At 41.0% G+C, this 72,089-nt stretch overlaps 1 pseudogene; it reads left to right on the forward strand.

Annotated features, from left to right (window-relative positions):
• Nucleotides 1-17,811: 17,811 nt before the first annotated feature.
• On the forward strand, nt 17,812-57,880 carry LOC148018208 (uncharacterized; annotated as a pseudogene).
• The last annotated feature ends 14,209 nt before the right edge of the window (nt 57,881-72,089 follow it).

Consider the following 72,089-nt stretch of genomic DNA (forward strand, 5'->3'; position numbering starts at 1 on the left):
ACTATATACAATAATTCAATTATCTCATCATATCCATATCTAGTATACTCATCACACATATCCTCATGAGCTTTATCCATATCTTTACAGTAATGCATGCCATCAATTTCCTTATCTACATTTTCTTATATTAGCATAATGCATCAAGCTTTCTAGGAGCATAATGTTTTGAAATCCACAATCATAATGCAATCTTGAAAAATAACTTACAAAAAGATAGTGCCAATTTTAATTGTGCTTGTCCCCAAAAACTTATTGCTATCACTACAAGCTTTTCACATGCTATCTTTGTCCCCAGAAACTTACTACTATCACTACAAACTTTCCACATGCTATCTTTGCTAGTTAAGCATTCAACAAAATCAAACAAGTTGAGGATATCTAGAGTTATTGTGGGCTTAACATTGTGGTGGCATGTGGTATGGGTGGCACATGTGAAAGTAGATCCCTAGCTAGAAATATGAGTAATGACACATAACGTTTCAAGCTTTGTCTCCATACCATGTATAGCTAGCAACACTTTATATAACTAGATGGATTCCAAAGGTACTCATACTCCTTAGAAATTGCATCTAAGTGTAACCCAACCCATAGGAGTTCTAACATACCATAGACCTAAGCACACTAGATAGCCCATTTAAGGTCAATGCCTATAACACAATCAATATCACAAAACATGAGATACTCATGAAGGCATTGAATACATGCACCTAGTACAATCATCATTAATTTGAGGGTTGAACTTTGCAATTCCTCATTTTTGCTTATTGCATCTAAAATTTGTCACTCTTTAAAGAATGACCCAACCATGCATAAGCCATAATTGTAAGAGTAGTGAGTGGTGACTCTAGTTAACAAGTTAGACAAATGTCTTGTATTCAAGGTCATAATCATAACTTGATTAGTTTAAAGCTTATGGTGGCTGTGAGCGACGGTGTGTGCATTCAATTCCTAGCTCTTGAGAGTTGGGTTGTCTCATTAACCTAAAGAGAATTTTAGATGCATTACAAAGAAAATCAAAAGTTTTGTATTAAAAAAATTTCCACCTTTAATTTGAGAAAATTCATTCCTCTAAAATGAGTCCAAGCCTTGCATATTCTGCCCAAGGTAAAAGAAGAAAAAAAAAGAAGTTTCGTTGTCTATTTGTCAGTGTTGTTATGAGAGAAATGGCCTAGCTAAAGTGTCAATGTTGAGGGCAAGAATAAGCTCTCCACCCTAAGGATTCACAAGTGGCAACTTGATTCACATAAGTGCAGGGGGAGGACCAATGCTATAGGGTAATAAATATTGAAACAAGATAGTTATAGCCCTAAGTTGTTGTGCAATCTATGCTATTATATATATATATATATATATATATATATATATATATATATATATATATATATATATATATATATATATATATATATATATATATATATATATATATATCTCTCTCTCTCTCTCTATGACCCCTAATTTTGTCTTTTGTGCCCCTCTTAATTCGATTGACCACCTCTTTTGTGCATATCATTGGAGGCTAGAGCTCCTCGGTCTCACCCTTTCATTTTGTTACCTTATGGATGGCCCTTCCTGGACTTCAATAGAGGATGAAGGAGGTCCTGAATAGAGCTACAATGAGGTCTTATGGAGCGTGATAGGGGATGTTCTATGCAACGTGAATCGAGCTGCAATGAGGATTTATGTATTAGTGTGATAGTAGTGGTTTTATGGAGCATGACCAAGGAACTACTGATGGGACCTAAAATGGGCTGGCACTGGCTATGGCACTAGCCGAACCTTATGCATACGACAAACAACCCCACCACACAGCCTTGCGGGCCAGGAGCGTCTAAAACTCACTTTGCACTAAATGCTTACAACGATTTTGCATTTGTATCCAATATGTAGTCCAACATTCACATTCCCTTCTCCTCAGAGGGAGATCCCATAACATATAGGTATAATGCCTCGTAATACACACATAGGGAAGCACCTCTCGGCTGATTGCCACAACTCCACTGGGACTCTCCTACACCTCGAGGATTGGCCCCAAGATGCGTCGCTAACACATATAACATTCGCACAAACTCCACTCTTTCATAATTTAGTGTTCCAGGAGATTTTGATTTGCCTCACAAAACTTTCCCCAACAGAAGCACCCGTCTAATCCACAGCTTGGGTTTCTTGTCCTCTCAGTGTTGGTCAAAGTTTATCAAGCAAGTGCAATGCATTCCAGGAGATACCACATGACATGCTTGATGCAAGGTGTATGAAAATTGTGCACAACCATTTTATGATAAAAAAAATTAGCCATGTGAGGTGCGGAAAACAGCCCTTTCATGAATTTTAAGTAAGCGTTACGTGTTGCGCTGGTTTAGGGACTAGCACCGGAACTTCCGTGCTACTAGTCGCCTATATTTAATTATGGAATAATCCCTAAATGCTATGCACAAAGAGGAAAATCAGAATTTGTATCTTTTCAGCAATTAAATCGTCGTACAAACTTTATCCCCCCCCCTCACCGTTTAGGTGTTGCTGCAGTGCATAGGTGTAAATGGTTGTTTTGTATCATTTTTTCATGTAAAAAGCAATAAACACGTATTATAACACAAAGGACGAGACCAAACTAAGGCTTGACCTCATGCTTTAACCTTGTCAAACATTCACGCACATAAATCTTATTTTTTCATATTTTTTAGCTCGAAAACCCCAATTTTCTCTATTTTTTGCTATTTTCTCTATTTATTATTCATAAAAAATAGGTATTTTTTGGTTTATTTGTGTTGGCTTATTATTTTGACTGAAACTTAATATTTTCTCTGATTTTATCCCATTTCCACCCCTTTTCTCCAACTCAAAATTAAAAAAACCACTAATTTCCATTAAAAATAACATTTTACGGGGTTTAAAGAATTAATGGTTCATTTCGTTTCATTTCGTGAGCATTTTGGGTGCTAAGCTCTTTGTTAAGAGCTTTTAAGCTCTTAATCAACTTATCTAGTTCATGCCTTTTGCATTCACACTTTCGGCAAGTGGCTTTTTCGCTTTTGGAGGGGCAAACGACATCGGATTCGAGATCCATCTGGACGGGTGGTTCTGTGGCATCGAAATCTACAAAGCTAGGCCCCATGACACTCTTCTTGGCTTCCAGATCTAGTAGCTGCTTCACAATCCCCAACCTTACAGGGATTAAATGGGGGATCAAACGACCTCGGAATTGAGATCTGAGACTTGCGTTGGATTCCTGACGTTGTTTTGCATCTAGATATACTCCAGCTCAACCATTCGGTATCATTTGATTCTCCATGAAGATTAGTACTAGCGCTTTAGGGACTTGCCGCTTAAAATCGTACTGATTGCCACCGCCGCCTTCGATGAGGTCTAATTTTTCCCTGATATTCGTAATTTTTGGCTATTTTTAGGCACTTCTCGATATCAAAAATCATATGTCGACTGCAATAAGGGAAGTTGCATCAAGGGGGCCCACAAAAAGAGTTATATTAGGTAGAGCCACAAGAGGATCCCTAGCAGGACAGATTAATAGGAAGATCCATATGACATGCATATATTTGGTGTAATGTTTCATAGCATGTTTGGGAGAGTGGGGTGGTCTTCAAAAATAGTACACAAATGGGGCTTTTTTAAGGTGTAAAATATGAGATATATTTTTCAAAACATAAAAATATTTAAGCAAGGGATCCAAAGTATGTTATTGAGATGAGATATTAGAGATAAGGTCAAGTTAAGAATGTCTAAGAATTTCACAACATGAACTTACATAGGGTATATAATGGTAAGGTAATAAGGTCAGCGCTTTGATTGCATAAGTTTTTTCCTACTAGAGAGATTGAGGGAAGCTTAGAAGCAACTTGAATATTAAAGACACAATCTTTAAGCTTCAAAGCAAGAACTTGACACTTAAAGTTTGATACTATAAGTGATTTTTGAGATAAAGCTACATGATTTGGTCCATATTGAAGGATGCAAACCACACACCATTGCTAATAAATTGCATGCTAGTTAATAAGTTTGATCTTTTTCATTAGGGGGAATATGGACCCAAAAAGGGCCTCATAAGAAAAAACTTACGAGGAGGATTAGTTTTGCTAATTGTTCAACATGGTGGGATTGAAAGCTATGATGAGATCAAATCTAATTTCTTCTACAATAAGAGGTGGTCTTGAATTAAAAATAAAAAAATGACATCTCCTTTTAATTTATCATATTATGGGTCAAATGTCCTAACAACATTGCCCCATTACTCTAGTGGTAAGAGCTTGGGCCTACTAAAGGGGAAACATGGGATCAATTCCCACAGGCACAAGGCACATTATTGCTTATGAGGTCCATTGGTCCCATGTATTGGCTACAAATTATGATTATTATCTCAATGAACCTGCATGCCCTTTTTCTAGAGCATAAGGGCTATATTATATAGTCCGCCCCTTTAGACTTACCTATAATGTGGCAAGTGCTCATTGCTTAATGCATTTTGCGATAATTAAAAAATAGTTTTTGGAAAAAAGGGAATCAAATTCAAAATTTAAGCTTGAACATCCCTCCAACTCCCTTTACATGTGTCAAAAAACCACAAAATGCTCTTGGGAAGGGACAATAAATTTTTAATTCCAAAAACTTACAAAACCATTTAGCTTTTGAGAAAAACCACCCTTATGGGTCAAAGGTGGAAAAGGGAGTGTACAAAATGTGTACGCCTATTGAGGGTTGAATGGACTTGTTTTTTTTGGCTAATTCTTGTTATTTTTGTGAGCTGAATGGTTAATTTTGTGATGGATTGATTGATTTTGGTTGATTTTGGAAGTGTTTTGGTTTTGTAATGTGTCTATTTGGTTCTAATAGGGTCTATTTTGCATCTAGTTTGGTTTTTTTCTTTTTGTTTGTGAGGTTGAGATTGCGAATTAGTCTTTTGAGGAATGATTGAGAGTATATTAGATTATTTGAAGTGGTTTTCGTTTGATTTGTATGGTTTTTATGCCTTCTGTAGACCTTCCATAGTATTTTGTAAAGCTTCTATATCTAGTCTATAAGCCTGCGTTTGCTTCTATATATGTTCTAATGGATGGATGTTTAGCTTGGGTATGTTTTGCAATCTTGTAAGAGGAAGGATAAAAGCTCAAAATAGCTTGAATAATCAAAAGAAGTAGTTGAAAAAGACTTGAAGTAAAGACTGAAGTAACATTGACACTGATGAGCTCTCAAGGGACACTGTATTGGCTCTAGTGACTCTTCATATTAGGCATACCTCTTAGGAGGGGTATCCACGACCAAGAGAGGATTATTAAGATTTATTCTTGATTATTTCAATATACTATTGAGAGAGAGCATGTGTGAGAGAGATAGAGTATGAGAGATAGCAAATTTTCTATGAGAAATATTGTATCTATGAGAGAGATTGAGAGAAAGACTATAAAGATTACGAAGATAATAAAAGGTTAAAACTATGTGATGAATTCTATTCAAATTTTGTCATTCGTTTGTGTCCTTTGTGGTTCTTTGATAGTTTCTATAAATAATATATTGAAGATTGGCTGTAATAAATCTATGGGGGATTTGCTATATGATGTTGTGCGAAGATTTGTAAAGACTGGTGTTCTTTTTTTTTCTTGTGGTTGATTAAAGTATGAAGAACATGCTTGTTGGTGTAATAAGATAGACTTTCTTATAATAGTTTCCCTATTTTCTTGGTGTTTCTCTTGGAAATCCATGTTTTTAGTGTACAATTGGAAAAATTTTCCATCAACAAAGCAGTAATAGAGGTTGAAAATGGTAGAAATGGCACTTTTAAAGAGGAAGAAAAGCCATGGAGGATTGTAGAATTCTTGCTACTATTTAAGAATTGGAGATCTTCATTTCCAAAGCCACTTTCTACAAGAAGTGCATTTCTCAATGGCGCAAGCATGTCACTATCTTGATGTGGGCTATATGTGATAGACTGATTCCACTATCTTCTAAAGCTATAGAAAGTTGTATCACTATAGCCAATTTTCTCCACAAAACTGAAGAGCAAAGAAGAAATAGAGAGAATACCCATCCATAGGAGATTTGGCCTTCATTGAAGAATTTTCAAACATCATCAAGTGAAATATTGTGAAGAAGCTTTAGGAGTCATAGATTGTTAGTTGAGGTTCACAAGAATAAGAAGAAAAAGAGTAGAAATTTATTTATTGATGCTCAACAATAAGATACGTGGGGTGCTTGATGGATGCACTCATGATCTTCTGTTTGTCCGATTGGCAACTCACTCGAATCTAGTAGATAGAGTGCTCTTCACAACCTATGCTGTTGATACCGTCCAAAGTTGGTATTATAGGATGATGGCATTATGGAAATCCTTCAGAAGAAAGAATTTTGATACATTTTTCCACTTGCTAGATTCTATTTTAAACTTGATGGTCGGAAAATTTGAAGCTAGTATGAGGGTACTGTTACCACTGGAAAGTATGTGGTTCCACATATTTTAGAAATTGTAAAGTCTCCCTAAAAATCCCAACGCCACAAGTTGTAATATTGTCACTTGCAGACTTGTAATATTTAATAATTATAGTATTTATGTAAAATCATACACTTGCTATACACTTTCTGTCAAGATTGTGGGAGAGAAGGAAGGAGTCTCACTTGTAGCTTTCTCACTTACACAATGGGGGAATACACACAAAGGTAGAGGCTGAAAACAGTTTTCCTCTTCTTAGTTGTGTAAGCCAAAAGAACTCTAGTACAGAGAAATAGAAGAACCCTATATATGGGTCTCAAACCAAACTCAACTAACTAAGGTGGCATACTAACTGAGCCACAAACTAGAGTAGATAAGGATAGCTATCATCTAGCTATTATTCATGGGCGGTGTACCAACCGCATCTGCAGCTAACAAGTCGGTGACATAAATGCACAACGGTCACCCTGGCATATCACGAGTGGAGCTCGATATCTCAACACTCCCCCTCGAGCTCAATCCCAATTCTTGCACACCAAGCAAGTCTCTGAACTTGCGCAGCTTCTCTGTGCCCAATGCCTTCGTGAATATGTCAGCTACCTGATCCTCTATGCTGACATAAACTAGATCAATAAGACCTAGTAAAACCCTCTCCCGCACATAGTGATAATACACCTCAATGTGCTTTGTTCTAGCATGATAGACTAGGTTATTTGCCAAGTCTATACTGCTCATGTTGTCACAATAAATGACAACTGGCCCATCTGTAGGCTAATGCATATCATAAAGTAGCTTATGCAACCAAGCTACCTCACATGCAGCCATTGCTGCACCCCTGTATTTAGCCTCTGTGCTCGACAAGGCAACTGTAGGCTGTTTCTTGCTGCTCCAAGTGACTGCAGCACTCCCAAAAGAGAACACATATCCACTGGTAGATTGTCTATCAGAAATACTACCAGCCCAATCAGCATCAGTGTATCCATGCAACTGTATCTAAACCCCAGTCTCATAAAATAGTCCATACAACAATGTGGACTTCACATACCTGAGTATGCGTCTAGCCACATCCAAATGTGGTTTTCTTGGAGCCTGCATAAACTGACTTACCAATCCAACAACATAGCTCAAATATGGCCTGGTAATAGTCATATAAATCAAACTTCCTACTATGCGTCTGTATATAGTAGGGTCTTTGAGAAGCTCACCTGCATCTGCGCTCAGCTTCACATTCTGCTCCAAAGGAACTAAAATAGGATTACAGCCTGTCATCCCATATTTGGACAGCATGTCCAATCCATACTGCCTCTGTAAGAGCTATATCCCACTTGGTGATCTAATCACCTCAATGCCCAAGAAATAACGTAGCTCTCCCAAATCCTTCAACTCAAACTTCTGCTTCAATAGCATTTTCACATGAAGGATATCTTCATCATTATCACCTGTCATAATCAAATCATCAACATAAATGACAAGTAGCATAATACATTTCTCTGTTTTTCTCACATAAAGTGAGAAATCTGCCTTCGAAATCTGAAAGCCAATAGTGACAAGATACTATCCTATCTTGTCAGACCATGCTCTAGGTGTTTGCTTCAAGCCATACAAGGCTTTCTTCAACCTGCAAACAAACTCAGGATGAACAGCATGCACATAACCTGGTGGCTGCTCCATATAGACCTCTTCTTGCAAATCACCATGCAAGAAGGCATTCTTTACATCCATCTAATGTAAAGACCATCCCTTTGATGCAGCCATAGCAATGACTGCTCTTACGGTTGCTATTCTTGCAACCGGACTAAATGTTTCTTCATAATCAATGCCATATGTTTGTGCATACCCCTTGACTACTAATCTTGCCTTGTATCTATTCACAGAACCATCTGCATTGTGCTTCACCTTATAAATCCACTTACAACCAATTGCATTCTTATCTTTAGGCAAAGGTACCAATTCCCATGTAGCATTTGCTTCCAAGGCATCCATTTCATCATCCATGTCTTTCTCCCATTTTTCTTTTCCCATGGCTTGCTCAAAAGAAGTGGGTTCTGGTTCCTGTATCACTTTGACCATATAGGCATAGTAAATGGCTGTAAATCCATCATATTTCAGCCTATCCACAGAATACCTAGCTCTGGTAGACCTGTGCAAAGTAGGTTCACTCCCAGGTGCTCTCAAAACATCCCTGGTCTTCCTTACTCTAGGTGTAACAATAGAAGGAATACCCAACTCATCATCAATGCTCTATTCTGAGCCACTGGATTCACCATCCACATAAGAGTGACCTGCATTCACATCAAACATGGGCTGATCTACCTTCTCTTTTCCTTTTCATCAAACCTGCATACCACTATCTGCATTGTTTTGAGGAGATTCTCCTGATCTCAATTTGCCTATCCATGGTGAAGAATGTGAACCACTACTAGAGGACACTCTAGGTCCACTAATATTTTGTGACTACTGCTGTGAATTTTGTGCAGCATTACCATTTTGTGCATCTACATCATCAATTACATTTACTGGTTTATACCAGCTACTCATCTCATCAAAAACAACATCTCTGCTCACTGTAAACTTACGAGTAGAAGGGTTATAGCATCTATACCCTTTCTGCTTGCTGCAGAGAGTAACCAATAAAGATGCACTTCTTAGCTTTTGGATCCAACTTGGATCTCAACTCATCTGGCACATGAACATAGGAAATGCAACCAAAAATCTTCAAATGAGATATATCTGGTTTCCTACCAATATACCTGTCCTCTGGAGTCATCCCATGTATTGTTGCAATGGGAGTCCTGTTCATTATGTAGACTGTTGTAGCAACTGCTTTAGCGCAGTAAAAATCTGGTAAGTCTTTTTTGTTAAGCATGGAACGAGATACCTCTCCAATATGCCTATTTTTCCGTTCTGCAATTCCATTTTGTTGTGGGGTATGACTGTATGAATATTGCTGCTTTATGCCATGCTCCTGCAGGAACCTTGCAAACTCATTTGAGAGGTACTCTCCCCCTCCATCTGACCTTAGGCATTTTATTTGCAGGCGTGTTTCTTTTTCAATCATAGCTTTAAGAGTTTTGAAATGCCCAAACACTTCACTTTTCTTTTTCATAAAATACACCCAAACTTTTCTGCTATAGTCATCAATAAAAGTGACAAAATAATGACAACCTCCAATAGATGCAGCTTTAGTAGTCCACACATCAGAGTGGATTAATTCCAATGGCTTCTTACTCTCTTGAACATGTCTAGGAAATGGTTTCCTTGCCTGTTTTCCAAATTGACAGGTTTCACATACCTTATGCATTTCTGCAACCTTGAATTTAGGCAATCCTGCAACAATATTTTGGGCTTGCATTGATTTAAGTCGTTGTACATTAATATGACCAATGCGCTTATGCCAGATATCAATATCTACAACTACACCGGTCCCATGTGCAAACATTGCTGCACTCAATTTAGGCATGTCTGCATCCAACGTAAACATTCTGCCCTTCTTCTTTCCTTTTGCTATCAAGTGACCTTTATTTTTCATATCCTCAACAAAGCATGAGAATTTAATCTAACCTGCAAGCCCTGCTCAACCATTTGTCCAACAGAAACCAAGTTCTTGGTGATATTTGGGACATGAAATACATCCAACATGTATTTCTTTTTCCCATCGTGCATAGACAAATGAATTTTTCCAATCTGCACAATAGGATGTGCAGTATCATCACCAGTCTCCACAAATCCTAGTTTTTCCATTTTCCTTGCATCCTGCATCCATTTTGCATGACCTGTCATGTGGTTTGATGCACCTGAATCAACATACCACACATCGTTGCTTTCTTCTGCACTTGTCACAGAATTGGTCATGTGCTGGACCATAAACAAATGCTCATTTCTGTCATCACCCTGTCTACTAGAATATGCATAATTCCCTTGTTGCAATTTTCCATTCATGATGTCATTCTGCTTTTTATAGCAGTCTTTAGCCATATGACCCATTTTACCATAGTAGTAGCATTTAACATTTTTGTTTGTATTTTGGCCTCTTTGCCATCCACCACGACCTCTTTGGCTCCCTCTGCCTCTAGAGTTACCACGTCCTCTTCCATAGGACTGGTTTTCTTTGAGTTTGCTGCATTCTACTACGGCGTCCAGATCGGCCTCCTCTACCTCTGCCTCTACCTCTTCCAGCATTTGAGTAGAAGACAACTTCTTTTGAAGTTCCTCCTGAAGAAGATACACCACCATTTCTCTGTTCCTTAGAAATTAGAAGAGCAATCAACTCCTCAAAATCAGGAAATCTTTCACGGACGGAAATCGATGTTTGGAACTGTGCATAATCCTTTCCTAGACCATTCAAGGTCACAGAAACTAAATCATCATCTTCCACTGGTGACCCAATGGAAGCAAGTGCATCTGCAATCTTCTTCACCTTCATGGGGTAGTCATTGATGCTCATACTTTCTCTTTGCACATTGTGCAACTCTTGCTTGAGCTACATTTTCCTGGCTTGCATATTTGTGCTATACATTTTTGACAAAGTATCCCATGCCTCCTTTGGCATACTTGCATCCTGAATATGCACAATCATAGAGTCTGAAATACTGATAGACAGCCAGTACATAACTTTTCTGGCTCTCTCATGCCATCCTTTAAATGCTTGCATTTGTTGTTGATTGGAAACATCAGGAAGAACTGGTTCTTCTTCGTTTCCTACAACAAATTCCCAATATCCTTTTCCCATAAGGAAATTCGTCATTCTAAACTTCCATGCTTGGAAGTTGTTCTTGTCAAGCTTTTCAGTGACAATCTGTGAAAGAGAATCAGACGCCATTACAGAACACTGCAACAAATTCTGTCACTGCAAAAAACACAGCTTCAGCCTCACAAGGGTAAATCTGCAAAACTGACGAAAGTGGTATTTGACCACACAGTCACTTCCTAGTGACGATTTTGCATCAACAGGCAACAAGGATGATTCTGTAACTCCGAATGTCTCTACGCATAGGCATACGATGCAATTTCTACGGTAACTTTTCACCTATCTGTAGAACAGTGGTCGCACAACAAAAATCAGGGCCTTTTCCTGAGTGCGTACGGAAAACTTCCGCCTCCAAAACAGGCCTCGAAATGGCCTCGAATAAAAAAAGCAGGGCAACCAGGCTCGAAAAATGAAAGCAACACTAGTCCTCTTACCAGAACGCCGCGAACTTGGTTTGCTTTCTTGAGCTCCTTACCACGAACCAGGCTCTGATACTATGTCAAGATTGTGGGAGAGAAGGAAGGAGTCTCACTTGTAGCTTTCTCACTTACACAATGGGGGAATACACACAAAGGTGGAGGCTGAAAACAGTTTTCCTCTTCTTAGTTGTGTAAGCCAAAAGAACTCTAGTACAGAGAAATAGAAGAACCCTATATATGGGTCTCAAACCAAACTCAACTAACTAAGGTGGCATACTAACTGAGCCACGAACTAGAGTAGATAAGGATAGCTGTCATCTAGCTATTATTCATGGGCGGTGTACCAACCACATCTGCAGCTAACAAGTCGGTGACATAAATGCACAACAGTCACCCTGGCATATCACGAGTGGAGCTCGATATCTCAACACTTTCCACATCGATACATTTACATATGCATGTGAACTTTACAAATATATTAAGTAAAGCCACAACTAAATATCATATGTGAATAACCCTTAATAGTTAAAACTTAAGGTTTTTAAGGTAGAACTAGTTTAGTTTTTGTTTCATTGTTTCATTTGACACTTTCTCTCTTCATCTCTTTACATCCACCACATCCCTCCTTCCTGCTACAATGGATGCTTGCACACACTTTGATGAGTGGACCCATGAGACTATCTTTGCCAGCCAAGGTGACGAGATAGGTTTTCTCTAAGAACTTCAACCTTGAAAGAGTGCTCTCATAACTGGATCCCCCCCTTGCAGTTTTGGAAGACTTTGTGAGCACCATTGCTACCTGCACATGCTCCATCAAGGGATCCGACACGACTTGGTGCCTCTAGAATAAATTATGGTATTTCAAGAAGGGGAGAATTACCAAAAAGTGGTGAATAGGTATTTGGCCCATGTGGATCCTTAGCATATAGTATGCACTGTTCCCATGGGCAATGCACTAGGTACAACACCTTTGGATCTCACGGAGTGTGATTGCACATTGGCAATTTACCTCCTTACATTGGATATACCCCTAGAGGAGGAGAGCAATAAAGATACAACTCCATAGGTTGTTGCTATCATGTACACAGGAGAAGAGCCAATTGAAGAGCTCATAAATGTTGAAGAGGAACATTGGGTAGTGGCAGATTAAGGGTTGGCTCTCATGGTGCCATCTTCTTTAGAACAACCACAAGTCAACAAACCCAATCTTGCCTCCATGACACCCATTGAAGTAGATGGTGTGTAGTATTTTCTTTTGTCGGAGGTGCTGTAGTACTTGGAAATGAAGAAAAAAGGGTTACATGGATGTGCATCCGAGGATGGCAGAGATTGGAAGATATGATGGTAGAAGCCTAGATATAGTGAGTGCCATCATAGTAGCACACAAGTAGATTACCTCAGTTGAAGAAGATTACCTTGTGCCACAATAGATGTTGAATTTGAAGCACTACAACATGATCTATTTGGACCAAGGCCCACTGAGCTTCCTAGCAAGGAGTTTGTAGATCCCTTTGCCCAAAGAGGTGCCTTGTTGACACATGAGGAAATGAAGATATAAGATGATCTGGAGAAGGCGAGATTTCTAACTACCATATAATTTTATGCAATGAAACTTGATTGTAGGGTGCATGGGTCCCTCAAAGTCCACCGATGAAATCTTGGCAAAAAAGGATGCATGCATCTGCCCTATCCAAAGTATTTTTGGCCAAGATTTCATCGGTGGACTCCGAAGGACGCGACGCACCCTACGATCAAGTTTCATTACTTTCTGATAACTCTAGGTTAGTTGCTAATCATATTGTTTGATTTAACTTTTTCATTCATGACATACTGTATATAGATGAGTTTGCTTCGAGGCCGGCATGCGGATCAATGGAAGGATTCAATTCTGAAGGAGTACATTGGCAATCTTGTTGCAGACTTGGTGGTCTTCCATAAGACGTGCTCACCACAAGTGCAGGAAACAATCATGACAATTCTGGCTTTGACCAAGTTTGGACCTTTTCAAGTGATACCTATGACATCTAGCTTGGAGAAGGTTGTGCTAGTCAAGCGGTCAAAGCTTCTTTACTTGTTTGACCAAACGTGTGGTGGAGCAATGTATGTGCTAGCTACATTAGGCGACCTTGCTAAAGTGTTAAATCAGCTTCTCCTAGAGAAAGAGCTGAAGGGAGAGCGTGTCATTTTTGAAGCAAAGAAGGAACTTCTATTTTCATTGGAAATTGGTCCCTTCTCTCGATCGATTAAAAAGCCAAGGAGTAAATGAGAGTTCTTATTGGCTATCCGCTTTTTGTATTTGCCATCACTATCAGCCATCGCATGTATTTTTCTTGATGAATATAAGATATTTTACTTTGTCCCTTTAAATAAATATTTATTGAATAAATGTGTGATTTGTGTAAGCGTGACGATAATGTGTGGTACATGAATGATGCATTCACATACGTTAACATAATTCAATTTAAATATGTCAATGCATAGTACTACACTTGTGATTGTGCATAAGCAATAATGTAACTTGTATCTATATGTATCACTACTTTTGATGCGTCCATACCTTAAGCAAAAATTAAGAGTCGTGCGTTTCAAGAAACAAAACAAAACAACTTTACTCAATTAATTGAATTTAGTACACATCACATGAGATATGTTATGTATATATATATATATATATATATATATATATATATATATATATATATATATATATATATTTATGTGTGTGTGTGTGTGTGTGTGTGTGTGTACACATATATATGTATGTATATATATATATTCCAATGTGACAAAGTATACAAAATGTTTTGGCCTTCCAAGATGCTATGGTGCTATTACACTCATTACAAAACCTTGCATCATTAATCTCAGAACCTATAGAGGAGTCCCCTTGCCGTGTCAAAGCTAAATGATAAAGTTCATGCCTTTATCTATGATTGTGATGCACTTTGCATGGATGGCTATTAGCTGTGTATCATCATCAAAAAAGTCAATAAGAAACCCCTCGGTAGTCATTTGCAAGGCCTCCATAGCTGCTGCAGTAGTCCACTTTATTACGGATGGGCCATCACACACTCGTGTCCAAAATCTTCCCAGACCTTTCAGCTCCCAAGTCTTGCATAACTTACCAAACAACCTTATGAAAAGATCCTTTTGGGATGAAAAGCTCATAGCAATGCTGGATTCTCCTTATCTCCCAAAGGGTGATAGTGCTCGGTTTCCAGCTCCTCTTCTTTTATGGTGGTCATTGTGCTCTATGGGAAGCACTTGTTGCTACACTAGAGCAGGCTCCACCTTGTGTTCTAGTTGGTAGACCTTGCGTATGGCCTTTCTGTGACCAAAATGGTGAGCAACTTCCTTGATGCATGCCATGCAAGCTCAAGGAGGGCAAAGATGGGGGAGGTACTAAGGTTGGGGGTGTGAGAATGGAGTAAGCAAAGAAAGCAAGATGTGAAAATGAGAAGAAGAATGAACTTTTAATCCATTTAAACTCCAAAACCAAGTTAATGTAGCTTCATACACACACTATCCATCTTGTGATCGTAAATCCACAACCTTTTATCGGAATGGAATGAAAATTCACACACTCACTTACTAGGTGGCCAAGCGCCCAAAAACAAATTGGGAAAAATAAGTCTGCAAAATCCTAGTCCAAAGTCTAGCGTTTGGAGTAACTTTTCTGCCAGGAAAGTGGCTCTAGATGCCAAATTTAGACTAGTGATCAGCAAATATTTTTCTTTTCAAATTTTTATTTGGGGATATTGGCCACCTAATGAGCGTGAATGTGAAGTTTTATCATATTCCAATACAGTTTGGTATTTTAAAAGTTATCCCACACCAAAATTACGGATGGATCCATAATCAAGAAGTCAACATTGCGACTACTAGCCCTTAGAAACTTTGCACCACATAGACTATACAAGGCATCAAGAGTAAAGTCTAAAATAAAAAATAACAAAATTTTACGTGTTTTTTCTATTGAAATTTGCAATGCTAGCAAAAACTATAAGTAATAGTTAAAAATACATCAAAGATGCATAGTCAACGTTGAGAGTGAAGGACAAGAGTAAAAATGTAATTCATATTTTAAAGACATGTACAATAGTTTTGCACTGGGACATTGTCATATGTCCAATGCACGAGGAGAAAATTATGCCAAAAAAGATAACATTACAAACTGTGTTCATTCCATTGGAACAAACGCATCCTTGACTACTTGAAGATTTCTTACAAGTTGGAAGCCCTTGGGAGTTACAGTGATGCACTTCGCATATATTGCACAATGCTGAGCATCAGTCATCAAGTCATCCAAAAAGGCCTCTGCAGCACGCTGTAGAGCATAAAGATATTCTTTTGTGAAAAGATCAGGTCTATCCTAACCTTGTTCCAAAAACCACCTCCTGCTTTTTGTGTGGTAGAGGTCTTGCACAATCTCGCAAATAAGTCTCGAGAAGCTCACCTTCGAAATGATGAGATCAAAAGAGCGCTAATACCTCTAGATTTCTCTCAGAGCCATTGTACCTAGCTTCCACTTTTGTTTCTTGTGGGGATGCTGAGGAGGACCCTTATGAGGGCAGCTTGAGAAAGTTGGGTTAGGTTGAGAAGGGGGTACATTTGAGCTAGTAGATGCACCAAGGGACTGAACACGATATGGAACTCTGAGCAGAAGCTTCTTTGCAGCTACCTTAGGCCTAGCCATCATTCTTGCACAAGATATGTGAGAACTTAATGAATAAGACAGAAAGTGAAACCCTCTTTTATATAACCCTAAACTATAAGAATCATTCATATAGATGCACACTCTCTCTTTTTCTCTTAAACAAAGAATAGTGTTCACACTGAACACATTGTTAATCATACTATCTTAGCTCTTTTCAAAGCCATTTGTTGCCTTCTCAAAGCTTTGTCTCTAGCCACTTGGCATGGTTTTCCTTGGCACTTGAGGCTTCATAATGCACTCTTTTATTGACACAACGTGATTCCATCATGTCTGTAGCCGATTCATCAGCACTTTCATTTTCTCTCTTTTGTGAGAGTTTAGTTTCATCCGCTACTATGATCCTATACCACCAATATAGCAATTGGATCATTAGATTGCTACCATTTACCTCTCCACCATGATCAGCTTTTCTTTGGTATGCACCACGTGCTATCTAATGTGAAATTTCCATCCCTTGTGTGGACCAAACTTCGATGCTTCCCTTTTCTCCAAAGTATGGCCCATGTGCCTCAAGGATATGCTACAAAGACAAATATCACACATGAGTAAAACTATGCTCAATAGTTTATACAATTCATACAAATTTAAAATATTGACTTAGTGCACACCATGTAATGTGTGATAGAGCTTTTGTCCCACACTTCCACCATGTTTTCGTAGAAGCTATGCACAACATCGATAAATTCTTGCTTATCTTCATTGTTAAACATCATCTTGCAAAGTAAGGGAGAAAATTTGTTAAGACTAATCCAAACCTTCACTTTGGCCAACCTTGTTTTTCCTCCATTACTTTAATCAGGGATTGCAGAATGCAACCTTTTTCACCCATGGTAGTCTTGTGGCCTATGAACCATGACATTTCCTTCCGCATTGATGGGTGCTGAAAGAAAATTCCTAGCCTTTGCTCCTCCAAAGCAAGGATTTTTTGGTAAGTTACCAGATTTTCATGATCTCTTCTTATCTTTTTCAATCTTTACTTGGTGCTTGTGTAGCCCAATTTCTAATCACACTCGCTCCACATTCCTACACATTGCAATGGCTTCTTTTTCTGGTTCATCCTATAAGTAAAGAAAATGTCTTCATATACAAGTTTCTCCATGATTCTAACAAAATCATACAATGAACAAATGTGAATACAATCCAATGGAATGTTGAAGATGGGCTTCCAAGTGGGATCTTCTCTATTGTGCGATGTCGTACTGTTGCGCATCCGAGGTATGGAATCCACCAAAAAGTTTGTGTGTGTGACATTTGTTACTTTGTACATACTTAGACATTGTGCTTTGCTCTGCCTGAACATTTTGCCTTCAATTGGTTCATGTTCAATTTCACAGAAGAGACAAGTGTTGTTTGGGAGTGAATCTGGTATTTGTTACAAACAATTTAGAAGGAGAATGGGCTATAAAATATGTGCCGTTATACAAAGTCACAACTAAGAGGGCGAGGAGGATGCTACAAACATTCATTTTATGGTTTTGAAAGCCACAGGTGCATGGAGACAACACCAAGTTTGGCTTGTGCAAATAAATGTATCTTTTGTTGGAGACATCATACCAACCCTACAGGAAATATGTTTTCTCGGAATGAACTGAAATTGATTGCTACGTTCTGCAAAGAACATGATGCACTTTCTTTCGTAGATGAGATGTATCACAAGCTAACTTTTGGTGCAGATCATATATATATATAGCTTCCTTAGATGGAATGTATGATAGGAACATGAGCATAAACTCATTAGGGAAGACATTCTCCTTGACTGGCTGAAAGATTGGGTGGGCTGTTGTACCACCTAACTTAACTTTGGGACTCAGACAAGCACATGCATATCTTACATTTGCAACTGCTACACCCTTTCAATGGGCAACAGCTGCTGCCCTCAATGCACCTGACAGCTTCTACGAGGACCTCATTCGAGATTATATGATCAAGAAAGACATCTTAGTCAAGGGTCTAACTGAGGTTGGGTTCAAAGTGTTTGAGCCACTAGGCACCTACTTTGTCATGGTAGACCACACTCCCTTTGGCTTTGAGACAGATGTGGACTTTCGCAAGTATCTGATTGAGGAAGTGTGTGTGGTGGTGATTCCGCCCAATGTGTTTTATTTGAAATCCAAGGATGGTCAGAACGTGGTGCGCTTTTCCTTTTCTAAGGATGAAGATACCATGAGGAAAGCAGGAGATCCCAGCTATCAAAGGAGAGGGATTGGACAAAATAGGAAAAGATCATGAGGCTTTCGACCTGCTTTTTGGATTCCGGTGGAGGAGAGCGATCAAGGGGGACCAGAAAAACTTTACCTGGGGAAGAGAAAAAAAACAATAGCTTGCTGAGTGATCGGGAACAGACACCAAAAGAGCCACATTGGGAGAGAGAGAGGAAGGTAGCAGAGGTGCTTGTTCCTCGATAGAAGGATTGCATCTACAAAGAAAGGGACTGAATAGAGCCGTCAGCAGTATGAAGGGAATCAAGGAGGAGCACAATGCAAGGATAGAAGTCATCACTGCAATGAGGAGAAGATTGAGCAAACTTGTCGTGATCATCGACGACCCTGGGATGGTTTTGCTTTCGTGGGAGCAACATGACCTTAGAGGAGGTTATACTCATTACAGGACAAACCTAGGTTAGACTTGCAGTCATAGCACCAGATTCGTGAGCTGAAGGGATCATGGCTTGTTGTGTGTACCAAGCTGGCAGGAAATCATGATCATATGTGTTGGTTGTCATGACAGAGTTTACGACTGCAGACAAAGATTGCGCTGGATCAGAGTCGATGTGAAAGGGGAGAAAAAGCGGATTTGGGGTGTGCTGGCAGGAGGTGTGTCTTGACACCCTACTTCACTCCTTTGTTCCAAGGGAGAGCTTGTCAAGGATTTGAATCAAGAAGTCAAGGATAAGTTCCCTGAGCTTGGGGATGAAAGATCACCTGCACAATGTGCTTTGCAATTTGCTAGTACTACTCCTAGTGTTTTGGCAACTGTGGTAGGGATATCTAAAGTTTCGCATGTTGAAGAGAATTGTCGAATCATCAAGTGTCCACAGTGACAAGCCGTGGTTGAGCATATATTACATTCACAGGTTATGTATGTATGGAGGATTATTGACTACAATCTACCAGGGAATAGCTACATTCTCACACATGGACCTGCCTTCAATTTATAGGTCATTCAATCATAGACCTGCTTTAGCAAACCAATTATTTCTGAAAGCTGCTAGTTCTTGAGATGAGAACTTGTGCTTTCACAAACCCTGCTTTTCAGTTTATAGAGGTGTAAGTAATGGGTCCATCCTAGGGTTTCTTAGATGTAATAATCCTCTAATTTTCTGGTAAAAGGGATCGATCGTGATGTTGGCCATTCAGATAGTTATGATGTGTATGAGTTGTCTTTATATGTTTAATAGCTGAACCTACCATGGAATCCAACATTAAATGGAGGAAAACCTAGCCTTCAGCAGAGTCATGGAACCCAGCAATAAAGCAGTACCATAGTGTATGTCATACTTGTGCAGGGTCAAATAACTGCTGATCAGAAATTGGCCTTTGATTACTGGAACCGGTGGTGCTTGGATCCAATAGCTCTTCAGGCTGTGAACAGCAGGTTTATTGAATAGGTTTCTGCTTGTTCATTACATTACTTTGACATTATGTATACGCATGGTTTTGGACACACCTAAGCATCTTCTTAGCAGGATTCATCATTCAAAGCTTCAATTGAGAATAAGCTGCACTACGCAGTCTAGAATTGGTCTTCTTCTTTTGGGAAACCTGTCAAACGCATGTTATATCAACAATTTTTGCATTCAATATGAAGAGTCTGAAGTTTACTGCTGCATAGCCTGATCTCGCTTGATTGATCTTCTATCTTGGAATTTCTCAAGAACCTCTGTGGTCGCGACTTTGCTTTCGAAAACCCTTCAACATCTTTGGTGAACCTGACATGAAAGCGTCGCATTTAAAAAAATTTCAGGATGGGAGATACTTCAGCATCAATTTCAGCCTCTTCTATGATTCCTACTTTGTCCTCTACTTCGATTCCATCATTGATTTCTACTTCAAGTACTTTAATGGATGATTTAAAGAAGATTTTGCAGAATATGTCTATGTATATGTAGCTTCAAATCAGCAGACACAATTGTATATGCAGCAGCAACAGCAGTTACATCAACAACAATTGCCTTAGCAAAGGCAACTATATTCGGAGCAAGAGAATGCAATTGGCGTGACTAAGGCGATTGAAGCAGTTGAAAATGAAAAGAAGCTATTTGATGGCCGTAATGTATCTGGTTATTTAAAGATGTATGAGATTAAGATGGGATTTTTTGGAGTACTAACAGGACTTATGAGTAAATATTTTCTTCGCCTTGTCACACCCGCCTTGAGGGTAAAAGTGACTGATCTTTTCCTTCAAAATTCGCATTGGAAAGATTTTAAGAAGGCCGTGAAAGAGGAGTATTTTCTTGAGGACTTTGGGATGGCTACACGGCGGTCATTCGGAGAGTGGGTCTACATGCCAAACAAAGGCTTAGCTGCTTCAGAATTGATACAAGAATTTGAAGAGAGGTATAGTCAGCTTGATGCCATTGAACAAAGAGCATTGGATATTGAGAAAGTTGAGCTTTTCTTACAAGCTGCAGATCCTGATCTTCAAGAAGAATTAGGAGAGCTTCTTGAGGATCGCACAAAGCCTCTGGGTCTTAAAATAGATTGGCAAGACGCCCAGGATGCGGTCTCCACTTTGACCAAGAGGTGGATATGGAAGACCCGCTTACAGAATGGATCTATGACACCGATGCTGTCTTCTGCTCCTATGTCTGCTTCTACCCCCGTCATTTCTTCTCTTCCTCAACTAGTTACTTGGCCTATGCCAGTGCCTATTGTTTCTAATCCTCCTATTCCTCCTGTTCCAAGATCGATGCCGGCTCCTTCTGCTCCAAAATCATCCACTCCTCCTTTGGTTCCTTCCTCTCTTGATGACATAATAAAAGGCATAATGGATTTGACATTGGAGTTAGTTAAAGCAAAATTAAAAGAGCAGTTTTCTTCGATTGCGCCTACTATTTCTTCTAGTGCTCCTACTGCACCTAGGAGTGCCCCTAGTGCACCTACGAGAGATCGAAGATGTATTTGGTGTGATAGTATGGACCATCATCATTGCAGGGATTGCAAATCTTTTCAAGATGCAAGGAGGAAGACTTTGGTATTTTGGGGACAAGATGGCAAGATCTAGTTGACTAAAATAGGAGCTCCACTTGATACCAATTTCGGGAAAGGTGGAATGAAGAAATTAGTAGATGACATAGCTGCGCGTACTTCTTATGTGGCAGCTAGAGGAGATGCTTCTGCATATGGAGTCCAGATTGAGAAAGATTCAAATATTTAGTCAACATTATGGACCTATGCTATGGAGACCCCAAATAAGGGAAAAATTCAGCAGACTGTTTTGACTAGTGTAGGTTCTAGCATCAGATCTAAGATAGGTTGGGATTCGCATGTTGACAGGTACACTATTTATGCCTACTTGGCTAAGTCTCAGGGAGCAGATGTACTTGTTGAGGAGAAGCGTAAGAGAGATGAAGAGAATCCAAATGCAGCTAAAAATACTAGAGGGGGTGAGTTTGTTACTCCACCTACTGCAGGGCCATCTTTGAGACCAGGGCCAAAACGACAAATGGAAGATGCTAAAAAGAAAGAAAAGAGGCAGGAGCCTAGACAGAGAAAGCAGCCAGGATTTAGATTAATGTCCGATATTGAGACATCTATAGACATGAAGAAAATCTTTAATGACAAGATACTTGGCAGTGAGGTGACTTTTACTATTTCTTCTAAGGTTTTGGGCATCTCGAAAAGGGAGTTTCAAGATGAGTTCCAAGAAGTCATGAAGAGAAAAAGACATACATTGCCTACTACTGATACACAGGGAGTTTTGATTGGGGAGCTGAATGAGGATGAGGATGAGGTTATGGTTGAGAATGCTTCTGTTTTTCCACAGACAGAGAAGAAAGTTCAACCTATGCATTATGCTGAAACTGATGAGCCTATCTTGGTACCGCATAGTCATTTTTCACGGAGTCATTGGGCTAGGGCAACTACACAAACAATGGTAAAAATTGGAGAGAAACAGGTGCCTTATGTTGCTTTGGTAGATCATGGTTCAGAGATTAATCTCATAGTTCATGGAGTTTATGAAAGTAATAGATGGCCTATGGATGCAGAGCATGGGTGGCATATGAGAGCTACCAACAACACTGTAGATGATTTGTATGTTGCGTGTCCTAGTGTCAGGATTTCTATTGGAGATGTAGAGGAGGATTTCCATTTCTTTGTGCAAGATTCATACTCTTACCCCATAATCCTTGGACAGCCATTCATCACAGAGATGCGCATGGAGACGAAAGTAATAGATGATGGATCTGCTTATGCACGGATTAGCAGTAAAGATGGTATGAGAGCAGTCCAGTTTATGACTGTGTGTGTAAATCATGCTAGAAACAAGGATACTCTTCGAGATGCACCTTTGCCCACTGTGAGGGATTCGGATTTTCATTAGGTATTGCTGTTTCACGAGACGACGGTAGTATAGAGTAGAGGAGATTGGAGTTCTCACCTCCTGGCAGCAGTGTTTTCTCCTCTAATTTTGTTGGAATTTCAGCAAACAGTTCGATGAGTTATCAGAAGATTTCTAAGTTGCCTAGAGCTGCCAGGCAGTACATATGCAAGAAGGAGAAAGATTTGAAAAATGCAGGTATTTTAGAGGATGATGAGCATATAGATGGGATGTATGATAGTATGGTTTGTGCAGATACAATGACAGAGATGGAAAATATGCTGAAAGCTGATATGGAGAGTTGTCTCAGTAATGTATCAGTGCAGTCCTTGGACATGTTTCATGAAATTTTAGATTTTGTGTCAGAAATAGAGTGAGAGGCTGAGGTGACTCAGCAAAAAGTGTTGAGAGTTGAAGAAATTCAGCAAACAGAGTTTCCGGCTGATTATGATCAGCCTGCAGAGACATAGAGGGCTGAAAACTTTCAGCCAACAAAGTTGACTGCTGAAATATTTTAGCATCCAGAGTTTAGGGTTGTTCCTATGCAGTCCATAAAGCAGAGGGCTAAGGATATTCAGCACACCAGAGGGCAGAATTGCTGATTTACAGCATGATTTGAGTAATGCAGAGGATCATAATGAAGCCAGGGTTGACACGAAATACAAGAATGTGGATAAGAAGGTGAAGCTGGTAGCTGGACCACTTCCACCTTGCTAACAGTGGTCAGCAAATAGAGAGGGCTACCAACAGCTAATTTTGAGGAATCTAGAGCATATAGGCCATAAATTTTCAGCAGAGACTCTTGCTGAATTAAAATTTGGAAATGGTGATTTCTTACTACCCTTAGAGAAGCAATGCTTTCAGGATATGCTTGAGTGACATGGAAGGGGGTTTGCTTTTTTCTCGCATGAGATTGGATGTGTGAATCTGGATATTGTTGCCCCTATGGTGATCTTTACTATTCCTCATATTCCATGGAACCTTCGACCTATTCCAGTGCCTAGGGCATACCTACCAAAGCTAGTTGACTTATTGAATGAGAAAATCAGGATGGGAATCCTAGAGCTATCATCTGCACCATACTCAAATAGGTGGTTTATGGTTCCAAAGAAGAATGGTACTCTCCGATTTATATAGGACATGTAGCCAGTAAACAGAGTTACTATCAGGAATGTTGGTATAGGTCCAGTTGTGGATGAGTTTGCAGAAGCATTTGCTGGATGTGCCATCTATTCTTTAGGTGACTTGTATTCGGGATATGATCAGTTTCAGCTGGCCTTGGAAAGCAGGGACATAACCACTATGAGAACTCCTATTGGGCTTGTCAGGATGTGTACCTTGCCTCAAGGTGCCGCTAATTCTGTTGTGCATATGATGAATGCCATGCATAAGGTCCTTCTTGAGTACATACCTCAGCTTACCATGCCTTTCTTGGATGATGTGCCCATTAAGGGGTGTGCAGAAGAAGAGAAGGATGAGAGTCTAAATGAGCAGGAATGCAGATACTTTGTGGCTGATCATATTGCAGCTTGTGAAAAGATTTTGGCTAGGTTAGAAGAAGTGAACTTGACACTATCAGGGCAGAAATCTGTTTTTAGAGTAAATGAGGTCGTCATTGTTGGACATATGTGTGGGTATTATGGTAGGAAACCTTCACCTGCAAAGGTGAATGCTATAGGAAAGATTACGGAGTATTTTTCTATCACTTCAGAGGTATGGAGATTCATTGGAGCCTATGTGTTTTACATGATTTGGATACCCCATTTTGCACACATAGCAGATTATTTATATCAGCTGCTTCGAAAGGGGTAGAAATTTTATTGGGATGAGAGCCACACTAGAGCCATGCAGAAATTGAAGAAGTTATTGCAGATCACTCCTACTCTCAGGAAAGCGGATTATAATTGTGGAAGGTCTATTGTATTGACAGTTGACACTAGTCCAATTGGCATAGGTTGGGCTGTGGGTCAAGATGATGCAGATGGAAACAGGTACACTATTCGATTTTTTGGGGCGAAAGTCCTAAACAAGAGACAAAGGAGGTATCTGCAAATCAAGAGGGAATTACTGGGAATTGTTACAACTCTCAAATGTGACAAGGAGTACTTTATTGGAGCCTCAGTTGTGGTAGTGATAGATTGCTTGCCATTGATAGGTATGATTACGAGTTGCTCTACTCCGGATATAGCTATGCTGAGATGGATTGCATACATCAAGTCATTAAATCCAAAATTTAAACACATAGCAGGGAAGGATAATCTAGTGGCGGATATGCTCTCTAGAGCCAGATATGATGATGAGGAGACACTACTTGCAGAAGAGGATGATGCAAAAATTTCAACCGCTATGGTTGATCATGTTTGCTATGTTTATGATATTGTGGCTTTCATAGAAGAACTCTATGTTGGAGATTGGTTGTAGATTGGCAAGTACCTTAGTACACTAAGCAAAAGAGATGAATGGACAGATGAAGAGTTCAAGAAGATCAGAAGAAAAGCCTATGGTTATTTTCTCAAGGATGGATTTCTTTGAAAGCACCTGAAGAAAAGAGGTGGATTACCCTTGTGGGTTGTCTGCAATAAAGAGACCCAGTTAGAGGTGATGAGAGAGTTTCATGAGAGTCCTTGGGCTGGTCATAGAGAAGTGTGGGCTACTTATGAGAAAATCAAGGAAAAATATTGGTGGAAAGGCATGTACAGAGATGTTTCTCACTTTGTAGAGACTTGCAAAGACTGTCCGATGTATTACATAGTGCGTCATCGAGATGAGCTTCATCCGACCTATCCGCTATGCATTCATTATAAGTGGGTAGTTGACTTGGTTACTATGCCTATGGGTCTATGGCAGATGAGATATATTATTTTGGCTAGAGAGGATCTTACCAATCATGTTGAGGGCAGACCTTTGAGAACGAAGAACACTAGTGCAGTGTGTAAGTTCTTATTGGAATAAATTTTCTACAGGTATGGCTGTGTGGGTAAGATCACTACAGATCATGGTGAATTGGATACAGATGAAGCTAGGGAGTTTTTCTCTCAACTAGGAATCAAATTGGCTCTAACCACAACATAAAATCTAGAGGGAAATGGAAAGAGTGAAAGAGGGCATCCGTCGATAGTGAAAGCATTAGCCAAAGCATGTAGAGGACGGATTGGAGAATAGCCGAGACTTCTACCATTTGCTTTGTGGGCTGATCATATGACTCACAGTGTTATCACAAGATATATGCTTGTAGAGTTGATGTATGGTCAGAAACCGATTATGCCGACTGAGACTTGTGCTTTGACTTGGTCAGTTTTACCTTGGCAGGAGGATTTGACAAGAGAGGAGCTCTTAGCTCTTTGGATCCGGCAGTTGGAGAGAAGACCACAGGATATTCAACTAGCTATTGACAGGTTGAAGGTTGCTAGACTTAGAAATAAGGACAGGTTTGACAGCAGGCATCGCTTGTGGCCTAGAGCAATAGAAGAGGGAGACTGGGTATTAGTCTTTGATAGCAGCCTTGAAAATCAGTATATTGCACTTCGGAAGATGGTGAAAAGATGGTTTGGGCCGTACATAGTCAGACATGTCTTTGACAATGCAACATATGAGCTGACAGAATTGGATGGGACAGTGCTTAGAGTGCCTATTGCAGGAAAAAGAATCAAGATTTTCAAGAAAAGAGATGATGAGGATTATGCATTGGAAGAATTTGCAAGAGAAGAGCAACAAGAAGAAACTCCAGTAGAAGAGACAGATGATATGACATATAACCTTGCTGATATACCAGAAATAGATAATGAAGAGATTGATCTGTACGTGGATCTTGATGATAATGATCATGGGTAGTTGGCCCATGCGGAGGATGTGCAGGATCAGAGGGGGTGGATGTCGTACTGCTGCGCATCCGAGGTGTGGAATCCACCAAAAATTTTGTGTGTGTGACATTTGTTACTTTGTACATACTTAGACATTGTGCTTTGCTCTGCCTGAATGTTTTGCCTTCAATTGGTTCATGTTCAATTTCACAGAAGAGACAAGTGTTGTTTGGGAGTGAATCTGGTATTTGTAACAAACAATTTAGAAGGAGAATGGGCTATAAAATATGTGCTGTTGGACAAAGTCACAACTAAGAGGGCGAGGAGGATGCTACAAACATTCATTTTATGGTATTGAAAGCCATAGGTGCATGGAGGCAACACCAAGTTTGGCTTGTGCAAATAAATGTACTAACCAAACATTTGAAGGCCCCTCACATTTTAAATGTAATCTATAAAATCATTGCAAAGGTGAAAGCATGAAGAGTGAAGTTCATACTACCAAAGGTGCTACATAAGTCTCAATGTGTATTCCTCTTTATAAGGGAAATACATGACACAATTCTAAATTTAATGATTTCCATTGAATATGCAATATAAAGTGAGGAAAACTTGATGATCATCAACATATAAGATTTAAACAAGGTCTATAATAGGGTTTGGAGGGATTTTCTCACTATAGTCATGGCTAGACTATGAATGGGGAGATAATTTTACTATATGGTGAATGTACTCTTCAGCAATAGCTTTCTGAATGGGGTTATTCTTCTTATCCCATTACTCTTCAAACTCAAATCAAATATTATGTGATATGTATCTTTATTGACCCACATTAAGCCTATAGGTAACTCATAAGACTTTGTATCATAGATTTAAGGGACTAAAAAAGATATGTCTTTTCAGTAAAGTTTCCACTAAATTAGGATAGGGTATGTTATACTTTTGAGGGGATTTCTAAATCTCATAGATCATTTTTATCCTATGATTAGTTTATCTCTTCTACACCATGAAGCAAGTAAGGTGATATAGGCTTTTTAACAAAGCAACATTTGGGGCATCTACATCTCTTAAAGCATCATCATACTCCAATTTATCAACTTTGATGTCATGAAGCAAGTAAGTATATACATGCAAGGAGGTCAAACAATGAGAGAGAGAGAGAGAGAGAGAGAGAGAGAGAGAGAGAGAGAGAGAGAGAGAGAGAGAGAGAGAGAGAGAGAGAGAGAGAGAGAGAGAGAGAGAGAGAGAGAGAGAGAGAGAGAGAGAGAGAGAGAGAGAGAGAGAGAGAGAGAGAGAGAGAGAGAGAGAGAGAGAGAGAGAGAGAGAGAGAGAGAGAGAGAGAGAGAGAGAGAGAGCCTTGCAAGATTGGCTTGATTAACATCTTGGACATTTGTGACCTGCCATTATATATTGTAGAGAATTGTTTTCTTATCCCATGCTTCATACTTAATGAGTATTCTTTGTGTTGTTTTCAAGGCATATCTTATCTATATGTGAGACTTGAGCATGTAGGAAGTTGTTTTCTTATCCCATTCTTCACATTTGACGTCTTCTTTGTGTTTTCTTTGAGACACATCTTATGGATATGCTAGAGTTGAGGACTCATGATTCTAGCATCTTATTGGTTTCTTTGTCCCATTGTAATCATTTCTTACTATAGCATTTATTGAGCATCAAGAGGGGTGGTTAGAGATATGTATTTTTCTCTATAAAGTGTATTGTGGTTTTCGACTCTTATGAGGACCCTCATTTATATTGTTTATGTAGCTTTACATGTTCATGTTTGTTGCCCCTATAAAGTGTATTGTGGTTTTTGTCATGAGGATACTCATTTATATTTTTTATGTTGCTTTACATTGTCTTGTTACCAACTAAGTGTATGTTCTTGTTTTATATTGTAAGTACACACACTCTTTCCTCAAGAAAAGAGCTTTCTAACAAATTTTTAATCAATGAAAATAGCGCAACAACTCTCAGTGAACCCAATTGAACATGAACAAAGCCTTTCTAATAAATTTGTATTTGGTTTGTTGTGGAACCTCCTCCTTAGAGTGTACTTGAACCCATGAAAAATATGAAAAATAATATTTGTACCTTGAAATACTCGAGATATTGACTAGGTACCATTGTAAGGATTGGTCCATCACCTGGATTGTCTTTTGATTGAATTCTTTGGGATTCGAAGAGGATATATTTATGATTAAGAAAATCCTAAATTGGCCTATCAATTCTCAAAAGGAAATCAACTTTTGTAAAACTTGTGGGATTACAAGGAATTAACTAGGTACTTTTGTCACTAATTATTTTTTAGTGCTCATTGACATAAAAGAAAGTGTAGTAAAATGCATATGCCTTGAGAAACCAAACCATTTGCCTTAAGGATTTGATCACTGTCACATTTTCCATTACAGTACATTAGTGTTTTTTAGATCAATTAGGCTAGATCATACGTGAGATCTGTCCTTAAACACTAACTGAGCATGAATAAAGCCCTTTCTAGTAAATGTATATTTGATCTGTTGTGAAAACTCCTCTTTACTAGGTATTTACCCATGAAAAAACATGAAAAACAATAGCCATTGCTTGAAATACTCAATATTGGCTAGTTGCTTTTGTGAATATTGATTCATCAGTTGGATTATCTATTCGATTAAATGCTTTGGGCTTCAAGGATATATTTGTTATTAAGAAACATCCTAAATTAGCCTATCAATTCTCGAAAGGCCCATGAAATTTTAGAAAGCTTGTGGGTTACAAGAAATTAACTAGGTATCTTTGTAGCTAATTATTTTCAAGTACTCCTTGATGTCAAAGAAAGTGGGGTAAAATATATCTACCTTGAGAATCAAATCCATTTGACTTAGGGCTTTGGTCTCCAAGACATACACTTTGTCCATTACAATGGTTAGTATTGTAACCTCAATTAGGCTTGATTATAGGTGACATGGGCAACGTGTCCTTTAACTCAACCTCAAGTAGGCTCGATTACAGGTGTCATGTGTAATATTTTTTTAAACTCTAATTACCTTATTTGGGATAATCATAATAAGTGCAATAAACTTACATATGTGAGCAAAATGCAAAAAATTAACCTTACCAATATGGAATGCCACATCTTTCTATAAGGTTTAATATGTTTCTTTGGAGGCTAGTTCCGTTGAAGTTTTTCAGAGGTAGACTTGGTATGTTAATGCTTATTTGAGGACATTTACTGTGAGAAAGAGGATCATTTTCTTCTCTTTTTCACTACAATGGGTTCTAATTTCCATAAGTATTGACCTAGGTCACATGGTGCTCAACATTAAGTTATTGATCAACATAGTTACCTTTATAGTGCTGGTGCATCACCAAATAATCTTTAATAGATAAATAAATAGAAGAATTTTGCAAAATTGTGTAAAAAAGGATGATAAGAAATGTTGTATTATTGAGTGACTACTTAATTTAGGCCTAGTTTGCTTGGCAACCATTTCCCATAAACTATTTGTAAAATCTCATGAAGTATATATATGTTCTTGATATGGCTATTTGTAATTGCCCAGTTTGAAATGTGAGGAATCAAGTTCCCTAGTTGTGTGGCCTAGAATTCCCTACAATGCTATTTGGGAAACATGATTCCCTAGCTATATGACCTACAAATCCCTAGTTTAAGATGTGGGGAATTGAATTCCCTACTTATGTGACCTACAAATCCCTATTTTAGGATGCAGGAAATAAATTCCCTAGTTATATATAAGGAGTTCATACATGCATACCTAGGATTCCCTATCATGGGATGTGGGGAAAGTAATTTCCTATTTATACATAGGAAATTTATATACATGTGCCTAGGAAAAGTTAAAGAATTTCCTACATTCCAAGAGTTTTCTTATGTAGGAACTATTCAAAAGCTCCTTGCATGATGGTTTACGAAAAAGTGAAAGGCGTGGCTAAAAGATAATGTCGGAATTTCTTCATAGCAAACACCATGGCCAGCCCTTCTCTCTCAGTTGTGGAATAATTCGTCTTAGTATCTTTGAGTTATCTACTAGCCAAGCTCACTTAGTCTAGATTCTATTCACCCGGCTAGCACAAAACAACTTCCACAGTAAATTTCAAGGCATCAATATATACGTGGATGATTATGGTTCAGTCTGGGGCTCTTATGATTGGTATGGTTATTATAGCATTCTTCAACTCTTTGTATACGCATTGGCATTCCTTGGTCCATTCAAATACTACCAGTAGTTTGTAGAGCGGTCTAGCGATTAGAGCATATTTCAACACGAATTGACAATAGTAACATGTATGTCCTAGGAAACATTGACCTCCGTTGTAGTTGCTTGATGGTGGAAGGTCAACAATAACCTTGACTTTCGAGAAGTCAGTGGCAATGCCATTCTTGGACACCACATGCCCTAGGATGCATCCATGCTTCACCCAGAATTGGCACTTAAGGGGGTTCAATGAGAGATGATAGAATTTGCATCAGTTCAAAGAGACTGCATGGAAATTGTCTAGTTGTTCCCTCCAACTTGAGTGAACACACAAATTGTCAACGAACACTTCTAGCTCATGTCTAAGCATATCCTTGAAGATGGCACATATGAGCCGTTGGAACATTGATGATGTGTTTTTCAACCCAAAGGGCATGACTATATAGGCAAAGACACCCCACTTGTTGGTAGCAAATGCGGTCTTATGCATGTCATTAGGATGCACTTGCACCTAATTGTAACCTGAGAAGTCGTCCACCAAATGGTAGGTTTCTTTGCCAGCCACTCTCTTGATCATATGCTCTGTGTGCACATTAGTGGATAGTTGTCTCTCTTTGTAGCAGCATTGACTTTATTATAAATGATGCACACTTTGATTTTTTCATTCTTCTTCAAGACAATTACGATGGGCAAAACCCAGTCTATGTGCTCAATTTCATAGATGAATCCATCTCTTAACAGCTTTTCTATCTCCTCCTTGATTGCATGAGCATGCTTGGGATTCATGGATACGGCCGCTTGTTGACTAATATTGCGTCTAGTGTGATGGGGATATTATGAGTCACTACACTCAGATCTACTCTCTTTAGCTCGTCAAGGGACCAAGCAAATATGTCTATGTACTCTCGTAAAAGTGCAATAAGATTTGCTTCTTCCTACTCGATGAAGTCATCAACTATAAAGACATGTCATGGCTTCTCCTCTTCCCTGGCTAGGTCAACCTCCTTGACTTTGCCAGGCCCTTCTACAGGTGTGTTTTCTTGTCCTTGCCTCTTGGAACCCAACAAGATCACTACTCTATCACCCTTCTTGAACTTCATGAATCGCTTTGGTAGATCTTGGGATTTTTTTTGCTCCTCAACTTTCGACTACCTAGGTTGTCTCTTTCTCTCTTCCCTCAACCATATGTGTCTTAGGTGGACTAGTAGGTCCCCCTTAGTGTGTTTGGTCTCACAGTTGGTGAAGGTATTTGAGGATCGCTATATGAGCTTACTTATGACTTGGAATTGAACTCTCCATCTTTGCTAGAAGAGAGAGTCTCTCCTGGTGGTCGTATCTTTGAAGGTGATACCATTCTAAATAACAATGTGACACTTGGTTAGGTGGGTCCTGCTCATTCATAATCAATTGCCCCTAAGTGTTCCAACCACGTGCGATTGCACCCCATTTGCATGATTCCTCTTTTGATTTTAAAGGTATTCCCCTTTTGTGGTTTGGAATCTACTCATATTTGCTCAATCACGTGTTTGTTAGTGTCATACTCTATTGTGACAATCTCTTCTTTGCTCTCTTCAATGAGGAAACAATAGTCTTCTTACTTGGCATCCCAATACTCCTCATCTAATGTCATCTCCTGGGTTTCCATGCCTTTTTTCTTTCTCATCTATGACTAAGGCCCAATTGTACATTAGGGGTTTAGATCGTGTACCTTGGTCCACTTCCACTTGGGTTTTTCCATAAGATCTTTGAGGGGTTCAAGGTTAGTGGCTAGGTGGCCACAAAGCTTGTTCGTCAAGTACTCTAAGATCCAATGGAGCTCTACCTTGTTGTTCAGGACATGGAACATGGTAGGGGTGTGCCGGCTACAAGAGCTTCTGGCCATCATGCATAATGGCACACCGAGGGCTTATTTGTAGGCTCACCAACTATCTTGATAGCTTTCTCATATTCCCCCTCATCATTCGAGAATGGCGAATCAATGGTGGTTAACACATGCATCCAATCTCGATCATCCTTAGGGCTAAGGATATATTTTCATTAGCAGCCCGTAAGATTTCCTAACTTGAGCATTACCCTTAAGCACAATAGAGATGGTGTTTAGGTCAACTGGCTTTGTCTTCCATGTGTCCATCTCCACTCTCATAGCTTGCATTTGATTGCTTAGGCAGATTAGACAGTTGCCCTAGTCTTCTATGGCTCGAGTGTTCCACATCATCTATGGTCGTCTTAGCAAGATGTTGTAGTCGACTCCCTTCATGACAATGAAGTCAACTGAGAACTAGAATCCTGCGATATTCAATAGCCAATTCTTCAACACTCCGAATGGCCTAGCTTTCATCCCATATTGGCCAATGCGACATTAAACCTAGTGTTCTCGACATGCAAGTTACCTCAATGTGACATTAAACTCAATGTTCTCGACATGCAAGTTACCCCAATTCTGGAGGACTGCGTGGCTAAGTACACTAACACCAGCTCTCCCATGTCTACGATCCCTTTCCTCGTGGTGCCTCTCCTAGTGCTAAGACCTGGCAAGATTGCATGCATCTCTATGCCTTCCAAGAAGGCATTAACATGTAAGGACTTGGGCATTGAGTGCAGCATCAAGCTAGGTATTTGAGTCACTATGTCATGGTCATGTGGGTTAGCTACCCCTTACTTGATTGGTCCTTCCACCCCCACTGCTTCAACTATTGCCAAAGCATTGGGAGCTACCTGACCAGGTCTCCGAGATGCAAATTCACATGGGTCATCACCAATGTTGCAAGGAAGGTATTAGCCCCTTGCTTCCCTCCTAATTTCATTGAAACCGGCACACTCATACTAGAGAGCTCATTGATTTCATCTTTCAGGATGGGATCAACATCCTTCAAGTGCTCTTGGGCTTCTTTAACCTACTCCTCATAAAATATGTGGGATCTAGAGCATGGCAGATGCTATGGTGGATGGAAGATTAAGATTAAGATCATGATGACATAGACAAAAACTTGACATGTTACACAAGTGAATTAGGTTCCAAGATGAAAGCTTGGACTCATAAACACAATCTTATGTATAAGACTGACGATGACCAAGATACTAACTGAAAGAGGAAACCATCATGATATTGCATTCATCATATATGAAAAAGTGGTAGTCAAGTACAATGCTTTATAGTTGCTAGATAGGTAGGAGTTTCCCTTTCTGTGCCTATGGGATTTAGTCTACCTGCATGTCCTAAGACCAGAATTGCCTCATACAAAGAGGCCATAGTGGGTGTGATTGTAAATCTCAACACCCATGCTCAATCACAACCAGAAGTACAAAGTGTGTAGATGCTTTAGTGAAAGAAACACCTGCAAAGTGTGGGCACACCATAGACATGGCAAAACACCAGAGGCTGTCGCAAAAAAGGCTAAGTGTGGGTACCAAAAACATGGTGGACATCCAAAGGCTATAACTAGGGCCTCACAAAGTATACACAGGCTATAGTGCACGGCTACATGAGGAGTTTACAAGTTTATGATAAAGGCATTTGGGATACACATTACAAGGCTAAAAAAAGTCTAGTAAAAAATCGGGTTAAGGACCACCAAGCCCTTGCAATTTGCAGTATTTCTTTTGACATTGTTAACCCTCAGACAAACAAGGTGGACAATTTGAAAAATCTAAAGCAAAAGACAAAGGCTAAGGCAAAATTAAAACAGAAGACAAAGGCACGACAAGGAAAATATGGAAACATAAGAAGTGCAGAAAAGCCCTAAATAAAGGAAAAAAGTGCACAAGAAAAAACGCAAGTCAATACTTTTGTAAAAAAGCGTGGGGCGCACCATGATTTATTTTAAGAGTGATGGGTTCTCACCCGTGCAATTTGTAAATGTAGGCGGGCGGTGGAAAGGAAGCTAGGAAGATAAAAGGACAAGGGAAAAAAGGGCCTAGGCCATGGCTAACCATGTAAAAAAGGGGATAAGGAGATGACCACCCAAAAGGGATTTAGGGATTTGTACATAAAGTTGAAAAGTGAATGAGAAGCCCATTCTTGTGTGTGTCCAAAAGTAGCTATCTTCTTCTTCTTGTTCATGGTTGCTTGTGCTTGAGAGAGGGAGTGTGAGTGAGTGAGGGAGTGAGTGTGTGAGGAGGAGGGACCAGGGAGGAGAAGCTCTCCATCTTCTCCTCTCTTCTTTTCTTCTCTTCTCTTCTATTTTCTTGCTCACAGCAACGGAGCTTGGAGCATGGAGCTTGAGGATGGAGCTTGCTTGAAGCTTGTACTTGGATGATGGAGCTACTGGAGTGCGCGGAAGAGGAGGTAACTCGATTGGCATAGAGGTAAGCTCACAGCACCCATAGATATGGATGGCGCGTCGGCTATGTGAGAGGTAGCCATTAGTGCTCGGCTTGGAACGCTTGAAGCAATAAGCGGTCCGTGGGTATTGGAGATTGAGTGAGAGCTCCCACATTTTGGTTCTGTTGCCAGGACCAACGGATTCAAGCCTTGAGCGCTTGCGCGCTTCGAATTGAGCATTGAAGTAGGGTTTTTTCCAAACCGGTGCTTGAGGTAGATAGGTAGGAAGCGAGGGAGTTTGAAGAGGTATTCGATCTCCTTAGCAAGTAGGTTTTTGTTGTTTTGGACCTGGGAAAGCATGATGGAGTAGTATAGGTATTTCTCTTATGATTTTTTCTTCCATTTAGGAAGGAGAGGAACAAAACATTGAAACAAACAATAGGGTTTTCTGTTGCTATATAACAGGCTAAAACAGGAAAAAGAAGGGCAAAAAATAAAATTTCGGGTTAAATGTTAGTAAGAGAAGCAAGACTAAGGTGAGTACAGGCCTGGGCAGGGTGATAAGGGGCCAGGAGTGGCAAGAAAGGCCACATTTTGCATTGCAGGGTTTTAGGAGAGCAGGAGAGAGGGAGAGAGTTTCGTCACATGGACCTGCTTTGATATGGTCATCTAGGAATTATTTGCCTAGCCCAGGTAGTTCCACACCTTCCTCTACATGAATAGCTTGGATCTGGAGGTGCTTAACTAGTAGGAAGGCCTCGATCACTCGGCGCAAAGAATTCTTTGAAGTTCGGTAAAAATTGTATCGCGCTCGGCCTGTTCAAGTGATGACGATTCTAGGTTGAGTCCCAGAATTGGTCCTCAAACCACTCGGCCATTCGATCCTCGGCCCACTACCACTCGAAGGCTAACCACTCAGACCACTCGACTCGGACGCGTCAAAATTCGGCCCTCGGACCACTCGACTCGGACACCCACCACTCGGCCCATCCGAATCGACCATTCGGACCAACTTGGCATTTGGCCCACCTGACTCGGTCCTTGGCCGTTCGGCCCAAACCCATTCAGACAAACCACTCGGCCCTCGGCCCGGTCGATTTGGCCCACTACCATTCAGCCATTTGGCCCTTGAACAACCACAATTCAAACTAGCTGAATTTGACATTCGGACCTGTTGGGCCGAATTTGGATTTTTACAAATTTTAACTTGTAGACCGTGAAACTGACCGAGACACCATATAGATTCAAAATCACATCATAGATCTATCACTGGGTTGAAATCTAGAGCAATTAGTTCAAAACTTGGCTATAAACGGTCCTTCAAATTGCGCATGGTATTTACCATAACGGCCGTGCGGGCCGGGGGGAGTCTTCCCCCAAGAAGTTTGGGTCACCATGACAGGTCCTCCAAATTAGATCCTAGTGTAGTAATGGCTCTAGACAAGCATGGATTCTCACTTGCAAAAGAGCAACCAAAAGCCCATGCCCAAACAAAGACAAATAGAGACCCTAGAACCTTAATGGGCCAATATAGCCAACAAGGGCAAAACCGCCACACCACAAAAACATGTATTGGATGCATTTGGACTGCATCTAGTCAAAGCAGAAGGCAACAATCTCAAGCTACAATTGCAAGGATGACTAGACATGACAGTCGCGACGATAGATGCTCCTTGAATAGCACTACACAGACAACCCAAGACATTAGAGGATAATCCACATATGTTTGTGCAATTAGGGACTCAAGGGCATGTATTAAAAGGCTTAAATTTACAAGCTAAGACCCAGAACATGAAGACAGTACCACCTACTTATCTTAGGGTCAAACTCACCGCAAAAAGAGAGCACTGTGTTGACGCTCTCATCGATGAAGGAGCTGATTTCAATATCTTGACCTATGACGCATGGACCCTACTAGGCCAACCAGAGCTCACACCAACTAATACAACTCTTAGTCCTTATGGGGGACACTCACAAGCACTTATAGGGAAGTGCAAAATCCATGTAACTATTGAAACGAAAAGCTTGCCTATCCTATTCCATGTTCCTCCACATAGTGCTAATTGTGGAAAGGAAATCCTCCTCAGTCGACCTTTCAAAAGGGCGATGAAGTGTGAGGTCGACTATGTAGCACACAGAGGATACACTTGACACTACCGAGTGTGAGGATAATCACAACCTTTAGTAAGGGTGACCTCATCGAACCTCGAGGGAAAGGCAAGGAAGGTGCTGACATAACAGTCAAGCCTACTAACGAGAGCAAGGACTTGTTGAAAGAGTTGATACAAGCACATGTCGAACAGAGAGAACCAGTGAGCGAGGCCATGCTTGAAACAAGAAGGTCAAGAGACAATGCCAAGGATAGGATTTGGACCTAAAAATATCATAGAAGACCACAAAATAAGCCCAAGACTTACAGACGAAGGCATTGATGGAGAGCCAGCACAATGCCACAATGGATATCCAAAGTGTTGCTACATGCTCAAGGGTATTACATAGGTAACCAATTGATTTGGGTACCAAAACCGCCTACTAAACCTTCTCTATCAGGCTGAAGGACAGATCGTATCAAGAGCAAAGAAGCGTAGGAGGAAATCTAAATGAAAAACCAAGTCTCAAGTCAAAAACATTGGAGTGACCAAGCCCCTCATGATCAAAAGCAAGAAACCAAACGGGACTATTCGAAGGGTAGATCCTTAGCCTAGCGTGCTTGACGAGTAGATATTAGATATAATCGTTGAGGGTAAGAAAAATCCACTATTGCCGAAGGAGCCTTTGATTTTCCAAGAGGATAACATGCATCATAGGCACAACATTGCTCATGGCAAGGTTAAATGCTCAACAAAGCAAATGGCAAAATCAACTAACATGTTGAGATGACAAGCTCAACACATGCAGACATTGATGATGGACCGCCTGGTTAGATGGGTCCACACATCTACACTTAGCACATCGGTGGTCATTATGACTCTCACATGGCCACTGACTCATTACTTATTATATTCAGCTTGTTACAGCTATTTACAGCTGGCATAGTTATAGTGCCAGTCGACTAGTGTAGTCAGTTATGCATTGTTTGATTAGTAGGCCACTTTCCTTTATGTTATATCTTATCTATACTTTGTGTACATTGTAAAGAGTGTGGAAGAAGAAGAAGAAACCAGCAAGAAAACGTTTTGGCCTCCGTCTCTCTTCTTGTCTCTTGAGTGAGCTTCTCCTTGTGCATTTTGTGTGTGTTCGGCGCAGCATCTTGAGCAAGCCCCCCCACCACGCGATTCTTGACATGGTATCAGAGCCGTGCCACTGAGAGAGGCTGATTTCGAAGGCTGAAGTGAAGGAGAAGAAGCAAGGTTCGAGCAAGCAAGCCACGGGTAAGAAGCTCTCCCATCCTTCCACTCTTTCTCTTGGATAGTGCCTGTGGAGGCACTGGAAGTAGGACATAGCAAAATCTCATATTGCAGTGAGATTTGGTGTGTATGAAGAGAACTGTGTATTTTGCAAATAGGCGTCTTAGGGCTTCCCACAGTTATTTTGGGCGTTTGAGGCCGTTTCAAGCCCCGTTTTAGAGCCGCAAGGTTGCAGACAACAGTTTCAGGGTACATTGTGATTTCGGCTGTTTTGACCGAAAGTGGGTGCGTAGGTTACATATTGCAAATCTATAATTCTTGAGGTGTTTGTAGGAAGCAAACATAAGGTTTATCTACAAACAGGTTGCAGATCGCATGTATTCTTGAGCAAACAGTGAAAAAGGCTGTCTGGTGTATTGATATGCACTACAGGTTGAGGGTTGCAAAAGATTTGCTTGTTGTTTGGTATTAGTTTTGTGATAATGGCAGAGAATAGTGGAAGCCCCATCATTGAGAAGCTCAACAAGAACAACTACCCTTCATGGAAGTTTCGTATCACAAACTTCCTTATTGGAAAAGACCTCTACGAGTTTGTTTCAGGTGAAGAAAAGGAGCCGGAGCTGAGTGATCCTCCAACTGCAGAAGAGACAAAGGCACAGAAGGAATGGAATGCAAAAGACAAGAAGATCATGTATTGGATGCCTGCAGTAATTGACAATAATATGCTGGGACATATTAAAAATGCAGAGAATTCATATGTAGCTTGGACCATACTTGAAAGTATGTTTTCCGTAAATACAAAGGCACGAAAGATTCAACTCAAGCAAGAGTTGAATACATTGAAGAAAGGGGAGATGTCTATCAATGAGTATGCACTGAAGGTAAGGAGCATTGCAAATGCATTGGCAGCGATTGATGCAATGCCCGATGATGATGATTTAGTGTCGTCTACCTTGGGTGGACTTAACAATGAAAAGGCTTGGAAGTCTTTTCTAACTTCCGTATATGTCAGAAAGCCATTTCCAGATTTCAATGAGTTGGTCTCCCTTATGATCACTGAAGAGATCAACATGCAGAGTGAGACATCTGTAAGAAGTGGTGAACAAGTCCAAGCTTTCTACTCCAGTTCAGGAAGGGAACGTGGCAGGTTCTCTTCAAGAGACCGTGGTACAGAGGTGGTAGTGACAACTAGCAAAATAGATTGAATCAGCAATTTGGCGATATGCAGGTTTTAGGAGGTCGTGGTATCTTTAGAGGCAGGGGGAGCTTTAGAGGAAGAGGTGGATGGCAGAACAAAGGTTCTAAAAACTCTGGTATTGTGTGTCACTACTGTGGCAAAACAGGTCATATTGCAGCCCAATGTTATGCTAAGAAAGATTATATTCGCAATGGTAAGTTGCAGTAAGGAAACTATGTATCGTCTTCACGACAGAATGAAGACAAAAATGAATGTATGTTTGTTATGCAGCATATGCTGAATGTTGTTATAGGAAAGGGAACACATGATGATGTTTGGTATGTTGATTCAGGTGCATCCAATCATATGACCAGCCATGCATAATGGTTTGGAGAGATGCAGGATTTGCAAAATGCAGGTTATGTGCAGACGGGTGATGATTCATGCCACTCAATTTCGCACATTGGAAAAGTTCCCTTGTCCTTGCATGATGGTAAGACAAAGAGTATTTCAAATGTATTACATGTGCCATCTATTACAAAGAACTTGGTGCCAGTCGGTTAAATGGTAGAGCAAGGGCTGCAAGTCAGATTTAATGCAAAGGGCTACTTTGTAGAAGACTTCAATGACAAGTGCTTCAAGGACGTATGTTTACTCTGGATGCTGGAATTCCTACTATGAATGCTGCTATGTATGCTAAAGGAAAAGGTGTTGTTGCAGATATTGAAATTTGGCACAAACACATTGGACATGCAAATGTACAAAGGCTGAAATTAATGCAGTCCAAAGGGTTGGTCACAGGTTTGCCTACATTTAAAGTTGCAGAATTTCATAAGGTATGCGAAGCATGTCAGTTTGGTAAGCAGGAAAGACAACCCTTTTCACATGACAGAGATGTAAGCAAAAATATCCTTGATGTTGTGCATACAGACATTTGGGGGTCTACACAAAATGTATCTCTTGGAGGCTGTGGGTATATTTTATGAAGGAAAAGAGTGAAGCGTTTGAGCACTTTAGAACTTTCAAGGCTGCAATTGAAAGAGAAACAGGCTTGAAAGTAAAGTGCTTGAGATCACAGATGGAGGGGGAGAGTACCTCTCGAATGAGTTCAGTGATTTTCTAAGGTCTCAAGGGATAAAGAGACAGTTCACATGCAGGTATACCCCACAGCAAAATGGTGTTGCAGAAAGGAAAAATAGGCATATTGCAAAAGTTGCACGCGCCTTGATGGTTGAAAAGAATATGCCTAAGCATTTTTGGTCTGAGGCTGTTCATACTGCTGTTTATATTATGAACAGAACTCCCACAGCTGCAGTTCATGGGATGACTCCTGAAGAATGCTTTACTGGCAAGAAGCCTGATGTATTGCACTTGAAGGTATTTGGCTGTGTTGCATATGTTCATGTGCCAGATGAGCTACGGAAGAAGCTTGATCCAAAGGCAGAAAAATGTGTTTTTATTGGATACTCTTTAGAGTAGAAAGGGTATCGTTGTTATAACCCTGTCACATGTAAGTTCAGAGTGACCAGGGATGTCATCTTTGATGAAATGAGCAGTTGTTTGCATTTAGTGGTGATGCATTGGATGATGATGATGATCATGACACTCATGTGCAGGCTGAAAAGCAAGAATCATAGACTCTTAGTGGACCAGAGACATCATCTAGTTGGTCTGGGAGACTAAGGAGTACCTCTACATCTTCAAGTGCATCTAGTAGCACTACAGGTAAAGACAAAGGAAAGAATAAGGTTTCAGATGGCATTGATGAAGTTCTTGATGGAGACTCCAGTGGGTCAGAGAGCTTAGATGATGAGCTTGGTATTCCTTCTATCAGGACACCAGGTGTACAGAGAGCTCATAATAATGTAAAGGCTCCATTGAGTGATCCGGTGGTACGCAGATCTAGCAGGGTCAGATACCCTGTTAAAAGATTTGGTTTTGAAGGTTATGCAGTTCACCATTATGCTTACATGGTGAAACTAGTTGAGGATGTTGAGCCCACATGTTTTGAGGAGGCTGTTGGTCATGCTCATTGGGATGCAGCAATGGATGAGGAGATGGCTGCATTAGAGGCCAATAAGACTTGGGATCTAGTATCATTGCCGAAGGGAAAGAAAGCTATTGGATGTAAGTGGGTTTATAAGATTAAGCACAATGCAGATGGTTCTATTAGTAGGTACAAAGCTAGGCTTGTTGCAAAAGGCTATGCCCAGATATATGGCATAGATTATGAAGAAACCTTCAGTCCAGTTGCTTGGATGGCAACTGTCAGATGTGTGATTGCTTTGGCAGTAGCCAAAGGTTGGACGTTGCATCAAATGGATGTGAAGAATGCCTTCTTGCATGGTGATTTGCAAGAAGAAGTGTATATGGATCAACCAACAGGTTATGAAGATTTAGAGCAACCCACGTATGTGTGCAGGTTGAAGAAGGTGCTCTATGGGCTCAACCAAGCACCTAGAGCATGGTTTGACAAGATTAGAGAGTATCTTGTCAATATTGGCTTTTATGTTTCTGATAGTGATCACTCAATTTATGTGAGAAAGGGAGATGCAGGTTTGGTCATCATAGTCATCTATGTGGATAACTTGATTATTATAGGTGATAGTGATAGTGGGATTGTTGAAGTCAAGGATTTTTTGAAGAAGAAGTTTGAGATGAAGGATTTAGGTGAGCTAAGGTACTTCCTTGGCATTGAGGTGATCAGATGTGATGATGGTATATGGCTATCCCAAAGATGGCTTGGATATGTTGTCCAAGTATGGTATGACAGCATGCAAACCACTTTCAGTCCCATTGGAACAGAATGTAAAGTTGAGTGCCGATGTTGGGGATGCGATAGAAGACCCTACTATGTTCAGGAGGATAGTGGGGAGTTTGATCTACATGACCATTACAAGGCTAGACTTCAGCTACGCTATTGGTCTTGTGAGTCAGTTTATGCAAGTACCTAGAAAGCCACATTTGGATGCAGTTAAACACATATTGAGATAGTTGCTTTGTCGAGTACAAAGGCTAAGTATAGAGGTGCTGCTGTTGCAGCATGTGAGGTAGTATGGCTACAAAAGTTAATGGCTGATTTGGATGTGCATGTGGAAGGTCCAGTTGTCATTTATTGTGACAACATGAGCACTATACAGTTGGCTAGGAACCCTGTGTTCCATGTCAGGACAAAACATATTAAGGTACACTACCACTTTGTGAGAGAGAAGGTACTAGCAGGTGAGATTGACTTGGTGTATGTCAGCACACAGGATCAGATAGCTGACATCTTCACGAAGGCATTGGGTACAGAGAAGCTTCAAAAGTATCGAAGCTTACTTGGAGTTGCAGAGATGCAGTTGAGTTTGAGGGGGAGTGTTGAGATGACAAGCTCAACACATGTGGACATTGATGATGGACCGCTTGGTTAGATGGGTCCACACATCTACACTTAGCACGTCGGTGGTCATTATGACTCTCACATGGCCATTGACTCATTACTTATTATATTCAGGTTGTTACACCTATTTACAGCTGGCATAGTTATAGCGACAGCCGACTAGTGTAGTCGGTTATGCATTGTTTGACTTAGTAAGACACTTTCCTTTATGTTGTATCTTATCTATACTTTGTGTACGTTGTAAAGAGTATGGAAGAAGAAGAAGAAACTAGCAAGAAAACGTTTTGGCCTCCATCTCTCTTCTTGTCTCTTGAGTGAGCTCCTTGTGCATTCTGTGTGTGTTCGGCGTAGCATCTTGAGCAAGTCCCCCCACCACTCGATTCTTGACATAACATTCACTCTAAAATTCTTATCCTTTATCATCTTGAAAGCCCTCCAAGAATTGTCATGTGTAGAATCCCTAAAAACCAATACCTGTGCTAGCCCATCCAAATTCCCAACAGCGAACAGCCCTACCCCCAACTCCAACCACCCTACCACCAACCACCCATGCCAACAATGTGGCCCTAAAAACCTTCATCTGCCCACCACCAGAAATCCTTGCCACCCACATCTTCAATGTATGCTAAAGCCTGCTACCTATGACTGTGAGTGCCATGGGACTAGCACTCGTCTAGGAGGGGGGTAATGTTAACCCTTAGACAAACAAGGTGGAAAATCTGAAAAATCTAAAGCAGAAGATAAAGGCTAAGGAAAAAGTGAAACGGAATACAAAGGCGCACCAAGGAAAATATGGAAACACAAGAAGCGTAGAAAAGTCCTAAATAAAGTAAAAAAGTGCACAAGAAAAAGCACAAGTCAATACTTTTGTAAAAAAGCGCAAGGCACACCATGATTTATTTTAAGAGTGATAGGCTCTCACCCGTGCAATTTGTAAATGTAGAAGCGCAGTGGAAAGGAAGCTAGAAAGATAGGAGGAAAAGGGAAAAAAGGGCCTAGGCCATGGCCAGTCATGTAAAAAAGGGGATAAGGGGATGACCGCCCAAAAGGAATTTAGGGTTTTGTATATAAAGTTGAAAAGTGAATGAGAAGCCCATTCTTGTGTGTGGCCAAAAGTAGCTCTCTTCTTCTTCTTCTTCTTCTTCTTCTTCTTGTTTATGTTTGCTTGAGCTTGTGCTTTGAGAGAGGGAGTGTGAGTGAGTGAGGGAGTGAGTGTGTGAGGGCAAGGGACCGGGGAGGAGAAGCTCTCCATCTTCTCCTCTCTTCTTGTCTTGTCTTGTCTTGTCTTGCTCGCAGCAATGGAGCTTGGAGCGTGGAGCTTGAGGATGGAGATTGCTTGAAGCTTGCACTTGGATCGTAGAGCTACTGGAGTGCAAGGGAGAGGAGGTAACTCGATCGGCATGGAGGTAAGCTCACTACACCTGTAGATATGGATGGCGCGTCGGCTATGTGAGAGGTATCCATTAGTGCTCGGCTTGGAACACTTGAAGCAATAAGCGGTCCGTGTTAGAATATCAAGCTCATAGTATGTATGACCGACATTAGTCTTGTCCAGCTATATCAGCAAGTGTGGGACATTAAATAATTCGATGGTCTTAGACCCAATGTGAATGGTCCTACGAACCTTAGTACTATTGTATATACTTATGTTATGTTACTAGTCTATGAAATAATGGAAGATGATGAACGACCTGAAGGTTAGGTTGCTGCTCCATTACATTGTCTCTCTCCCTCTCTCTTCCAATATGGTATCAGAGCCATCATGGATGGGCTCTTGAAAGCATGAAGCTGTGAGAAAGACCTGCAACCTGAAGACTTAGGGCAGTGGTTGAAGAGAAGGTGGCTGATAGTGCGCAAACTGTCATTGTATATGTGAAGGTATGCATTTTGCCATTTTGGGTTCTATGGTTCATGGCAGTGCTTGAGGCTTGATTAGAGCCTTTAGGAGACTTGGTTGAGCATGTAGAAGGAGACGACCTGCTGCTGTAAACTGTCATGCTGATGGCGTGTTTGCGCCTACTGTAAATGAAGGTTTTCCTGCTGCTACTGAAGACATAAATCACTACTTGAGTGATCCACAACTTGTATGCTTGGTTGGGAAGACATGTTAATGATATGACATGTCAATTCTTGGTTTGGAGTTGATAAATGAGCTGGAATACTAAAGTACAGATCTGAAATTGAAGGTCAGGTTGCTACTCTATTACAATGTCTCTCTCCCTCTCTCTTCCAATAGAGGCTCCTGGCAACATCAACGTCCATCTGATAATCCGAACAAGGATAAGGATTGTCATTACTGCGAAAAGTATGGGCATATTACCAAGGACTGCTGGAAGAAGCAGGGCAATTAGAAAGGCAAACAACATGGGCATTTTGCTACATCTAGTCATGTAAATGATACTTTAGGAGATAGATTGTTTGCCATGCAATATGTAAAAGACAGAGTTGCTGAAAAATCCACTGATGATGTAGTTTGGTATATTGATTCAAGGGCATCGAACCATATGACTCCTCATGGTGATTGGTTCACTGATATGGTGGCTGAAAAAAATGGCTATGTCTGTACAGGTGATGACATGCAGCATAGCATTGAGCATAAAGGCAAAGTGCCTCTTGTGGTTCATGATGGCAAAAAGAAAATTTTACATGATGTATTGCATGTTCCTCCGAATACAAAGAACCTATCGTCTATTGGTCAGATGACGGAGCAGAACTTGTAGGTTAGATTCAACAAGCATGGTTGCTTTATTGAAGAGTTTGGTAATGGATGCAAGTTAATAGCTCATGGTCACAGGAATGGCAGAATGTTTACTCTTGATGCTACCTTGCCAGAGCTGAATTCATCCATGTTTGCCCATGGTTCTGGCACTATCAGAGACTTGGAAATTTGGCACAAGAGAGTGGGGCATGTAAATTTGCAAAGGCTACAAACTATGCAGAAAAAACAGCTTGTTATAGGTTTACCCAAGTTCCAATATTCAAATTTTGGTCATGTATGTGATGCTTGCTAGTTTGATAAGTAGTCAAGGTTGCCATTTCTCAGGCATGTAAGGCAAAGTACATGTCCATTGCAGTTAGTGCACTCTGATGTTTGGGGACCAACCCATAATGCATCCATGGGAGGCTCGAAGTATTATGTTACATTCATTGATGATTACAATCGTTATACTTGGGTTTACATTTTGAAGACAAAGGATGAGGTGTTTGCTATTTTTCAACAGTTTAAAAAGCAGGTTGAAAAGGAATTTGACTGTTATATCTCTTGCTTGAGGTCAGATAGCGGTGGGGAGTATGTATCAAATGAGTTTGACAACTTTCTGGCTGAAAATGGCATATGTAGGCAGCTTACCTGCAGCTACACTCCTCAGCAAAATGGGGTAGCTAAAAGGAAGAACAGGGTCTTGATGGAAGCTACTCGTGCCATGATGAATGAGAAGAAGATGCCACTCTATTATTGGGCTAAGGCTGTTATGACAACCATGTATATCTTGAATCGGACTCCCACTGTAGGTATTCATGAGATGACACCATTTGAGAAGCTGTATGGCTATAAGCCGAATGTAGGTCACATGAAAGTCTTTGGTTGTCTTGCTTATGTGCATATTCTAGATGAAAAAAGGAAGAAGCTGGATCCAAAAGTGCATAAGTGTGTCTTCATTGGATATTCACAAGAGTAGAAGGCATACAAATGCTATGATCCCTCTACTAGGGAGACCTTGGTGAGCAGGGATGTTATTTTTTATGAGATGGGTTCTTGGTATGTATCACCGGCAACATTGCCACCGGATATGCCTTCCACTCATGTATCTACAGTTGATATGCAGCAAAGCACTGCTATGATAGGACCTAGTAATCAGACAGTATCTCCATGGACAGGGAGATTGAGGAACTCACCGTCCACTGACACCAGTATTCAGTGAGGGGGAGATATGATGTCGTGGACAAAGGAAAAGAGAAAGTTACTGAGGATGTATCTGGGATGATGACACCTGGTAGGATGATTTGTGGATATGAGTCCACTAACACTTTAGACAGTGAACTTGGTATTCCGACTATCTATATGCCTGGCGCAAGGCAGAGCAGGTACATTTCGCCTCATGAGAGAGGGGAATCGAGTAGTGCACCACAACTTATATGCTCACAGAGGGTTAGATACTCTATTGACAGGTTGACATATAGTGGCTACACTGCAAAGCATTATGCTTACATGACAAAAGTGATGGAGATCAAAGAACCAAGTACATATGCTGAAGCAGTGGAAAATGAGAATTGGTGTGCAGCTATGGATGAAGAAATGAATGCCTTGGCTGAAAATAAGACATGGGATCTTGTGCCACTGCCTGAAGGAAAAAAGACCATTGTCTGCAAATGGGTCTACAAAATCAAATGCAAGTCAGATGGCAGTGTGGAAAGGTACAAAGCGAGGCTGGTTGCTAAGGGGTATGCCCAATAGTATGGACTTGATTATGAGGAAACATTCAGCCCTATTGCCAAAATGGCAACCATACGCACTGTGATTGCTTTGGCTGCTGCTAGAGGATGGAAATTACAGCAAATGGAAGTTAAGAATGCATTTCTTAACGGTGACTTAGTAGAGGATGTCTATATGGTTCAGCCAGAAGGGTATGTTCACCGTGATTTTCAGCATTATGTATGCAAGCCAAAAAAGACACTGTATGGGCTCAAGCAGGCTCCGAGAGCTTGGCATGCTAGGATCATTAACTACTTGCAAAGGTTGGGTTTTACTGTTGGTAGGGCTGATTACAGCCTGTTTACAAAGAAGACCCTGGTAGTGCTGGTAATATATGTTGATGATTTGATAATCACTAGTGATGATGACTTGGGCATACAGCATGTAATGAAGATGCTGAAATCTAAATTTGACATGAAAAATCTAGGTGAATTGAAATACTTTTTGGGTATTGAAGTAATCAAGGCTGAAAATGATTTATGGCTGATGCAGAAACATTATGCCATGGAAATGCTGAAGAAGTATGGCATGGCTGAATGCAAACCCTTGGATACACCCCTTGATCAGAATGTCAAGCTGGACATTAGCACTGGAGCTAAAATTTAGGATGTGACTATGTATAGGCAGATGGTTGGAAGTATGATCTACTTCACCATCAGTCGGCCGGATTTGAGTTATGCAGTTGGGCTCATAAGTCAGTTTATGCAGAAGCCCAGGAAGCCACATTTGGATGCTGTTAGGTGTCAGGATTGTGGGAGAGAAGGAAGGAGTCTCGCTTGAAGCTTTCTTGCTTGCACAATGGGGGAAGACACACAAGGGTGGAGGCTGAAAAACAATTTTCCTCTTCTTAGTTGTGTAAGCCAAAAGAACTCTAGTACAAAGAAATAGAAGAACCCTCTATATGGGTCTCAAACCAAACTCAACTAACTAAGGTGGCATACTAACTGAGCCACGAACTAGAGTAGATAAGGATAGCTATCATGTGGCTATTATTCATGGGCGGTGTACCAACCGCATCTGCAACTGACAAGTCGGTGACATAAATACACAATGGTCACCCTGGCGTATCACGAGTGGAGCTCGATATCTCAACACTCCCCCTCGAGCTCAATCCCAATTCCTGCACACCAAGCAGGTCTCTGAACTTGCGCAGCTTCTCTGCGCCCAATGCCTTCGTGAATATGTCAGCTACCTGATCCTCTGTGCTGACATAAACTAGATCAATAAGACCTAGTAAAACCCTCTCTCGCACATAGTGATAATGCACCTCAATGTGCTTTGTTCTAGCATGATAGACTGGGTTATTTGCCAAGTGTATACTACTCATGTTGTCACAATAAATGACAACTGGCCCATCTGTAGACTGATGCATATCATAAAGTAGCTTATGCAACCAAGCTACCTCACATGCAGCCATTGCTGCACCCCTGTACTCAGCCTCTGTGCTCGACAAGGCAACTGTAGGCTGTTTCTTGCTGCTCCAAGTGACTGCAGCACTCCCAAAAGAGAACATATATCCACTGGTAGATCGTCTATCAGAAATACTACCAGCCCAATCAGCATCAGTGTATCCATGCAACTGTATCTGAACCCCAGTCTCATAAAATAGTCCATACTGCAATGTGGACTTCACATACCTGAGTATGCGTCTAGCCGCATCCAAATGTGGTTTCCTTGGAGCCTGCATAAACTGACTTACCAATCCAACAGCATAGCTCAAATCTGGCCTGGTAATAGTCATATAAATCAAACTTCCTACTATGCGTCTGTACATAGTAGGGTCTTCCAGAAGCTCACCTGCATCTGTGCTCAGCTTCACATTCTGCTCCAAAGGAACTGAAATAGGCTTACAGCCTGTCATCCCATATTTGGACAGCATGTCCAATCCATACTGCCTCTGCAAGAGCTGTATCCCACTTGGTGATCTAATCACCTCAATGCCCAAGAAATAACGCAGCTCTCCCAAATCCTTCATCTCAAACTTCTGCTTCAATAGCATTTTCACATGAAGGATATCTTCATCACTGTCACCTGTCATAATCAAATCATCAACATAAATGACAAGTAGCATAATACCTTTCTCTGTTTTTCTCACATAAAGTGAGAAATCTGCCTTGGAAATCTGAAAGCCAATAGTGACAAGATACTGTCCTATCTTGTCAGACCATGCTCTAGGTGCTTGCTTCAAGCCATACAAGGCTTTCTTCAACCTGCAAACAAACTCAGGATGAACAGCATGCACATAACCTGGTGGCTGCTCCATATAGACCTCTTCTTGCAAATCACCATGCAAGAAGGCATTCTTTACATCCATCTGATGTAAAGACCATCCCTTTGATGCAGCCATAGCAATGACTGCTCTTACGGTTGCCATCCTTGCAACCGGACTAAATGTTTCTTCATAGTCAATGCCATATGTTTGTGCATACCCCTTGACTACTAATCTTGCCTTGTATCTGTTCACAGAACCATCTGCATTGTGCTTCACCTTATAAACCCACTTACAGCCAATTGCATTCTTACCTTTAGGCAAAGGTACTAACTCCCATGTAGCATTTGCTTCCAAGGCATCCATTTCTTCATCCATGGCTTTCTCCCATTTTTCTTTTCCCATGGCTTGCTCAAAAGAAGTGGGTTCTGGTTCCTGTATCACCTTCACCATATATGCATAGTGAGTGGCTGTAAATCCATCATATTTCAGCCTATCCACAGGATACCTAGTTCTCGTAGACCTGCGCAAAGTAGGTTCACTCCCAGGTGCTCTCAAAACATCCCTAGTCTTCCTTACTCCAGGTGTAACAATAGAAGGAATACCCAACTCATCATCAATGCTGTGTTCTGAGCCACTGGATTCACCATCCACATAAGAGTGACCTGCATTCACATCAAACATGGGCTGATCAACCTTCTCTTTTCCTTTTCGTGATACCTGCATACCACTATCTGCATTACTTTGAGAAGATTCTCTTGATCTCAATCTGCCTGTCCATGGCGAAGAATGTGAACCAATACTAGAGGACGCTCCAGGTCCACTAATATTTTGTGACTGCTGCTGTGAATTTTGTGCAGCATTACCATTTTGTGCATCTTCATCATCAATCACATTTACTGGTTTATACCAGCTACTCATCTCATCAAAAACAACATCTCTGCTCACTGTAAACTTACGAGTAGAAGGGTTATAGCATCTATACCCTTTTTGCTGCAGAGAGTAACCAATAAAGATGCACTTCTCAGCTTTTGGATCCAACTTGGATCTCAGCTCATCTGGCACATGTACATAGGCAATGCAACCAAAAATTTTCAAATGAGAAATATCTGGTTTCCTACCAGTATACCTCTCCTCTGGAGTCAATCCATGTATTGCTGCAGTGGGAGTCCTGTTCATTATGTAGACTGCTGTAGCAACTGCTTCAGCCCAATAAAAATCTGGCAAGTCTTTTTCATTGAGCATGGCACGAGATACCTCTCCAATATGCCTGTTTTTCCTTTCTGCAATTCCATTTTGTTGTGGGGTATAACTGCATGAATATTGCTGCTTTATGCCATGCTCCTGCAAGAACTTTGCAAACTCATTTGAGAGGTACTCTCCCCCTCCATCTGACCTTAGGCATTTTATCTGCAGACCTGTTTCTTTTTCAGCCATAGCTTTAAGGGTTTTGAAATGCCCAAACACTTCACTTTTCTTTTTCATAAAATACACCCAAACTTCTCTGCTATAGTCATCAATAAACGTGACAAAATAATGACAGCCTCCAAGAGATGCAGCTTTACTCTCTTGAACATGTCTAGGAAATGGTTTCCTTGCCTGTTTTCCAAACTGACAGGCTTCACATACCTTATGCATTTCTGCAACCTTGAATTTTGGCAAACCTGCAACAATATTTTGGGCCTGCATTGATTTAAGTCGCTGTACATTAACATGACCAATGCGTTTATGCCAGATATCAATATCTGCAACTACACCGGTCCCATGTGCAAACATTGCTGCACTCAATTCAGACATGTCTGCATCCAGTGTAAACATTCTGCCCTTCTTCTTTCCTTTTGCTATCAAGCGACCTTTATTTTTCATATCCTCAACAAAGCATCCATGAGGATTAAATCTGACCTGCAAGCCCTGCTCAACCATTTGACCGACAGAAACCAGATTCTTGGTGATATTCGGGACATGAAATACATCGGACAAGTATTTCTTTTTTCCATCCTGCATAGACAATGGAATTTTTCCAATCTGCACAATAGGATGTGCAGTATCATCACCAGTCTCCACAAATCCTGGTTTTTCCATTTCCCTTGCATCCTCCATCCATTCTGCATGACCTGTCATGTGGTTTGATGCACCTGAGTCAACATACCATACATCATTTCTTTCTTTTGCACTTGTCACAGAATTGTTCATGTGCTGCACCATGAACAAATGCTCATTTCTGTCATCACCCTGTCTGCTAGAAGATGCATAATTCCCTTGTTGCAGTTTTCCATTCATGATGTCATTCTGCTTTTTATAGCAGTCTTTAGCCATATGACCCATTTTACCACAATAGTAGCATTCAACATTACTGTTTGCATTTTGGCCTCTTTGCCATCCACCACGACCTCTTTGGCTCCCCCTGCCTCTAGAGTTACCACGTCCTCCTCCATAGGACTGGTTTTCTTGAGTTTGCTGCATACTCTGATTTCTACCACGGCCTCCAAATCGGCCTCCTCTACCTCTGCCTCTACCTCTTCCAGCATTTGAGTAGAAGACAGCTTCTTTTGAAGTTCCTCCTGAAGAAGATGCACCACCATTTCTCTGCTCCTCAGAAATTAGAAGAGCAATCAACTCCTCAAAATCAGGAAATCTTTCACGAACTGAAATGGATGTCCGAAACTGTGCATAATCCTTTCCTAGACCATTCAAGGTCACGGAAACTAAATCATCATCTTCCACTGGCGACCCAATGGAAGCAAGTGCATCTGCAATCTTCTTCACCTTCATGTGGTAGTCGTTGATGCTCATACTTTCTCTCTGCACATTATGCAACTCTTGCTTGAGCTGCATTTTCCTGGCTTGCGTATTTGTGCTATACATTTTTGACAAAGTATCCCATGCCTCCTTTGGCGTACTTGCATCCTGAATATGCACAATCATAGAGTCCGAAATACTGATAGACAGCCAGTACATAACTTTCCTGGCTCTCTCATGCCATGCTTTGAATGCCTGCATTTGCTGTTGATTGGGAACATCAGGAAGAATTGGTTCTTCTTCATTTCCTGCAACAAATTCCCAATATCCTTTTCCCATAAGGAAATTCGTCATTCTAAACTTCCATGCTTGGAAGTTGTTCTTGTCAAGTTTTTCAGTGACAATCTGGGAAAGAGAATCAGATGCCATTACAGAAGACTGCAAAAAATTCTGTCACTGCAAAAACCACAGCTTCACCCTCACAAGGGAAAAACTGTAAAACTGGCGAAAGTGGTATTTGACCACACAGTCACTTCCTAGTGACGATTTTGCATAAACAGGAACCAAGGATGATTCTGTAACCCAATGTCTTTGCACACAAGCATACGATGCAATTTCTGTGGTAACTTTTCACCAACCTGTAGAGCAGTGGTTGCAAAGCATAAAACAGGGCTTTCTTCTGAGTGCGTGCAGAAAACTTCCGCCTCCAAAACAGGCCCCGAAATGGCCTCAAATCAAAAAAACAGGGTCGCCAAGGGCTAAAGCCCTTCCCCGCAGTATATACTACCCTCTTGCTTCACCGCGAAGGGCGTCTCAACCTGAGACAATGCACTCCTGCAATTTCCGGTTGTGCTGCCTGCACAGATCTGCTCCCAAAACAGAAAATGAAAGCAACACTGCTCCTCTTACCAGAACACCGCGAGCTTGGCTTGCTTTCTTGAGCTCCTTACCACGAACAAGGCTCTGATACCATGTCAGGATTGTGGGAGAGAAGGAAGGAGTCTCGCTTGAAGCTTTCTTGCTTGCACAATGGGGGAAGACACACAAGGGTGGAGGCTGAAAAACAGTTTTCCTCTTCTTAGTTGTGTAAGCCAAAAGAACTCTAGTACAAAGAAATAGAAGAACCCTCTATATGGGTCTCAAACCAAACTCAACTAACTAAGGTGGCATACTAATTGAGCCACGAACTAGAGTAGATAAGGATAGCTATCATGTGGCTATTATTCATGGGCGGTGTACCAACCGCATCTGCAACTGACAAGTCGGTGACATAAATACACAATGGTCACCCTGGCGTATCACGAGTGGAGCTCGATATCTCAACATTAGGCGGATTATGAGATATGTTAAGTCCATTGTAGATTATGGGTTGTTCTATATGAGAGATAAGCCCTTGAAACTAGTTGGATACACAAATGCGGATTGGGCAGGATGCTCATATGATCACAGATCTACAAGTGGTTATACTTTTGGCCTTGGAAGTGGCATGATCAGCTGAAGCAGCAAGAAACAACCAACGGTTGCATTGTCTAGCACTGAGGCAAAGTACAGGGGTGCTGCATTGGCAGCATATGAGATTTCATGGCTACTCAAGCTTATGGCTGATTTGGATATTCAGGTGGATGCTCTAGTGACCTTATTATGTGACAATCTCAGTAGTGTACTCCTGGCAATGAATCCAATATACCATGCAAGGACAAAACACATAGAGGTAGACTACCATTTTATCAGAGAGATAGTTCTTGCAGGGAGAGTAGATCTTATGCATGTGAAGACTGATGAACAGGTTGTAGATATCTTTACCAAGTCTTTGGGTAAAGATAAGTTCAGTAGTTTTAGACAGCTACTTGGAGTTCATCAGATGATTTGAGCTTGAGGGGGACTGTTAGAATATCAAGCTCATAGTATGTATGACGGACATTAGTCTTGTCCAGGTGTATCAGCAAGTGTGGGACATTAAATAAGTCAGTGGTCTTAGACCCAGTGTCAATGGTCCTATGGACCTTAGTACTATTGTATACACTTATGTTATATTACTAGTCTATGAAATAATGGAAGATGATGAACGACCTGAAGGTCAAGTTGTTGCTCCATTACATTGTCTCTCTCCCTCTCTGTTCCAATAGTCTGTGGGTCTGACGGTTGAGCAAGAGCTCCCATAGACATAGATCTTCAATTCATTGCAAGTCTTGTTGTCAATGTAGTCCGGCTTGCTCTTTTTGATCTTTTACTTGTTCTTCACTTTTCTCTTTTGGTCCTTTTCTTCTAGGTCCTCCTGGTCTTCTTCTCCATGGACTTTGCTTGCTTTGCTTGCATCAATATTTGTATTAGTCTTCATGTTTATGTCCCCCTCAAGCAAAGGTATCATCTTTGAGGTAGTGGAAATGACTTCAAACTCTTGCACTTTCTCCAAGGTAGGAGGCATTTCAAATAGTGATAGCACTTGAATGCTCACAACTCCACCATTCCCTGTAAGTAAGACAAAGCACATCTTCTATGTGTTTGAAATGAGCAACAAGAGTAATGTTACTCTTCGTTGCAAGTAGGCATATAAAAATTTTCTTATTTGACATTCCCATGGTAGGATATCAGCTCCAAATGACTAGCAAAGAGTTGATCTTGAATATGCTAAAGAGCAAAAGTTCCAAGAAGCACTAACTAAGTATCAAGAGATACTAACTTGATGAGCTTGGTGTTGATGTTGATCCTTCTTGCTTGATGATTTGATGTGAACCCTTCAACTTGAGTCCCCTCCTTGCTAATATGATGGACAAATCTTGCTAGTAACTCAGTTGAATATTTGTTGGATACTCAGTTCAAAGAGAGAGAGAGAGACAAAGTATCTAACGGAGTGGAAAGAGTGGGAAGAGAGAGAGGCAAAATCTCCAATGAAGCTTTTGAGAAGTTGGCTATGGAGGACCGTGTTAGGGTTTTAGAGAGAGCAGCTTGGTTTTTTACTCTGTGTGCACTATACACTCAACCGTTTCCAAAAAATTTACATGAGATAATGAAGCTTGGTTAATGGACTCTCAAAGCCCTATGATCCTTGGCAAGATTGCGGCACATACAGACTGCGTGGGGCGTGCGAATCAGACTACGCCATTTTTGTTTGCAAGCTTGTTTTTCTACAATGCCATGCCATATACATGCTAATGTCGACTTCTTAGGTGATGAGGAGGAGCGCCATGACCTGGGAAAGATATCCTTAGAAGAAATCAACTTAAGATGTTGCTTGTAGAAGGAGATCAAGAAGCTCCAAGTACAACATGTTGTTCTGTTTGGCTATGGCTACCAAATAGTGACTGTGGGGTTCAAGTGACAAATTGGAGTCATACACTGACACTGGGCTAGACTGAGATGAAGAGGAGCTGAGAGGAGTGAAAGAAGAGTTGGTGCATGCTCAACTGAGCTCTGATACCATGTTAAAAGATGCAGGATCTCGAGCATAATAGTAGTTATGGGATTCAATCTACCTACATGTCCTAAGACCAGAACTGCCTCATACAAAGAGGCCACAGTGGGTGTGATTGTAATCTCAACACTCCTTGACCTTATCTATGGCTTCAAGGTGGTGCCTTGGGTTGCAACCTTGGCAATCCCCTTTTCCAGTCTTCATGGTGGATATTTCTACTTTTGGGTCTGTGACCTTTTTCCCTACATTTAGAATTGTGGCACTCTATGTCTTAAGCATGACATTTTCTTTGGTTATCTTCCTCCTTCTCTTGCAGATTCTTTTTCTGATTGAGGCTGCATCTACGTTACTAGGACTTGGTAGTGTTATGCTGGCGTGCTTCATCTCTGTGCTTAGGTCATAACATGCACGGGATAGGCATAGCCTCTCCATCAAGTGTTTCAACTCCGAAAAACCCCAATGGTACTAATGGCATGATCAATGAACTAGAGGGTGTGGTTTCCATCTAGGGCAATTGGCAAATAGGTGGGTGATCCCACACTCTAGGCATCTAAGGTCAACCTTCTCTCAATTGGCTTGCTCCCTCTTGGGGGTAGTGCAAAGAAATATGTCGTGTGGGTGACCACAAGTCCAACATACAATCGACTCTTGGGTTTGCCCTCCCCTAGGCCTCTATCCCTACCTCTGCCTAACTCCATCACTGACACTAGTCCATAGTCCATGAGAATAGGGTTTCCCTCCTCATCATACGACACATAAGGGTTCACGTATGCTTTCTCATCATTTGGTTCCTCCACGTAGTGCAATGGGGCATCGCTCGATGGGTCGGTTATGAAAGGTCTAGATGGCCTAGGTATGCCTATGGGATTAATCTCCATTCTATTGATGGCTCATCTTGCATCGTTAGGCACTGGAAGAGCCAATGGGGCTCCCGTTTTGAAGAAGTTGTGTGGCCTATTTCCTAAGTATGGTTGGGCATATGAAAGTCTCCTGGGTAGTTTTCAATGCATAGCATCATGGCCGAACCTATCGCAATTGGCACAAGGTCGGGACAGAGGGTCCTGACATTTTGCTGCAAGGTGGTTTCTGTCGCAATGCATGCATTGGACATGTTGGTATGTAGGTCTCTTCATCATCTCCTACAGCACCTAGAATAGGGGCTAGGATGGGGGAGGGGGGCTTAGGAAGGGGGTAGGGGAAAGGGGCTTAGGGGGAGGGGTTGGTTGGGGGAACTGGGGGTAGCTCCAACTTCATCTTTGCTAGCTCTTGGCTCTAGTCAATTGGCTCTGGTCAATGCTTTCCCTTTGTCTTGGGTGCTTGGGTCTGACCGTTTATTAGGTGTCGTGGCCTTCTCTAAGGATCTAGAATTAGCATTATCTCGGTTTGAGCTCTTGGAACTTCTCTCCTTGAGTTGATCATCCACTCGTATGGCCTCTTTTGAAGACCCTAGCTAGTACATCTCTCTGCAAGCTTGAGTCACTTGCCAAGGCCTTGTAGAGTTTCTCACTATAAATTTCATTTATAAACACTGTGGAGACTTCTCTTTTGTTGGGTCATTCATTAGATGGGATTCTCTTAAATAGACTCTGCACATGGGTAATGTAATCCCTAATGTCATCCTTGTCCTTTTTCTTGACATTCATTAGTCGTACTATGAGGTTTTTATTGGAATACCCAACCTCAGAGAACCTCTTGATGAAGAGATCCTTTAGGTCATTGAAGTTATTCCATTAGGTCGTGTCTAAGTTAGTATACCATGTCCTACTCTTGTTGCCTAGGCCAAAACCAAAGGTTTGTGAGTGTTGGACAAGAGCCATGAGGCTGTTGCATCATAGGATTGGTTAAACTACTCTATGAAGCTGTATGGATCGTTAACTGTCTAATAATTTTTTAATTGCTTTGTGATTGTAGGGATCTTCGACTGGCTCTTAGAACTTTGGTTGATTCTTAACCCTACGAGCAACGTGGTCGCTAGGACTGCCATGTTCTTCTCTCAGGTCATGTTGTCTATGAGTCGCTTCTCATGAGAAGCTCACTTAGCATCAAGTCTGCTTATGGCACTCTCTCCCTTTGTCTGTTAGGTTCTATCTAATTCCTATTAGCTAGAGTCAACACGCATTGGACCTCCCGCATCTCTATGTCTTGTTGCAACTTTCTAGCCCTGTGCTCATGGTTGTATGTTGCTATGTACTATAGTGTTTGCTGTGCTAATCTTCTCTCCTCCTTGAGGTTCACTATGATATCCTCAGTCGGCCTACCATGGTGCTCCATTTGCGTTTGTAAGTGGTATTTTTTGACCATCTGTTGGATATAGATTGGGAAATATCCTAAATCGAGCTGGTCATTCTCACGATGGCTGGAGCTAGATCCTAACATGTCAGCAGCTTCTTGCTCCACTAGGCTATCAATCAAGCTAATCAAGCTCAGCAATGATGCATCTCCAATGGTGTTGGTCCGTCTATGCTCCTGAGCCTTCAATATCTTGACTCTCTCTTGGTCCTACTGGTGGTCGAGGTTCTTAGTCACCTGTCATGTAAGCCTAAGAGTCATCTCCTATTAGTGGGTTCAATTCGGTTATTATGTCTTGGTGTGTTCCTTCTTATTGCAAATAGCCCTCAACTTAAGTGTACTCAATGTGTGCATGGTGCTATTTTCCATGTGCTATGCAAAATAAGTCTTTTAGTTTTCGAGTGCACTTCAAGTGTAAAAAGCAGTGTGAGGTGCGAATACTAGATGAACAATGCAACTCTCACTCTCCCCTCATTCCAATTTTGGCCAAACATGGCTATAAGCGCGATTATTGGACACTTTCAAGGGTCGATTAGGGTCTCTATTGTGTCTTCCAACTTGGTCAAGGTGTAATCAAGGTGGTTTGCAGGTCGATTTGGGACACTATGTGGGGGTAGACAACTAATGGGTTATCTAGCGATCGCTTCTGAGTTGTAAGGTCGTTGTTTCTTGAGTTTCTCACATCTGGAAGCATTCTTAGACATAACCTTGAATACACACATATTATAAGCATGTGACACAACAACAATATTAGCATAAATAAACCTCCAATTTAAAATATATTGCTCACCTCAAAGGGCTTGAGAGAGAATGTATTGTTCTCAGATTGGACACTAAATCGTTTTGGATTGTGCTTTGAAATTGTTGGATCGAGTGCCCTATTCATCATGGTGATGGTGACCTATTCTAGCTTTTTATCCTTCACAATTGGGCACTCATCAAGCTTGAGTACAAATTTCAGGAGACCATCACATTTATCAGGAGTCACCTCAAATAATTGAATAGAGTATGACTATAGGGCCTCCAAGTTGTAAAATATATTGTTGTATTTGTTGTAAATCATCCCCTCCCCTGGTGCCATTAAACTTGTCTGTAAGGCTTCTAGAGGTTTGCAACACTTGGTTCCAAGTTTGTTAGGGTTCAAGGATGTCAATTTTGCTTAAATTCATGTTTGTCATGTGTGGTCTGAATTGTAGAGTCTGAGTCCCAAACTCAGCCCATCGTTCGAGACCGAATGGTCGAATGCAAGTGGGCTGAATATCACCTGGCTGAATGACACATGGCCGAGCGGCTGAGTGTCCAAGTGTCCCCTCAGACAAGGTATCCGTCCGAGTAGCCAAATCAAAGTGGCCGAATGGCAGAGTGTCTGAATGGCTGAATGGCCAAGAGCATTCGGTCAACTGCGACTGTCCAAGTCCCAGACTCGGATAGGCCGAATGCAATGTTTTTCACTAGATTAGATGAAAACCTAACTATTTGTTTATTCAATGCCTCCTTTTCTTACACTGACACTACATGGGACTTAGCTCCTACACCTTGGAGACTAGTGTAACTCACCTAGAGCAAGGATAACGAAGAAGGATCGTAAAGATTTTTGTGATCTCCCACATCTGCAAGAAAACCTAGCTCTCTCTCTCTCTCTCTCTCTCTCTCTCTCTCTCTCTCTCTCTCTCTCTCTCTCTCTCTCTCTCTCTCTCTCTCTCTCTCTCTCTCTCTCTCTCTCTCTCTCTCTTTCTGCTACAAATGCAAATGAGCCTTCACCCCCCCTTCCCTTGGGTCTTAAACCCCTTGGTCCAGTGCTTTCAAGTATTGCCTCATTCATGCTCTTGCATTGTCAATGGATTCCAACCCCTTTTTTTCCTTATTTTTACCCAATTATATGGGCTTGTTTACAACAGGAACCCTTGATGGGACCTAAAATGGTCCGGCACTATCTCATGCACTAGCCGGACCTCTATCATGCTCTCAACAACCCCACGGCCTCGCGGCCAGGAGTGTGGATGACACAGACATCATCTTCCTAAACATCTTGCGTTTGTACTACGTCTTGTAGTCCAACTCTAACCCAATTAACACTCCTCAGAGGGAGTCCCAACACATTGCCAAATAGCACGAAGCACAAACATAGGAGGTCCTCCAACGGCTGAATGCCGCTACCTCACTGCGACTCTTCTACACCTTGGGGATTGGCCCCTCGATGCCTCGCTAAACATATATAACATACGCACACAAACTTCTCTCTTTTATGATTCTCGTATTTCCAGGAGATATACCATGCTTCCTCACTTTACTTTCCCTTAGACCCAACGCCTAGCCTACAGCTTGGACAACCTTACTCACTCAACATTGGTCATATTCCTCTAAAAAGCAATTGCTATGCATCATCCAAGAGGTATTGTCTGATACTTTTTATCATTTCATGCTTCATGCAAATTGTGAATGTCCACGTGCTCAAACAATTAAGAAAATAAGCATTGGTGCACATGTGGAAAACATTTCTTTCAATGATTTCAACTATTATTCGTATGTGGCATTGCATGAACCTAGCACCGAGAAACCCCTGTGCTACTAGGTCCTTAATCTTTAATTATCGTCCAATCTATATGGTATGCATAAAAACCAGCAAGCTTTTCATCATTTCATTCAACATTTAAACACCTTTCATACACTCCACCCCCTCACCCGTTTAGGTTGTGCATATTGCATAGGTTTAGGGTTCATTTTCCACATTTTTATTACATAAAAAGCCATAAAAACTCACTATAACATAAAGGTAGGGCTGAACTGAGGCTAAACCTCATACTTCAGACCCCCCATACATCCACAAACATGGTTCTTATTTTTTCTTAATTTTCGGCACTCAAAATTCATTTTTCCCCTATTTTTCCCTTATTTTCTCTATTTTCCTCTTATTTTTCCCAATATTTAATGACTAAAAATTCAAATTGGGTTATGGGCTGTGGCCCTTAGGTTCATTTGCAGCAAAAAGACAAGTTTAGTTGGTGTGTCTTATGATATTTTCCATTGATATCTCAAAAACACCCAATTTTCCCATATTTTGCATATTTACAGGTTTTTCACTACTAATTTCATCCACAACAATTATGATTTTCTGATTTTTTGAGCATAAATAGTTGAAAGACATTGAAGAAAACATTATAATGTATTATCATCTCATGGGAACAAGAATGCATCAAGCAAATTGCATAAAAATACCATTTTTCTTTGTAAAAATGAGATTACCATTCTTTGCGGGTTGCGGGTTTTTATTTGCCATATCTCGGGACTGATTTCCAGCCACCATTACTGCTCATGAAAGTCCACATTTAGCAATCTTCAATCTTCTTACACCATAAAACAATTCGGTCTTCATTGGACAAGCATCCATCATCCATTCTTCTTCTTCTTCACCACATGAATCTGCCTTTAGGGGAGAGAGAGGGAGGAGAGAGAAAGACTGAAATCAAAGATCTTCATAGAGACCGCCATTGGAGGAGCGAAGCACGGTGATAGAGTCCACAGACAGGGGGGATTCAAGCCCCATGATCAATTGGGGGGGTTGTTTGCAGCAGCCATGATGCCTCCTCCATCCAAGAAGCACAAATTTCGGGTGCCATCTTCCTCCACGTTTTTTCATCCCTTTTCATTCTCTCTCCACATTTTTTGCTTCATAAGGCGTATAAATTTTTTTTTTGGGGGGAGGGGGGGGGGGGGGGGTTCCAAACTCAAAAGCCATGCTCAATTTTGGCCTCCCAAGTGTCCACCTTTTCATATCTTGCCCATTTTGTGGCCATTTCCCCGTCCGGACTCCGAATTGAGCTCTGAAAAATCCTGGGCATCCATCTTGGCATCCCGCATTGGCAAGTAACTCTTGTCAACCCAAAGGACAGTCTGAAAAATTATGAAAAATCAACAAGTGTCGCTCGGGCGCCTTTAAAGCACTTTGGCGCTTAAAATCGTCCTAGATCGAGCCGCCGCCTCTGACGTTGAATATTTTTCCCTTGATATTCGTAATTTTTAGCTATTTTTAAGCACATCTCGGCATCAAAATTTCGCTCTCATTGGTGACCATGGGATAGGGCGACTCAGCTCGTCGAATCCACGAACATATCTGCACATAAACAACCAAAGAAAGCATCAAGTTGATACAAAACAAATATGCAATAAAAAAAACATTATAATGCATTATCATCTCATGGGAACAAGAATGCATCAAGCAAATTGCATAAAAATACCATTTTCCTTTGTAAAAATGAGATTACCATTCTTTGCGGGTTGCGGGTTTTTATTTGCCATATCTTGGGACTGATTTCCAGCCACCATTACTACTCATGACAGTCCACATTTAGCAATCTTCAATCTTCTTACACCATGGAACAATTCGGTCTTCATTGGACAAGCATCCATCATCCATTCTTCTTCTTCTTCTTCACCACATGAATCAGCCTTTAGGGGAGAGAGAGGGAGGAGAGAGAAAGACTGAAATCAGAGATCTTCATAGAGACCGCCATTGGAGGAGCGAAGCACGGCGATAGAGTCCACAGACAGGGGGGATTCAAGCCCCATGATCAATTGGGGGGGTTGTTTGCAGCTGCCATGATGCCTCCTCCATCCAAGAATCACAAATTTCGGGCGCCATCTTCCTCCACGTTTTTTCATCCCTCTTCATTCTCTCTCCACGTTTTTTGCTTCATAAGGGTTATAATTTTTTTTTTGGAGGGGGGGGTGGGGGAGGGGGGGGGGGGGAGGGGGGGAGGGAGGGGGGTGTCCAAACTCAAAAGGCATGCTCAATTTTGGCCTCCCAAGTGTCCACCTTTTCATATCTTGCCCATTTTGTGGCCATTTCCCCGTCCGGACTCCGAATTGAGCTCTGAAAAATCTTGGGCATCCGGCTTGGCATCCCGCATTGGTCGGTAACTCTTGTTAATCTGCAGGACAGTCTGAAAAATTATGAAAAATCAACAAGTGTCACTCGGGCACCTTTAAAGCACTTTGGCGCTTAAAATCCTCCTAGATCGAGCCGCCGCCTCTGATGTTGAATCTTTTTCCCTTCATATTCGTAATTTTTAGCTATTTTTAGGCACTTCTCGACATCAAAATTCCGCTCTCAACCCTAAACTAATTCTCTTTGATTTCTTGGCCATATCCTACTCTAAATGCAACAAAAATCACAACTCAAGTACTGAGATGAATAAACCTACTTTCCTACTCATTAAAAACTTAAAATACTTACTTTCTTTGGAAATCAAACTCCCAAATCTCCTACCTACATCAAGCACAGGTTCAAGGATGAAACCCTACTTCAATGCTCAATTTGAAGTGCACAAGTGCTCAAGCTTGAATCTGAGCTTGAATACGTTGGTCCTCAAAATGAAGTGGGAGCTTAGGGTCCGACCACCAAGACCCATGGACCGCTTATTGCTTTAAGCTTTTCAAGTGAGCAACGAATGGCTATCTCTCACCTAGTCATGTGCGCTCTTGATCCTACAAATGTAGTGAGCTTACCTTGATGCCCAATAGAATAGCCTCCTCCGTCAAGAACTTTGGTAGCTCCATGATCTGAGATGCGAGCTCAAGTAAGTTCAACCCTCTACCTTCAAGCTCAATCCTCCATAGTTGCACACGCAAGAGAAGAGAAGAGAAGAGAAAAGAGAGGAGAAGAGAAGAGAAGAGAAAAGAGAAGAGAGCCACTTTAGCCACACACTAAGAATGAGCTTCTCTATTCACTTTTTTACTTTTATACTTGACCTCATCCCTTTGGCCACACATCCCCTTTTTTATATGACTAGTCGTTTTAGCCAAGGTCTTCTTTTCTCACGTCTTTACTCTTTCACGGTTCTTTTGCTCTTGCATTTCTACATTCACAATTTGCATAGGAGGGAGCCTGGCGCTCTTTTATAAAATGAATTACATCGCACCCCCTGTGCTTTCCTTGCTAGAATATTCGGTACACCTTGCTAGAATATTTGGTGCGCTCCTACGTTTTTCCTGAGCTTGCCTTCTTTTTCACTTTTCTTGCCTAGGCTGTCTTCCATTCCTGACTTGGGCTTCCTTGGTCTTTCTCTACTTATTTTTGGGTTGTATGGTCTGTAACAATTAGCATGAGCTTAAAGTACAACTCTACTAGGATTATGGAGTAGGAATGGCATATCTCAGAGACTGAAAAAATGCTTGAAGTCTATAGAGATATAGTGAATGCTCTTTTTTATGTGCCCAAAATACTCTTATTGGCCTCTGTTCCTAAACAACTCTCTCTATAGTTCAAATCACCTCTAGGTAAGAACAACTCTTTGTACAATGTAGATAGGGAGTGTATCATAGAGCATGTACAAGCGCATGTAAATTACAGGTAAAGTACAAAGATACATGTGTATGTAAATGTGTTATGTCTGTGAAAATGGAACTACTACAAGCTCTATGGATATTTGTTTACTTAATTTCGAATATAAATTGATATATTTTGAAAGAGTTTGCATGAAGTTTTAAGCTCTAATTTTTATTTTTCAAAATTTTAATTATGTCACTTTATTTGTGTATGCAAGCAAACAAAGTGCAACAATAAGAGAGCCTAGAAAGAAAGAGAATAATGAGGAACAAGGATTTTCACAATGTGGTATTTGTTTTCTCAAAGAATCTATAATTCTATTTAATCTTAGATTATGATGTTTTAATCAATAGTTTTGTATTTTAATATGAATATACTGAGTTTTATTTCCTTTGGTTATGTTTTACAGATGGAAGGTACGAGGTTGTACACACCATACTCTTTTGTGGTACAATGGCTTCCTTATTTGGCAAAGCATTGCGAGGAAAGGTAGAGGCATATGACAACAACCAAAACCTTATACTCACTCCAATAAGACATGCTAGGAAAGGTGGAGGCATATCATCACAAGGAGTCGAAATCCTCATCAACAAACAAGTACTTCCTAGGGCATGAGCCCCACACACACCAATAAGACATGCTTGTTAGTATTTTTACTAATATTTTTACTTAAATATGAAACACAAGCTTGAGTAGCTTTCAAATTTCATTATATTATATGCAAGCTAGACTTTGCCTTTACGTGAACTCATATTTTAGTTATAATGTAAACAAGAGCACAATTTTGTCTCTTTTTTTTCCTTTAACAGGTTGTTATGTCAAGTAATGATATTGTGTATATATTTTAATAGAATATGGATTAAGTTTGTACAAACAATGCATAATGTATATGCAAGGAAGGCTCCTTAGTTTTTCTCCCCTGGCTTGCACATTTTTCATCCATGAATATATTTTTGAAAGTTGTAAGCAAGTGTGTCAAAAAGGACACAAGAAATCATGTTTGTTTTGTGCAAAATAAACATGATTTTGGATGTGGGTCTCTTGACAAGATCTTAAATACAAGTTTAGAAACACTTGTTCTTTTGCAACTCAAAAATGTGTCAACCTAGTTGTCTATGGCCTAATCCTTTGTATTGACATGTGCCCTAGTAGATCTCTATGGTCTCAATATATATGCTTGATTGACAAATAGAGTGCATAATGGGGACCTTAGGGCCCATCTCTTTAAAATGCATATATGCTTATAGGATATTAGTTAACCAAGTAAATTCTTATCAATGTTTGCACACATAGTAGTAAATAAAAATCATTTGATCCTCTAGAAAAACAAAAGCAATAATGTTACAAGCTTGGCTGATTTGTAATGAAGCGAATAGATACACTCACTTGTACCTATAGATAGCAATGTATCCTCATGGAGAGAGAGAGAGAGAGAGAGAGAGAGAGAGAGAGAGAGAGAGAGAGAGAGAGAGAGAGAGAGAGAGAGAGAGAGGGGGAGGGGGAGGGGGAGGGGGAGAGACACATACATGTGTACACACACAAAGAGAAAATGTATGTATGCAAACACACATGTATGCATATATGCATGCAGTGTGTACACTTTGTTTTATTATACTAATATGATGATATGATTATATGGAAAATATAACCATCCATACAATAGGTAAAAAATGTGGGGTAAAATATGATGTTCCAATAACAAATTTTAATAATTTAGGTATACTTGATCAATAAAAAATAATCTATCATATGATAGGTTTAATTTTTTTAAATACTAAATAATTCTTCAGTATGATAGAATCTATAATACAATATATTTATCCTATGTATAAACACTACTTTTGTGTGGTGCATAGGACAAATGAAACATTAGCTTGTCTCTTTGGCAAAGCTTAGGAGATTTGAGCTACTTAATAACTAGTTACAAGCCAAAAGGTAGTTCAATCTATAATTCTTAAAATAAATATGAGAATTCAATGTAAAAAACTTATTTCTCTTAGATTAGTTTATTAAAATTATTTATAGTGAAATTTAATACTTATTATTACAAGTGAGTGCATGCATATTGATGAGAAAACATGTAGTACAAATTGAAATCAAAATGTTCCAATGAATGCACATATAAATGTTAAGAAATTGGTTGTTTTTTTGTACATATAAACGTGGTTTTATGTATGCATTAGTTTTCCAAAACTACAATTGGCCTATTTTCAAGTTTGCATTGTCCTTAGAAAACTTAAGATAAACAAACAAAGAAAGTTACACAGTTACACACACACACACACACACACACACACACACACACACACACACACATATATTAACCCCAAGCCGAGAAGGCAGAAGGACAAATGAAAAAACAGAAAGAAAATGGAAAAGGAGCAAGGACACGCAGGCGGTCTCCAAAGCTAAGCTGGGGCCAAAAGCATAGCTTTAAATAAAAGGCGCCTCAAAAACTCCAAAAACTCTTGTAAAAGGGAGCTAGGCTCTCTCCTGTGCCAGTATAAAAGAATAGTCGAATATAGGCCTAGGGAATGAAGCAAAAAGAGGGAATTAGAAAAAGGGACCTTGCTACAATGGCCGGTCATGTAAAAAAGGATGGGTGCCCATGGGGTTTTAGGGTTTGTATATATAAAGTCCAAAAAGTGAATGAAAGCTCATTCTTTGGTGTGTGCCCAACAAGAGATCTTCTCTTCTTCTCCTCTCCTTGCTTGTGTGTGCTCTTGAGAGAGGGAGTGATTGTGAGTGTGAGGGAGTGAGTGAGTGGGAGTGAGTGGGAGTGAGGGATCAAGAGGGTGAAGCTCTTCACCGTCTCCTCTTCTCTTCTCTTCTCTTTCCTTCTCTTGTGCACGCGGCTATGGCGGTTTGGAGCTTGGAGATGGAGGAGGCTTGAGCATGCTTGAGCTAGCATCTAGGATCGTGGAGCTACCAGAGTGTGAAAGAGAAGAGGCAACTCATATCAGCATCAAGGTAAGCTCACTACACTCGTAGGATCGAGGGCGCATCGATTATGTGAGAGGTAGCTATTAGAGCTCGCTTGGAACGCTTGGAACAATAAGTGGTCTGTGGGTCTTGGTGGTTGAGAAAAAGCTCCCACATTTTGGTTCCGTTGTCAGGACCACGGATTCAAGCTTGAGGGCTTGTGCACCCCATATCAAGTATCGAAGTAAGGGATTCTCCCCCGAAACGGATCTTGAGGTAGGTAGGAAGGTTGGGTGTTTTGATCTTCGAAACAAGTAAGTATTTTGGGTTTGTTTGTTTGTTTGATGATTGGAAAATAGGGAGAAATCATGTCCATTTGTTGCTTTTGATTCTCGTTGCATTTAGCGTAGGATAGCATTAGGAAATCGAACCGGGAAAGGGTAGGGTTTACTGTTGCAAACAGGGCAAAACAGGGCATAAAACATGCAAAAAATGGCAAAAAGCTAGCTTGGGATGCTTAATGTCGGCAGGTGAGTGATTGAGAGTGTCAAATCCCTGCCCGGGAAGGGTTTTAAGGGCTAAGAGGCCAAGGGAGAGCTCATTTGCAACCATTGTAGTGTGAGAGGAGAGAGAGAGAGCCTCCGTAAAGATTCGATTCGATCGTATCATCGGAGAGCCTACCGCTCACCCCACGTATACCAATCACTTCCCTTGGTGCCTTAGCCAGGATCTAGAAGTTTATACAAGGGATGATTGCCAGACTAGGGAGATTCGATCTAAATCATCATTGCGCGGTATTCGTCATGCCGTGATCGGCCTGTCTGAATGGCCCTTGTTAGGCCAAGTCATAGACTCAGCCCTCAGACTCGCCCATTCGGACCTCAACCCGAAAACCCTAATCAGCCCTCAGACCCGATACTCCACTTGGCCCTTTGACCAAACCTACATTCGGCCCAAAGTCCACCCGGCCAGGACCCGACTCGGCCCTCGGCCCATCATCTGGCTCAGCCCGTTTGAGTCACTCCACTCGGACCTCGGCCTACTATGCACTCGGATAGGCGCGATTTGGCCCGTCCGAGTCACTCGCTCGGCCCCTGCAATTCAGACCAGTTGGGCCGAGTGTGTGCCTAACTCAGTCTCAGAGATTTGACTTAAACCAACTGGAGCTCCGCAACGCAACCTATCATGAGTCCTCCTAATGATTAGAGCCTGATTCTGGCACACTGAGTAGACAAAATTGAAAGGCATGGCCGCTTAACAGTTTGAGCGGGCTGTTGCGATACCTAGAAAATGAGAGACCTAGAAGGCGACCCGTCGAGCCATAAACCCTGATCGAGCCAAATAAACAGCAAGGCAACGTAGTCGAAAGGCCCTAAATTCTGCCTAGATAGCCAGAGAATTGATCTACAAAGCCTATCAGGCCCGAGGGTGCATGAGACGCTTAGAGGCTGTTTGCCACACACACCTTGAATTTCCGCACTTGAAGTGCAGTTAAGAGAAACTGAAAGCCTGATTGAACACACATGCACCAGAAAGAACACATGCATGGAGTGGAGATAACTTGAGGACTATATTTAATAATTCAAGGAACTCACTCAGATAAGCCACTCAAGGAACCCACGAATAGGAGAGAACCCACGGACGGAGACAAACCATCAACACACAAATAGTAGGATCAAGCAAGCAGCGCAAACAAAGGGGATTTGACAAACCCACTCAATCTGATCGATAGCTTGGCAAAGCACGAGAACTAGACTATGGAGGAGGAAAGCTCGGATAGCAGGTCCAACGAGAAACTCGATTTGGGTGTCTTCCCAGAGGCTATTCAGCAATTGGTCAGCAACTACGATGCACAGGCTCGATATGAGCACCGCAAAGGCAAAGCACGGAGTTACGTGAGATGCAACGAGTGCTGAACTTAGCTGGCAGAAACCAAATAGATCATGAGAGAGCCCTAGAAGGAGACTTAATGCTAAGTGAACTTCTTATGAAGTGATTGTTAGACAACACTACAGCAGAGCAAAGTGTTGCAGCATTAGCAACCTCACTACTGGCAGGGTTAGGAGCAACCCAAGGCTCTAAGATCTAGTCTAAAATCGCGACAGTCGCAAAACAGCTCGACAAGTACCAATCCCATGATGACCCATGCAGCTTTGTAGAGCAGTTCGAGCAAGTCTGCGAAGCCAACGGCCGCAGCGACCTAACTCAGCGTTCTCAAGCATTCCAACTCTACTTAGGTGACAAGGGCATGACCTTGTATACAAGCTTAGACTCTACAGAGCGGGCAAACTTCAATAGCCTCAAGGATCTCTTCATTAAGAGATTTTCTGAGCCTGGATACTCCGATAATCTATTGGTGTGATTTGTTGAGATATCGAGCTCCACTCGTGATACGCCAGGGTGACCGTTGTATATTTATGTCACCGACTTGTCAGTTGCAGACGCGGTTGGTACACCGCCCATGAATAATAGCTACATGATAGCTATCCTTATCTACTCTAGTTCATGGCTCAGTTAGTATGCCACCTTAGTTAGTTGAGTTTGGTTTGAGACCCATATATAGGGTTCTTCTATTTCTTTGTACTAGAGTTCTTTTGGCTTACACAACTAAGAAGAGGAAAACTGTTTTCAGCCTCCACCCTTGTGTGTCTTCCCCCATTGTGCAAGCAAGAAAGCTTCAAGCGAGACTCCTTCCTTCTCTCCCACAATCCTGACATGGTATCAGAGCCTTGTTCGTGGTAAGGAGCTCAAGAAAGCAAGCCAAGCTCGCGGTGGTCTGGTAAGAGGAGCAGTGTTGCTTTCATTTCCTGTTTTGGGAGCAGATCTCTGCAGGTAGCACAGCCGGAAATTGCAGGAGTGCATTGTCTCAGGTTGAGACGCCCTTCGCGGTGAAGCAAGAGGGCAGTATATTCTGCGGGTGAGGGCTTTAGCCCTCGGCGACCTTGTTTTTTTGATTTGAGGCCATTTCGGGGCCTGTTTTGCAGACGGAAGTTTTCTGCACGCACTCAAGAAAAGGCTCAGTTTTATGCTGTGCGACCACTGTTCTACAGGTCGGTGAAAAGTTACTGTAGAAATTGCATCGTATGCTTGTGCGTAGAGACATTGGGAGTTTCAGAATCATCCTTGGTTCCTGTTTATGCAAAATCGTCACTAGGAAGTGACTGTGTGGTCAAATACCACTTTCGCCAGTTTTGCAGATTTGCCCTTGTGAGGGTGAAGCTGTGTTTTTTGCAGTGACAGAATTTCTTGCAGTATTCTGTAATGGCGTCTGATTCTCTTTCACAGATTGTCACTGAAAAGCTTGACAAGAACAACTTCCAGGCATGGAAGTTTAGAATGACGAATTTCCTTATGGGAAAAGGATATTGGGAATTTGTTGCAGGAAATGAAGAAGAACCAGTTCTTCCTGATGTTCCCAATCAACAACAAATGCAGGCATTTAAAACATGGCATGAGAGAGCCAGGAAAGTTATGTATTGGCTGTCTATCAGTATTTCAGACTCTATGATTGTGCATATTCAGGATGCAAGTACGCCAAAGGAGGCATGGGATACTTTGTCAAAAATGTATAGCACAAATACGCAAGCCAGGAAAATGCAGCTCAAGCAAGAGTTGCATAATGTGCAAAGAGAAAGTATGAGCATCAACGACTACCACATGAAGGTGAAGAAGATTGCAGATGCACTTGCTTCCATTGGGTCGCCAGTGGAAGATGATGATTTAGTTTCCGTGACCTTGAATGGTCTAGGAAAGGATTATGCACAGTTTCGGACATCCATTTCAGTTCGTGAAAGATTTCCTGATTTTGAGGAGTTGATTGCTCTTCTAATTTCTGAGGAACAGAGAAATGGTGGTGCATCTTCTTCAGGAGGAACATCAAAAGAAGCTGTCTTCTACTCAAATGCTGGAAGAGGTAGAGGCAGAGGTAGAGGAGGCCGATTTGGAGGCCGTGGCAGAAATCAGAATATGCAGCAAACTCAAGAAAACCAGTCCTATGGAGGAGGACGTGGTAACTCTAGAGGCAGGGGGAGCCAAAGAGGTCGTGGTGGATGGCAAAGAGGCCAAAATACAAACAGTAATGTTGAATGCTACTACTGTGGTAAAATGGGTCATATGGCTAAAGACTGCTATAAAAAGCAGAATGACATCATGAATGGAAAACTGCAACAAGGGAACTATGCATCTTCTAGTAGACAGGGTGATGACAGAAATGAGCATTTGTTTATGGTGTAGCACATGAATAATTCTGTGACAAGTGCAGAAGAAAGCAATGATGTATGGTATGTTGACTCAGGTGCATCAAACCGCATGACAAGTCATACAGAATGGATGAAGGATGCAAGGAAAATGGAAAAACCAGGATTTGTGGAGACTGGTGATGATACTGCACACCCTATTGTGCAGATTGGAAAAATTCATTTGTCTACGCAGGATGGGAAAAAGAAATACCTGTCCGATGTATTTCATGTCCCGAATATCACCAAGATTTTGGTTTCTGTTGGTCAAATGGTTGAGCAGGGCTTGCAGGTCAGATTTAATTCTCATGGATGCTTTGTTGAGGATATGAAAAATAAAGGTCGCTTGATAGCAAAAGGAAAGAAGAAGGGCAGAATGTTTACATTGGATGCAGACATGTCTGAATTGAGTGCAGCAATGTTTGTACATGGGACCGGTGTAGTTGCAGATATTGATATCTGGCA

Source organism: Lygodium microphyllum, chromosome 21 (assembly GCF_053477565.2).
Source record: "Lygodium microphyllum isolate KBCC chromosome 21, Lygodium_microphyllum_v1.1.10, whole genome shotgun sequence".
Lineage (NCBI taxonomy): Eukaryota > Viridiplantae > Streptophyta > Polypodiopsida > Schizaeales > Lygodiaceae > Lygodium > Lygodium microphyllum.